A 72,089-nucleotide genomic window follows, 5' to 3' on the forward strand; every position below is an offset into this window, starting at 1 on the left:
CTGAGTCATCCCTTCAGCCAGTTGGCATGTCCTCGATGACCAAGGGAAAGGAGAGGGGGGAGGAAAGGAGGGCGTTGTGGGGTGTTGTCCAGCAATCTGCCTGTCAGATTCAACCATGACCATGATTATTCTTCCTCAGCTCAATCCAATTCTGTGGCGTGGAACTGGGAAATACATGACCCATTTCTTTCCTTTTCTTTCTTTCTTTTTTTTCTTTTTTTTTTTGGTGGGGAGGGGTTGTATTTTTGTTTTACCCCCCACTACCCTGCTCAGCCCTCCAAACCCTCTTCTTTAGCTTAATATCTAGGTCACGAGGGGACAGCGTTTTCCAGGCAGCCGCTGGGAGCTTACTGTCCACTTGCTCCCCTGCCCCCGATATGTAATTGAAAACGTACAAATGGATTAGCTGGAGAGGGTTCAATGCAAGTGGGTCTGCCGCGGTGGCCGGTGGATTCGGACCCTCTAATGCCGCAGTGGGGGGAGAGGGGGGGGGGGGGGGGGGGGATTTAGAGTCTGGATCAGCTTGAACATGGTAGGATGGGTATTAAATTTAACATGCACTCAGAGGAAAACATGCAAACACACAGGGGAAGATCTATTTACTTACAGGTAGAAGATAGACATGAAATTAGATAATGTCTACTCTACAGTGGTATATACATTTACTTAAGTAGTAATACGAATTATTTAAAATGAACTTGTACTGGTGAAAGTATACATACTTACTATTTAAATAAGTAAGCCTTTGAAGGAAGTTTCACTTTAATCCGGCAATAAACAGGAAATATGTTGCTGATTTAAAATGAATGATTTTCCATCTGCAGAGTTGCTCAACGACAAGTCAAAGTACTCCAATATAAGTATTAAGTATTTCTACGTCAGCGCTTCACTCCATTGAATTGCAATGCCAATAGTAGGCATTGGATTCAGTTTCACTGTATAAAATATTAATTTAAAGTACATTTTTCTGGGTTAAGAGATTAGATATTAGTTAAGTTTTCATATAATTCTTTACACTGGAGCTTATATCAAGATTAGTACATAACACTGATATGATAATTCGCTTTGTGTTTTTGTTAAAATTACAGTTTATGTTGAATTTAACTTCCCTTATTCACTTTTTAGCATGCCTTTTGTTGTCAAAAATTACAAGAGAAATAAAGAAATGAATGGAAAAAAATACTGACAAAATAATGCCGAGCCCTTGTTACTGCCCCTCTCATCTTATGACAAAGCTTCTCTAAATCCAACCATGGTTGTAATGACACTGTGCCACTCAATTAAATGTTTGACATCAGGCAACCACTGCAGGCACAAGTAATGACAAAGCTATGAAATGGGCTTCCTCACAGAACAAAATGAGATGAAGTTAGACAAACGGTCCGCTGTGACCTTTTGTGGCCATTGTCTGGTGGCTTTGTACTCTGGTTCTCACACGAGGACACTCCAGACAGTACCTGCGGTTCCAGTGGATCCACTGTAATTACACTGTCACGTGATGGACTTCTGTTGTCTGTCTGGAGCAGATTCAGGATGACTGCTGAAAGTCACACAAGGTCTTGAAGAGGCTTGTGCCTATGAGGTAAAAGCAGCATGAGCCTGCAATGGCATGAGGCTTTTTATCTCTCCAAGCTCATTTACGAGTTATACACTCCAAGACTGGGTATATACTTTATTTTATTTTCCATATTCCTGAACAGAGGCTAAAAGTTTTCCCCGCAGGTCTCTATTTTCTTGTCTCCAATATCAGCAAAAGCTTTGGCGAGTTAACTACATAATTACAGCAGATAGCACAAAGCCCGAGTCGCAATAATGATTTTCCTCTGGTGGTGCGCTTCTCGTCCTCGCTCACACTGTGGACACACTAACACAAGGTTCGCCTCGGCTAATGTGTTGCTCAGCACACCACAGTTGGCATGGAGATGGTTGTAAAGGCACCGACAACATGACCTTCTCCTTGACGGATGATGGTCAAGAGGGTCATTATATGAGCTACTGACTAAAGCTGTGTGGGGGAGAAGCGCTGTGAGCAAGCAGGGATGCAGAAGTGGTTTTACATTACCGAGTTTAGGCGGGTACAAAGCTGATCAAAATCTGTCAAATCACTTCTTACTCCGATCGCAAAATGAGAGAAAACATAGTTGTAGGAGTGGAGAGAGATGAGGTGTGGAGGAGGATGGAGGTAGCGGAGGGGGAGAGGAGCTATGGTGAGATGAGACGGCAGAAGATGAGAGGAGAAAGGGAGTAGAGGAATACAAATGAGAGGAGGAAGGGGGGAGTGTGAAGAGACCAGGCGAGAGACGAAGGGAGGAGAGCGGGTGAGGGAGGGGGAGTAAAAGAGAGCGAGCTGAGGAGACAAAGAGGGGGGAGAAAGAGAGGTTTAGAAAGAAAGACTCAGCGAAGCAGCCGTCTCCGAGACTTGCCAGCGCATCCGTGACCTAGATTCTCCGCCTCTCCCTAGAACCCTCTCCCTCATGAATGTTTGATTACGCCTCCAACAATAGCAGTATTTACACCAAACGCTTTTAAAAATACAATTCAGCTGCGGTAAAGGAGAGAGAGAGAGAGAGAGAGAGAGAGAGAGAAGGAGAGGAGAAAAGGGGGAGGAATCCAATCCATTCAAGGAGGAGGGAGAGAAATTGATTTGAGAATTCTCACCTCAGTGGAGAGGCAGAATTCCAGTCTCTTAACAACAGACAGCCTTAATTGGTACATGGTCAACCTGACACACACACACACACACACACACACACACACACACACACACACACACACACACACACACACACTGTTAAAAAAACAAACAAAAAAAAAACCTTCACTCATGCATGCATGTCCTCACTGCTGTGAAGATGAAACAACAAGCAGGAAAAGAGACAGTCTGGCTGTGGAGTCTAATTTGCTCTATTTTAAATGCACAGTGGTGATCGTGAACCATCCAACTGTTATATCTAAGGTGTGGCTGCCATCTCTCATCCCCCCACTTTGTCCCCCCTTCCGACACTCCACTGCATCCCAAAAACCCAGGGCGAGCCACATCTCAGAGCATCAGCCGTCGCCATGGCCACTGATAAACCTCTGTCACTGTTGCCATGGTTACCATTCTGGGATGTTAAGCCCTGCCGCTACATGTATGACTGCCATGAGAGAGATACAGAAGTGCCACAGACACCAGCAGACGACAAAATGGCGGCAAGATTAAACGGACGATTCTGGGCTAAGCCACGTTTATCAGGCCAGACAACAAAAGGATGCTGGCAAGAGCACAAATGGCTCTCTCTCTCTCTCTCTCTCTCTCTCTCTCTCTCTCTCTCTCTCTCTCTCTCTCTCTCTCGCTCTAGCTCTGCCTCTTTTTGACTCCTGACTTTTTTTCACACATGAACATATGTCGATGCATGCATAAACACACACACACACACACAAACACACCATCACAGTGCTATCTCTGTGGGACCTTCCTATTCATTGCATTGTCTATTGAGCCCCTTACCGTAACCCTGCGATGGTTAATGTAAGTGACTCACCCTAAAGAAATAACCCTGAACCCCTTAGGACTGAAATACATGAACGGGTTTGTGGGGCTCAAAATATTGGGCTGCACAAAGAAGGTCGGACCCCACGTAATAAGTACACTCCCCTGCAAACAACCAAACACAAGATCACACACACACACACACACACACACACACACACACACACACACACACACACACACACACACACACACACACACACACACGGCAGCAGCAGCAGTTAATCCCATTCCAGTAACCAGAGAGAACTGGTTCAGAGTCGGTAATCTCCAAAAAGCCTGGTTTTTGGAAACTGCGTGACATCCGGCTCCAAGTAGAGCAAGCCAGACAGCCAGCTCGCCGGCCATCACGGACCTATTTTCTTTCAAATGGCCTTTTTTTGAAATAAAAGAACGAGCAACGATTTAGACAAACACTGAGTTTAGAATATAAAAAAAAAAACAGGGGAAATGAGATTTTGGAACATCAACTCTTACCGACACAATTCTTTTTTCAATTTGTGACAATTTTTTGAGGATTGATATCCACATTTTGGACCGCATAAGACTAAATAAATTAAATGCGGTGAATGTACTCCTACATCTACACTGTGCAGAAATCCCTGTCTTCTTAAGTCGCCCTTGTATCCTTGTCTGCTTTCTCTCTGCCTCAGACACCCCCCTCCTTCCCTCGCTCCCCGGTGGAGGCCTCGTCCCCTCATCACCATAGTCTGGCTCGCTCCATAGACCGAATCATTTTGTCTACCCCCTGCACCACAGTTGCCACGGAAACCCTGTGTGAGTGTTTGCATGAGTGTGTGCGGTACTGCTGGGGGATTGGTTGCCGGGGGCGAGATGCTTTCCAATCAAACCTGTTACTGGGGTTTGGGCGGGGAGGGTGGGTAGGGGGGCACACTTCCATATAAAAAAAGGAAGAGTGGAGAGGAGAGGGTGCCGCCTGTTGGGCCAGACTGTGTGATCATGTTATATATTGTATGGGTGGACAGAGCCACGTCACTTTACCTGCATATATACTGACATTTTGTGGAGAAGTGCATGTATTTTCGACTGATATCTTTATGTCTAAATAGATCATTTTTGGTCATTTCTGAGTATCTGTGCAAAAGACATTTACTGAAGTGTGTATCAGTTTACCAAAATGTAATATGTGTGCCAGTAGAATCCTGACACAACAGCATCCTTCATGTAATCATGATCACAAACAGACGAGCCACTGGTGTTAATGGTAGTGGGCAGCTCAGTAGCATATAACATCATCTCGCCTTTGCCTCAGAGTGATGGCAATGAGCTCTGAGACAAGTGGTGGCCAGAGGACCGGTTCTCCATTATGTCCCAGCTGTATACACACACACACACACACACACAACCACACACACACACACACACACACACACACACACACACACACACACACACACACACACACACACACACACGCTATGACAGTGACAGAGAATGATCTGCAGGGCGCCACGCTTCACAGGCCAGCTGGACAGCAATCAGAGCCAGCCACTCCCAGCTGTGCAGGTTGAAGCATTGTGATTGTCTGTTGATGCTGCCACCAAAAGCAAACCACCTGAACAAGCCTGAGAGTGCTCTGGCGCTGATATCCCGGATATTTTATTCCTAACCACTTCCCAATTTCAACAGTAATTCTATACTATCGTAGCCACCGATGTTAATGAGAGCTTGTTATCCATTTCGTACATGAAATCAGCTGGTGGGACGTAGTGTATCTCAGTCTTTGTCTCTGAGGTGGTTGTTAGCATTAGACAGGGATCAGGAGTGTCAAAGTCCAAATATCAAGTCAAATCTAGCACTTCTTTTTTTCTGATTCTTTATTGGCATATTTTCCCAACTTCAGTTTGACCCTGAGATTGATTTCCTTTTAAAGATTAGCATTTCTTATGGGTATCATGTTGATTTTAACTCTGAAATTAATTTGATTTTTTTTCTGTAGTTTTATTTCTAGAAACTGCATTAATGGTTTTATTATCCTCCAGGCAGCAACTGTTGTGTTAAATAAGGAACATATTTAAAGATTTGTCATATCATATTTCACATTCCTGCAGTGCATTGAGTTCCTGTTTACCCTGTGGATAAAGTTCATGTCCCTGTTCGCCAATGTATAACTCTCATTCTGTTTGAGGGGGACCTTTTCATGGCAGCTCGATTTACCCATTGTGAGATGTTGGACAGCTGTCTAAGAGCTCAACACCAAACCAATTACAATCACTGAAAAGAACACAAAGGCTTCCAAACAGACTAAAATAACTGATCCCCACATGAAAGTGTGATAGCAGGGACATCGTGTCTTTGGTGTCGTGTCCTCTCAATATAGCTGCTTGATCCTCACCACCCTACCGCCATCAGGGTTTGTTAAATGAGGCTAAAATTGGGTTGCAGTGTTGTAACATTTCAAGGCCAAATGCAGATGTTTGATGATACAATGTTATGCTTTTATTACTTGGAGGCTGTGCGACAATGTAGGGATTGTAGTGTACTTGCCTTGGGCCAATCATCTGGACGCCCCCCCAGGACAAACTCCATGATGCTGTCCCACTAAACAGAGAGTCTTTTAAGGTTAAGAGGAATTGAGTGGCTCTGGTCTAACTTTGTCCCCGTGGGCCAATAACAAAGACTGTCTGTCTGAATCTATCGATGTCCCTGCTTGTCTCCTCCCTTTCCAGTGTCCCTCCTTCTTCCTTATCTGATCCACTTTTGCTTACTATACCAGGAGTTCTGCAGCCATCAATCTCTGCCATTCTCCGTTCCTGTCTTTGTCTCTTGACTTTCTTTACTCAATCCCTCCTTTCCCTTTGTCTCTCAAGTGCTGTCTCTCCCAAGGCCTGCTGCCTCCAGATACCCTATCTTGTCTTAATCTACTCCTGAATTACAGCAGGGCCAGCATCCCAGAGGAGCGCTTTAGATTGCTTGCACAGGACAATGGGATAAAGAGAGAAAAATTGAGAGAATGAGCATCAGATAGAGGGAGGAGATGCCATTTGCAACAAAAGATGTCTTAATGAGATGATTTATGTCTTTCAAAACCAGAAAAAGAGGACTTCATTGATCCTTAAGGCAGAGCTGGAAAGTACACTAAATTATTAAATAGCGCAGGAAAAGGAGATAAAGAGACATAATGACTGATAAAAGCAATGACAGATTGTATATTATTTCAGCTTTCCATTCATGTGCAACCCTGACAGCCTCTTGAGAAACGCGTTCCATTATAAGACTGATGGATGCGTGACACGTAACATACGTCTGGCACACTCCGTTCCCCCCGTCCACGCAGCTCTCCAGCTGCTGAGATGACGCAGGAGATAATTGCATTGTTTCTAGGCATGTAGTCTGTCCGCTCTGTCATACTCAGATACCCGGCACCATCTCTCACTCTCTTGACATTCAGGAAGATTCTGCTACTACAAGCAACCGGGCTGACGGGAGGGCTGTATTGTGCTGTTGCTCCGACGTGTTGCTATAGCACCTCGACTTGCCATCACAGAATGAAATGTATCTATATTTGTTAGACTTACCCCGCCTGGACGACTCCACGGTGTCTTAGAGAGTGTTGATTAAAAAAACACTCTTTCGTTTGATTGTAAAAATAATGGGAATAATTAAAGATTGATATCATGTAAGTGATCATTTTGACACCTCTAAATAAAGTGCCGTGGGGCCTGTCTGAATGCTTTGACAGCTGAGTCGTCTACAGTGCCAAGTCTAATGCCCAGAGAGGAGCAAAAAGACACGACCGAGTCACTGCCACTTCCCTGCGGCCCCGGGGTCAGGGCCCAGTCGAGTGTCTCTCTCACTACGTGTGAGTCACAGTGTGTTCAACAGAAAGCAGCACTTGTCATAACAGGATGCCCACGCAAACAACTGACGCCTTGAAACTCTTTGATTCTGTGATGTGAGAGCATTGACAAGTGCAACAGGTTTGACACAGTGAAAGTGGCAGCACTGATAAGTGTCAATCAGAAATGTCAGGCCATGAGAGGAGACGTGGCTGTGACATTTTCCCTTAGAGACATGCAAATTGTCACTTTTGCTTTTCAAGCTAATAATCTTGGCTGGACTGTGTTGCAGTGGCTGGCAGTCAAAGATCACCAGTTCCGTTCCAAGGTTTATGGAGATTTCCTATTCACCCTGTGTGTTCATGAGCATCTCTGGATCCACAGACATTCTGATGATATTAATGGGTATTGCTACATTACCTTATAGTTATAGGTTTGTTTTTGGGTTTTTTTTAGGGTACTGTCTCTTGGTTGAACAGAGTTGTTAGCACTCTTACTTAAAGGCTCAATTTTTACTCTTGGGAGTCTTTTTGAATGGAGTTTGCATGATCTCGCTGCGTATGCATTTACAGCAGGTATTCCAGCTTCTTCCCACAAATTAATTTGAATGTTTGAATATGTGCGTGCGTGTGTAATTGTTGTCCTTTTCTATGTGCTGTGGATGGGTGGATGGATGGATGGATGGATGGATGGATGGATGGATGGATGGATGGATGGATGGACCTCTAAACTGATCCAACCCAGGGTGTTCACAGTAGTTATCATGCTCTGCTTCACCTCTCCGAGCTGTGTCTTCCAGTGGCCCACAGTGACCAGCCGTGCCATATGGCCCACCACTCTGGGCCAGGGAGTCAAGGAACAACAAATTAATTTGACGCACTGAAGGATTAAATTGCCAGACCTTTATCGCACTAAAGCCAGCAAAAGTGTGTCGCTTCCTTACAGTTTCAAAGGCTCACGCAGCTGTCTCTGCACTGCTGCACATGGATACAGCCAATACTGTACAGGCTCATAAAGCACATACAATGAATAGTAAACTGAATGCACATGTAGCATCTTTGAAAAAAAAAAAAAATCCCAAAACACAGGCATCTTTTATAACTTAAAATATGCAACTTTTTCCTCGAATGTTTTGGAGACACACAACGCCCACTCCAGCAGTTTCCATGGAAATGGAGAACAGCATGGATGTAATACTGTTCCTCTGTCTGTTTGTTTGTAAATATTTGAGAGGTATTGTATAGGCTTCAGTCTACAGTTTGGTAAATGTAGTTGTGGATATTTATGTGGTTGGTGGGTTCTGTATACATTGGAAAATGGCCAGTCCAACCCACCATGAGCGTACTGGGAGAGGAGACACAGTGGCTGACCACCCGGGCCCACAGATCTCCCCTTCTCTTCGGTTCACTGACAATACCAAGAATCTCAAGCCAAAGTAGTGCCACAAGAGGAAATGTTAATGAGGTCCCCTCTCAATCCTGAGTTTGGACACTTTGACTGGTTAATATCCATAATTATAAGACTGCTAAAAAAGCACAAAAGACATCTGAAACTAAATAGTTTTTTATCAATTAAATCTGGAAAGCTTGCAGAAGCTTTCAAATGTAGCTCCCGCTGTCTACCATTTTACTAAAATGCTCTGTGTTGAGGGAAAACTGAGTTCTTAAGAGGATAACCCGAGAGTCATAGGTTTTTTTGAAATGTTACTTTAAAATGTGAATTGGATGTGGTTGCCTGTCTCTTCGTTTGCCCTGTGGCGACCTGTCCTCCTCGGCGGCGTCTGCCTTTGCTCACTGTCAGCTGGTGACTTGAACCCCTGTGACCTGAACTTCGACTTCTAGTTGGTTAGTTGGTCTGTCTGTCAATCAATAGAGTAGATGGTCTCTCTCTTGTCACAAACACACCTGATTTGACTTTGACTGTATTCAGCCTGAGCAAAAAACTTTTGGAAGCTGCTTGGGGCACATTTCATTATGCTGTATTTCAGCAAAGACAAGGCACCAGTGCAATGTGAGCCCCTCTGTACAGTGTATGTTCTGTGAAAACGGAGGGGTCCTGCATCATGAGTAAAGTGAATTGTGCTGCTTCCAGACACAGTATCATCCATTTTTACTGTTCGGTGTAGGTTCATTGATCTCCAAGAGAGTTTCTAAGTTTATGCAGAGCCTCTCAGTGTTTAATGAGGGACACTTTAGCCTTCCTGCTAGAACTGGTTTCACATATACTTTAATAACATTTGTACTTGAAAAAGTGTCTATTTTTGCATCCTGTATCTGATTCCTGTGGTATTTCGTGCTTTGTGCAGCTGCTGTTCAAGATAAAATACAACTCACACCAAATTGGAAGCTAACAAGGTTACAGTTATTATCACGTCAAGGTGATTGATGAGTCCGACGTTGATGTTTTGATTAAGTGCCGTTGACAGAAAGTGCTGCAAGCAGTAACGTGTGAAACCAATGAGGCCTGCATGTTTGACAGATTTTTGGTTGCATATCCCACAGGAGACGAGACCGAAACCAGTTCATTCCCCCCTGGAGGCTGTGTGACCTGCGTTATCCGAACAAATTTATCCTCAGGTAGTGCACTGCCCGCACTGAGAGTGAAACCAAAGTTGTCTGTAAACAAAAATGAAGCACATTATAAACTAGAGGAGCCAGCAAGTCCCCCAACTGCCTCACAAATCACTCTCCATAGGGGAGATATTATAATGTGTTTGCTGACGGAACACCTGACTGTCTGCCTGCCTGCATATTTTTCAACTTATACAAATGTTCAGTGAACGTGTGTTTTGCCAAATGAAAGAGAGCAAGCATGAGAAAAAAAAGTTGTTGTTTTTTTGTTGCTGTTAGATTCCATTTGGTATATATTTATAAACCGGACATAAAATAATTACATTCCACGAAACTCTGTGAAAAAACAGAAAAAGTATGATTTGGGAAAAAGTCCAACTGTATTTGAAATGTTAACTATTGAGCCATTGCTACGGGAATCTTTTATATCAGGCCCTGTTTACATGACAGCGGTTCAAGTGAAAAACATAGTTTTTCGTGTTTTTGTTTCAGAAAAGTTTTACGTTTACGCGACAGTGTTTTGAAAACGATGTCCGTTTACGCGGAATAAAAGTTAAGTGTTTTCATTGGCTCCGAGCACAGATGTTGCATAAACACAAACCAATAACGTATCGAAGGTTTGTCGTTTTCCCTCGTGAAATCGATGCTTGATTGATTAGCTGTGTGTTGCTAACTCATATTTTGATGTCGATTATTTACTGGACTGAACAGATGTCGCCACCCATTGTTACCAGTATCATATATGAATGTATAGTGCTGCAGAGAGTTCTGAGATTCAAGATCAAACAATGTGAAAGTAGCCAAAAGACTAACTTTGAGCCCTATACCTACAATAAAGGACAACTTTTCTTTCTTTCTTTTTCTTTTAAAATTCAATCACTCCCGAGCAGCCTCAGATTGAGTGATTTGATTGAAGTTGAAAGGACTGTTGTTAATGTCTGCCTTGCAGCTGTTTGGGGCTTTGAAACACAACAAGGCTCACGTAAGTCCATCATTTTCCCGCTTCAGATGGTGATTACCAGTTTGTGGCGGACACCAGAGCCAGATCACAGGGGGAGCACTGCAGACAGTGCAGATGGTTTTTCTTCTCTACTGGCAGGCAGGACGGGACAGAAATTTAATAATCTATTCTTAAATAGCTGGCCCTGGAGCATGCCCAGCAGCCAATCAGCGTAATCCAGCTGTAACCAAGTGTTATTTTTTTTTTTGCGTAGCATCCACACACCTCCACAGAGAGCTGGAACCAAAACAGCTGCGGGTGAATGCAGAACGAGTGATACCGTTTGTCATTTGCAATGTGGGATGATGTCCCTGTCCCTGTATACCTCTCTGCTCCACTCACTCCTCCTTCTGCTTGATCATTTATACGGCGGGGATAAAGTTCATCTCCTCTGCAAAGTGATTAAAACTACTTCACCAGTGATTAAGGCTACTTCACCAGCATACCGGGCCAAAATTGTGGAGTAAATGTCTTGAAAACAAAGTTTTCCCATGTCGAGAAGTAAAGTATCAACGCCATTTCAGTCACACCAGGTAGTAAATTTAGTTTCCAAGGCAGATATCCCATATTTTCAAAATTAAAGATATCAACAGTCAATAAATGGCTTTTGCTGATGGGAGAAAACAAGAGGGTTTTGTTTGTTGCTTTATAAATAGAAGCCAGTCGAACAAGAATCCCCCTCTTTACAATTATTAAATTATATTTGACAGTATTGTGAAGTCATAAAGCTTTGTCTAGTTATATTTATATCCCTTTTACCCACTATTATATTATTATAATCTAACACTTACTATATCTTTTTTGTGTTTTGGGTGATTTTGTTTCATTTTTAGGCTGACATCAGTCTTTCAAAGCATTTAGATAGATAGATAGATAGATAGATAGATAGATAGATAGATAGATAGATAGATAGATAGATAGATAGATAGATAGATAGATAGATAGATAGATAGATAGATAGATAGATAGAATAAGATAAGGGGATTTGTGGAATAGATCCAATCAGGGACTGAGGGACTTGGACAGAAAATGAGTGATTGAGTAACCTAGGGTGGGGTTGATCTGCTGCAACTGGGATTCTTCCTGTGTGCGAAACACAGGACCCATTCCTCACAGTTGATAAAAGCATGCAATCCCCTATGTATGCTCTCTGTCGACCATCCCACCCGCTCATCTAAGCCAAGTTCACAAGCCAAGAGACGACCAGGGTGTGGGGAGCTTTTTGAGAATACACTAACAATATGAGACACTCTGGCTCCAGTCTCCCCGACACATTATTACTCTTTATCTCTTTTGGAAAAGCCCAGCATAAACTCATGTTAAGTAAATGTACTTTGTCTGATGTGGGTGGATGTGCAGGGTCACGCTAATCGACTGGTTTCAGCAGAATCTGGAGTGCGGAGTCGCCTTGCATATGACTCTGAGACATCGCGCGCACGGTCGGAAACCGAATGACTTCAGTGCTAATCAGTCGCACTATTCCAGCCACCTCAGCTCAGTAATGAGATCACGAAGATACCCGGTGAAGAGTGTCACACTCAGTCAGGCCTGAGATGAGGCGGGCTGGATGCTGTCGAAGCGCAGGTTCAACGTAAAGCTTGTGAAGTAAACTAATTGCAGCCGATGGGACTAGAAGTCGAGTTTCAACCAGCTTGAAGATTTCTCTTTGGCTCGAGGGGGTGGGGGGTGGGGGGGGACTCGTATAGCGAAGATAAGGCCAGTCGCTCCTCACACTACATAAAACACAGTGAGGACAGCTCATTTCATTCAGAGACAGAGCAGCGCTGCAGATAAGCATCCTCTTTTCATCGTCTATTTCTGCAAATGGGGTGAGATTTGAAAGGTAGAGCGACGATGAGTGATGAGAGATAAAAAAAAAAACAGGAAGAATAACTCTTCAAAAAAAGTGCACATGCAGACAAATTTTGCATGTTTGTCACAGCAGTTGTCATGGATGAGCACATACCAGGGGATGAGCAATGAAAGTGGAAACAGGGGAAGACAGAAATAAAGAGGGGTTGTAATGCAGAACACATGCGAGGCAAGAGATGTATTCAGAGGGGAACTCTGTCTTTACGATCGTTCCATAATTTCCTGGTGTGAGTGTGACAAAAATTTGCTTCTTTTTTTTTTATTCCACCATCCTACATTTGATCCCGTGGCCTTGAGTGGCTAAGATTCCCAAACATTCTTCAATTATTTTTTTTTTTCATAGAAATATTTCCATATGTGTGTGTATAGTATGTTTAGGAGTGGACCATATACAAAACCGCAACTCTCCAAAGCGCAAACATCCAACAAAACATCTGTGACGATTCGTAATCCAAGCCTTCATCATGCATGCAGAGGAGTACACATGGGGACGGATATGTGAGGAGGTGGAGTGAGAGAGGGGTGCAGGGAAGGGGGGGGGGGGGGGGGGGGGGTGGGGTTGGAATGAAAAGTGTCTTGTCGACAAAAGTGAAATATCTGAGGCTTGGCTGGGAACCAGAGTTCGGGGTGGGGAAGTTTATTGTGATATTCTGCTTTGGAGCCACAGTGCTCGCTCCTTTACTCTGAAGTGTTGAGTAGTTGAGAGGATTTGAGGCCCTGGCAGTTAGACGGCTGCGAGCGTTCATAAAAAGAGGACTTTGAATTGATCGCCAGTGTTGTGGTGGTACTGAAAAAAGTTTTGTGTTGTGGGTTGCATGTCTGATGCAGTGGAAGCTGTTGGTGAAGGAGCTGGCAGGAGTGACTCTGATCTTTACATACAAGTTCATGTCAGGAATTTTCACAGTTTTAGATCATCCCATGACAAATCATCATGTTGTGATGTAATTCCACTGTGTCCACCTTAGGACTACACTTTGACAGCCAATCTCACACACAAACACACACACACACAAACACACACACACACACACACACACACACACACACACACACACACACACACACACACACACACACACACACACACACACACTCATGATTCATAATTATGTGTCATGGTTCACGTTTTGTCTCTTGTGTTGAGATTCTGACTTGGTCTCTTGTCTCAGGCCCCTTGACTTCCAATCCTAGATGTGTTTCACCTGTACCTGAGTGTGTGATTGTCTTCACCTGCTGGCTGTGGTATATATTGGGAGTCTTCCGTGGGCTCTGGTTGTTGGTTCATCTGTGTTCCTGTGTCCTGCTTTCCCCTGCCTTATTAATTATCTCCTATAATCTTGAGGACTTTGTTATTTTGGATATTTGGGTTTGGGGATTTTTGCTGGGCTAAAGCTGAGCTTCACTCCACCAACTGCTGTGTTTGGCATCCTGAGTCCTCCCCAGAGCCAAACTTACAATATACGCTCTCAAAACGCATGACACTATGCATTGCACTGTAAGCATGGATGTTATAGTAACTTGTAAAATCAAGATTACCCTGTCTGTGAGGTAGAGGTGCATTCTTTGGGAAGTTATAATAGTGTCTGCAAACATTATACTGGTGACACAAACAAAGCAAGCATACACCGAGTCCATTGACTTCAGCCAGTTTGTATGGGATTGTGCAGTTTGAGATGAGGCGGAGCTTGCAGCTGCTTCACTTTACTATTTGATCAGGTGATGGTCATATTTAACTGGTTGGAAAAACATATTTATTTTATAGCAAATATCAGGATAGAATTATTTTGCACTATCTGCTTGACTTTCTGTGATGATAGGTAATGCTTTACCTCCTCCGGTTCACTGCTGGTTGTTGTGTTCCTTCATTCCTGATAGAATTAGTTTTTTCAAAAGATTCCCACATGCAGTTTGTAGAAGCAAAAATGCAGCTTATTGATTCAACTAACTGCTCATGATCTAATTCCAGCACATCTGAATGAGTGACTCAGTCAGAATTGACTGGCCTACATAGTGATCAGTGGCTTTACTCATGTGTAGCAGCATTACCCAACACAGGACTGTATTCACTCAAGCACGTAATTGATTTTCTTTAGAAGTAAACACTCATTTAATTACTTTTCAAAGGGATTTCTTTTTACAAGTGACCATTTTTTGTCAATGCAATTTGATGTATAATATTTGAGACGTAAAAGAGTTTGCTAAAAGTACAAGAGGCTGAAGTGTGTGTCAATAGACCGTGCACTGTATAGCGTGTTGTGTTCTTACACCGCAAGTGGACATATAACATTAGAAGTTATTAGTTCAGTGAGATAGCTCACGTTCTTTGTTGATTCCTGCAGAAAAAATCCAAACACCATAAATCAGACAAGAGGTCTGTGAAAGTATGTCCATATAATTCCACCGCAAGTGCTCAGGCAGATTAATAGTAAAAATGCATTTTTCCAATTTAGTTCAACAAGACCACGACTTTGAGCCAGCTGGTGTTTCTACATCTGACAGATATGCCACATTAAAGATCCATTACTCAAAGCAGCCTCACTGAGTTGAATTTCATCACTTCAAAAGTACCTGAATCAACTGGCCCCCGCCAGTGCAGCCCCTTGAGTGCTTTATAACCACACAGTCTTGTTTCTGCCATGAATTTTCATCACTTCTGTCAGCACCATGCCAACATTTGTCATACCTGAGCTGTCTCAGAGTTGCTCTTCAAAGTGAATAATATTCGAACCAGTGGACTCTCATTTTTACGTGGACAATGAAAAAAAAAGTGATGTTTTATTTACATTTTGAAGTGTGCTGCTCTTAATCTTCTCAGCCATAGCTTCACTGTAATGTGCATTTATTTATTTTTTATCGCAGGGCAATCTAGCGGGGTACCAGGTGAGTGGGCCTCATCTCTGTGCGGGAGCATAAGAGTTCAACTCTAATGTGCCCTGAAAGGTATATATTAATTACTTTCCCACCTCAAATGTCCTGCGATAAAATCTTTTTTAGGATTGTTCTACTAAAGTCCAACTTTCTGACTCAAATTACAAAGAAAAAAAAAAGGTGACTTCCTGAATTTATCTGAAACACTCTTTTTGACCTCATGTTGTATTTTTTTATATACGTTTTCTCACAGATGTGCATGCTTTTCAAAATCAGTCATTCTTTTGGAAAGTTCTTATCATCTGGTGGAAAATCCCTGTGTATTTTCATAATGTGACATAAATCAACGGGGGGCGGGTCACTATGTTTTTTCCATTATCTTGGTGCTGAAGCATATGGTGGATAATGCTTAGAAAGCAGGGGGCTCTGATATGCAAAGCTACAGAATGTCAAGGCCCAAAAACAGCTTGTCTATAATCCCTGCATCAGTTCTCCCAACTTCAATTCGTCATTGCATGCTACATCATGACATTGTGCAGAACAAGAAGTTTACTTGCTGCCATATGTTTTAGTTATAAGAAGCGTGCAACAATGATGTGACTGGGAGAATATTTCTGCATGGAATTTGGGGTATTTGATATTGATGTGGTGGTTTGTTTGCAGTCAGCAGTCATTAGAGGAGCTGCTCCTTAACGCACTCCTCAGCCAGCTTCAGTATTGAGCTTGCTGTTCGATTGGTGTGAATGCAATTACACCTCACTTGTTCATCATTTATTAAACTCGCCAATGAAATGCTCATGAATCCACCAGGCAGGCTGTGCGAATGTGTATGAGTGTGTGTGTGTGTGTGTGCCTCAGAATGCCGTTATTTGGTGAGTGATTAATGACCCGGGGTGAGTTTTTGTGTGTGAACTCGTGTTTGAGCCCATGTGGAAGAGGAGCAGAGGCTGACGGTCTGTCAGGTGTATGTGTGGTCATGGTTTGGTATGTGAGGCTTTTTTGTTGGGGAGGAGAGTTCACATGCTCCTGGATCCCTTCACTCACCGTCTTCCTGTCCGACTTTATCTGAGTCCATGAAATCTCGCCACTCTTTAGGCCAGCATGACAAGATTTAGCCTCTGCGGTGAAATGCTGAGCAAAGATCTATGAGTTAATGTATACATCTGGAGGCCAGGAGTGTGTTCAACCCCGCCCGAAGCAGAAGTAACAGTGAACATATGACAGAATTGTCCATCTGGGCTATAATGTGGTTTCACTTTGTGGAGCCACTGATTCCCCAACAGGGGTCCACATGCAGTATGTGAGAGACGCTTCAACTGTTGTAAAGAGAAAGACAGAAAGTAGAAACACCTTGAAAGAATCCTGGTTCTCGTTTCTATTCTGATTATATGTGAAACCTCAGGGGTTGTCCGACACCTCGGTTTAATATCTGATCAAAATCTGATCTCAGTGGATTGTCGCTGATGTAATTTTTCTTGAGGCCAAAACTCTCGAACTTTAAATGTTGTTCTGTAAAGTTGTCAGCCAGACCGGCAGTTTTACACCACAGTGAGTAAAAGTCAAGACAGGGGGGGGGGCAAATAGACAGCACATGACAAAATGAGAAAAGATTGCAAAAGCAGGCAGTGCTTCTACTGGAGAGTGGAACCTGAACATCTCTTTACAATAGTGTGTGGTGAACGTTACGTATCTAAAGTGGTCCGGAGGACCAGCCTGGATGGATGGATGGATGGATGGATGGATGGATGGATGGATGGATGGATGGTCCAGAAAGAGGAAGCATGTGGGCAATATCACTGTGTAATGTGATCAGTGTAACATTCCTTGTGAGTATCCTCTTGTTTTAATTTCTTCAAGTATGAAGTGTGAACATATCTGAAGATGAATGGTCATAATAGGTAATTGTTTTAGGTTTTTTTTTTTATTTATTTTGCCAAATCTATAAGTGATTTGACATTGTTAATTGAAAGTTGCAAAATGTTTTGGGACATCAATTAGATATATCTAATTAATTTGACGTATCTAGTGTGGTGTATATCCTGTGCAAATGAAGCTAAAGTCCATTCATTTTCCATTTGTATGCACTTTTTCTGTCTCTTTATTTTCTTCACTTCTACCTTTGCATGCTGTTTAAAATCATTTCCTTTGAACATCACCACTTTTTGTCTAATTAGCTTCAACCCATCTGCCCTTTAAATACAACGTAAACAACTTCTCTGCCTTTCTGAGCCTGTAGTGTGCAACCCTCCTCCTCCTCATTATCATCATCATCACCTCTGTGAGTCTGGTCAGGGACTTTCTTCTACATTCCCCTCAGACATCCGTGACTCTGCTCCACCACCTCCACAATGTAGACTCGGTGGGGGGGTCATATCCTCCCTACATTCACCTGGGTCATTGCCCTGTAATGTTACCTCTAATCGTTTTATCTGACATTCATTTTGTATCACTTCATTAAACAATGTTACTCCTTTCACCGAAATGAGCTCTCTTTACTGGAGCTGTTATACAGTTAATGTTCTGCTGCTAAATGAACGTAAGTTCAAACTTAATCAAAAAAACCATAACAATAATAATTGAAAATTCAAGATAAAACTTTACAGTGCTATGTGTTTTAAATACTCCCTTATTTGTACCCTACACAAATGTATTGAGATCACAGTGAACATTTTTCCTTTCTCAGTGGACCATTTCCACAAAAGAAAAAATTAAATAAAATAAAATTAGACTTGCGGGCGGGCTGCAGTCGGAGTGAAGGAAGAGAGTGAAAATGCAAAAAGAAAGGTCGCATTTCACGCTGTCATCCATCATTTTTACAGTTGGGGTTGCAGATTTTGGTGTGTGTGTGTGTGTGTGTGTGTGTGTGTGTGTGTGTGTGTGTGTGTGTGTGTGTGTGTGTGTGTGTGTGTGTGTGTGTGTGTGTGTGTGTGTGTGTGTGTGTGTGTGTGTGTGTGTGTGTGTGTGTGTGTGTGTGCACTTTCAAGACAAACTGGTCTGGTGAAAGAGGAGCCATTGGCCTTGCGCCCCCCCCCCACCCACTCATCCCTGTCGACCATCTGCTGATGTCACCTGCGAGTGTGTGACCCTGCGGTAAGGCCTCTGGGAGGCAACGAGGGAGGATATGAGTTGTCAGATGGAGGGAGGATGCTTCTCGACTCTCCTCGACCCCGGATTCCATTTGTGTGAGCCCGTGCACGGAGACCGCGCATGCCATGAGTAAACGGTACGACACACTAAGACTCCACCCGTCCTCAGCTGTACCCGAAGTTCTCTCAGAGGCAGAAGGAAACAAGAGAAGAGGAAGAAAAATAGTGAAGGAGACATTTAGGGGCCCAATGTGTCAGAGGTATCATTACCTTCCCATTTGAGTTGATGAAACCCATTTGGCTGGATTAGTTTCACATTCTCAACGGGACCCCGAGGTGAAAGGATCCTCCAATGAGGATTAGCGAGCTGCGGGGAGCTGCAGACAGCAGGGTGATGTAGGGGAAGAAGAAGCTCTGCGTACAGGCTCCGCCTCCCTCCACAACAAAGAGACGCAGCCTGTTTCTGCACACTAATGGAGGTGTGGCTTTTTGCCTGGCAAGTGACAGATGTAAACGTGTGTGTGGGTGTGTAACTTGAGGAAGTGTATCTGCAGATAGAGCCGGCCAAGCTGCCAGTCTGAATTAGAATGAAGGACAGTGGTCGGACTTGCCAAATTGGAGGGGATAATAAATCGAGGCGGGAAAAGCGCTTGATAATGACTTTCTGTGGAAGCATGTGTACGTGCGATTGGATGCCGCATGTGTCTGTGTTTATGTTTGGGTGTTTGTGTTCACACCTGTGGGCTCCGTCATCTCTGCTCCGAATTATCTGAGGCATAAATCAACAGTGGGTGTGTTGCCATGGCAGCCAGCGGTAGGCCAGCTTCTGGCGATGGTGGAGGGAGTGTGCCAGAGCTATTTCATTAACCTTTAAAGGACTTGATATTTATTTTAGTAGCAGCACTATGAATATAAATTTGTCATTTTGAAAAGGGAAATGACCAGGTAATAAAAAGTCTGAGGACCACGCTGAGGTCTCTCGTTCCCTTTTTTCATTGTGTACTTTCTTTCCTCCTCACTCTGCTAATTGTTTCCAAACACCATGGCAATGGGAATGGGAATGGCAGTGTAATCAATCCACCAAATTGGTGCAGAGAGATCTATACCAGTGGAAGTTCAGGAGGGACTGGAAATATTCAGAGGGCACAGCAGCAGGACAATGCACGGATTCAAAGGTTGCCATTTCCAGCCATGATTTTTTTCTTAATAATGAATGGATGGATGGATGGATGGATGGATGGATGGATGACTGAATGAATGTTTCAATTCTCAGCCTTCATATGTTCATGACGTTGTCCGTCTGTCTCTCTGTGTTTGTGCTGTGATGGACTGGAGAACTGTGCAGGTTCTAACTTGACTTTAGTCCAATGTCAGCTGGGACTGGTTCCAACTCCCCGCCGCTTCAAGTTGGATAAACCTGGTATATAGAAGATGGATGAACGGTGTTCTCTTAAGCGTATTGGCTCAACTGCCATGAAGTTTGGTCCACAGATTTATGTCCCTCTTTGGAAAAACTGCACTTTGATGATGCAGTGACTTTTCATCTCTTGTGAAAGTCATTATTCTTAAACTTTGATTTACTCCCCAAACTTTTGCAAAACTAATCACATTCTTTTCTGAATGAACCATATCTTTTCTCTGTTATTAATGCTGGCATGAGAAGCTGAGATGGGGTGTCTATAAGTATGATATATATGGCATGTATTCTGTTTATGAAGCTTTTGAGTCACTAACATCTAAATCGGCATAGAAACCTGCATCAAAACCTACTGCAGTATTGAGGTATAAAGAGTATTTCCATTTGTATAAATTCTTAATCTTTTATATCTTTATAGGTTTGTATCCTTCCTTTCTGAGCAAATTTACACAATAATTTGCTAACTGCATGAAACAATGACTCAGTGTGCAAACCACATCACCTTGACATATGCAACAGGTATGTATTGAAACCTAAATTGCTTAGTTTAGAACAACAATGACACTTCTGTCTTTTGGATGAAAGTCTGTTGAAAGACTTTCTCACATTTTTCACTTTAATACATGGCCTGGGGTTCCTCTTTGCTTCCTGACATCATAGCTCCACAAGTATGGCTTGCATTTGCAACATGTATACAGTACAAGGCTGTATGTTTAGGATTAGATTGGCTTGTTTTATCACTTTTCTTCTTTATTCGTGGCAATGCCACAGGGCAAACACCTGTATTCTGAGGTGGATGACACGGGATAATTTGTGAGGTTGTGCACTTTCACGGTATGCACGCATGATTGTCAACATTGACATAGGATTTAAACTCTTAAAAAAAAAAAAGAGAAAACAACCTCGGGCTATGTACGTTTTTGGGACCATGCTATAACCTGGAACAAAACATGGGCTTTGGAGAAAGAGAGTGCAAAGTTTGGCAGGAAAACAGTGCTATGAGACCAATAAACAGAACCATGGCATGTGGATCAGATCTGTATCAGTCAGAAACATGGACTTTTGAGGTGCTCATCAACCGAGGCATCTAGTTTTCTGAGAAAAAATATAAACGGAAGACCTCTCTAAGCAAGGGCAGGGACATATGAGATGAAACAAGCAGGATTGGCCTCAAACTAAGGACACCAGATAGACGTGTGTCCAGGAGAGCCCTTGAGTGGAATTCAAGTCCTTTATTTGTTCCAGATCGAAACAACAATGTAAAGAAGAATAAAAGAATGAACCTTTAAACACACAAGATATAAAGACATTTGTAGATAATAAGCAAGGCAAATAGATCAAATAAATCAAAGTGTCAAATAGTGCGAAAGGTATATGCACAAGGCAGTTTGTCTATTGAGTCTGTTGTTCCATTTTCAGCAGGCGGACAGCCTGAGGGAAGGAGCTGCTCTTCATTCTCTCTCTGTTTGCTTTCAGGCAGCGGTGACGCCACCCTTGACGGCAGCAGAGAGAGAAGTTTGAGGCTGTGGTAGGAGGGCTCACTCGCAATCTTTGACCTGCATCGTTTGTTGTAACTGTCCTGCAGGTTGGGGATAGTGGTTCTGATGGAGCTCTCCGCCAAGTGGACCACCATACCAGCCAAATGTCTCTCAATGGTGCTGGTGTAAAGGTTTCTGAACACCTTGAGAAGGAACTTAAAGTCCCTCAGGCGTTTCAGCTGATTGAGACCCAGCTCAACATTAGCGTGGAGACCTGGGCACACCTGGAAAGGCATGAGGACAGAAAAATTACCGGAGAGGTGTCCTAAGGCTGATTCATGTTCAATGTTAAATATTTATACGGCTACGCAAGAAGCCGCTATCCATACTTTAAGTTCATTCTGTGTTTCTATGGCCCAATGGAGCAGTACCACTAGAAGCCATGGGAGGGCAGTGCTGAGATTAGCAGTGAAAAACAAATTACTTAAGTGTTCGTAGATGCTGTGAGGCGCTTTAATGCTACCTCCGATTGTGCCTCTTTCTCAACATAAATCAGTTATCAATAACATCCTTTTTCTCTCTAAACTAAACCCATTGTTTATTGTTGTGATTTGTAAGTTGATTTAAAGCTGCACTCTCTCTGGTGAATTGGCCACATGTAAGAAAGAGATGCTTACAATGTTTGAATTTTTTCATGCTGTATCTGTTTCCATGCTTACATCGAGCCTAAACATGGTATAAGCAAAAGATTCTGCTCCATCAAGGCGAATGCTGGCAGCATCCAGTGCACAGGTGGGTGACACCTGATCACATGATTATCCCTATGTGTGATTTTGACTTTCAGCTGGAGCTGTGAGAGTAGGAATAAAACCTCAGCAGCACAGCTGGTGGTGACAATGTTGGCTGAGCTTTTCCGCATGTAGTTTTCGGGATTATTTTTTATTTATTTTTTTCCCCAAGTATTTGAAATGATGAGCAGAGTACATTTTCTGAACGATAACATACGACTCAGCCGGAAACAAAGGAACTGACGATCGCCCCGTGAGATGCTCATTAAGTACGGACATCAGCTGTTACTTATATATACAGCACTCAGAGATGTATATGAAAACTTTATGATGGATTCCTTCAGACCTAACATCTGCAGCTGTGGACAGAAGCCAGTTGGCGATGGCTACACCCTGTATTGTTTGGGAAAAAGAAAAAGTCGGAGCAAACAGCCTGATTTAAACCAAAACAATACAAAACAACACTTGAGGTATATCACCCAATGAGTAGAAATGTATCTTCATTTAGAAATATACATATACATAATTTCAAACATAACACATCAGCTGGCCACTCATGTATATATATGGGTCGATCTCAACCAAGAATGAAGAAAAAGCCAGCGTTCGCTGAGCTGCCTCCGGGGCAAAGAGGGCAATGTAGAAGGATCTCTTTGTGTGCTGGGATCATAGATGTTTTGGCTGCAATTGGCTGGTTAAAAAGAGCATTCCCCAGATGCCTCAGCAGTGAGTGCTTCCTCAATAAGCAGAAGTGATTCAATTGTGCCACATGAGTTCGTGGTGAGCAATCAACCAATGGACAGTCAGCGAAAATATCTTGGCGTCCAGAAGTAATGAGGCAAAAGGTGGAGAGAGAGTCAGGAGAGGGGTGTGAAAAGAGAGCAACACTGTGATGTAGAACATGCTGAAACTGGGGGAAAAAAAAAAAAGCATGTGTTGGAAAAATAATAAGATGTAAAAGAAAAATCCAGATGAGCCACATCAATGTAGGCCTTTGACAGAAAACCACATTGAGGGCGGCCGGCGTGAAGGAAAAAAGTCAAATAAAAGCTCTTGCTCGAATAAACTTTGGCATCGAGTGATGCAATGTATTGGCGTTGAAAACATGAGCAAATGAGACACGCTCACACACCAGGCATGAGACATTAACTGAGGTGAAGCAGACGCACACACGCACACACACACGCACGCACACACACACGCACGCACACACACACACACGCACGCACACACACACACAGCTCCGATCGCAGCCATGTGTGGAAGATGAAGAGCTGTGGCTGTGAGGGTTATGGTTGTGTGCGTCTGGATTGTTTCAACATAGTGAAGAAAGCTCTTTCTGAAGCAGCCAAGAGATGACCCCCCCAACCCTCCCCCACCCCACTCCCCCTCGTCGTAGTACTGGCACATTCACAGTCTGACGAGGACTTTCATTCACACAACAAGGAGGAGAAACACAAAACTGGGCTTTGGAATCCTTTGCAAACGAGTAATGTCGATGGCTCTTTGCGCTTCTTGCAAAAAAGGGCCTTGATTAGAATCTTCATAGTGATTCATAATGAGGCTTTTTTTGTTGTTTTTGTTTATCCTGCTAATGGAGATAGACATTGGTAAAGAGAGGAGGTCCTGACATTAACGGAACTTGCATTATAACTTTAAGGCCTCACTCGTAAAGATGCCGAATACAACGCGCGGGTGGGTGGTGCTAATTTGTACCCACTGCTATTCAAAGACGTGCGACTCCAAATAGACCAGCGGAGAGAATAGAAAGGCACAGTTTCTATAGTAACCGTTTTCTGACGAAGTCTTTGTTGTCTTTGCTCGCTCTCAGTTTTCAGCTGATTTGCTCTCTTTTTCTGCATTTCTCTCTCGCTCTCTCTCAGCCGCCATTATTCAAATAAACCACCGGCTAAAATAACAACACAAAGGTGGAAAGGGGATGACGAGCTTGTTAAAATTCTCATAGCATTAACCACAGTCCCTTACACACGAACACGCACAAACGCACACAAAAATGAATGACTGAGTCGGACAAACAAAGAAAATTGCAAATCCCAACTTGGGGAAAGTAAAGTCTTTTAGTAGGACAAACATGAAGAGGAGAGATGGCACAACAAAATCTAGCCACGCTGCAGCGCAACTATTCCTGCCCTATATTTCATATTTAATCTGCTGTGCTGGAGGATTTCTTGGCCCAGTGCACTGTGTAATCTTGTCGAGGGGCAGATGGCACTCTTTCGATGTCAATCGGATCCCCTGGATTGCGACGGTGGAGGAGGAGGAGGAGGAGAGTTCTCCAGGGGTTGCCGGCAGCCACAGTGTTGAAATCAGCGGGTTCCCCGAGGCCATGCAGCATCAATTGTGTGGAGGATGACTGTCCCTTCACCTTGCTTTCATTTGCCAAGGCTAAAGCCAGACCTCGAGATGACTTTCAGCACTGAGGGTGACACTGGGCACAAAAGCAGGCGAGGATTAGGATTACCCGAGGTTGCTATATAACAGGCCCGTTGTGTTTTCTCTCACTTCACACAGGGTGAAGGGACCACTCGTCCACAAAACTGCAACCCCAGACAACTTGTCCATGTGATTCCGGACACATTGTCCACGACTATATCTTTCAACATTATTGATTTGAAGGATTGGATTTTAAAGTATATCTGACACATTTGGAAGGATTATTAAGTATATTTGACACAAAAACCCCTTTCGACATGTTAAGGAGCTGCGGGGCTCATGCAGTAGTGACGTTACATGATAAACATGATCAAAATATGACTGATACAGTCATTAGTGAGCTGGAACGTGCAGCACATGGCAGTGCCGAGGTTCCGGGGGGGTCATCAAAGCCATATGATATTATACTAAATATATTTTGACATATATTGGATATATGAAAAATATATAAAATATCAATTCAAATTATATGGAAAAGTACATTGCACAGGATTTATTCTCACAAAAAAATCCTGAAATCTCATCCGTGGACGAGTTGTCCTCTGAGGGTGCTGTCTGTGGACAAGCTGTCCGGGGTTGCAGTTTTGTGGACAAGTTGTCCTACAATCCCCACACCGACACACACACGTCTTGGATTCCCTCCTGTACACGTGTTAGCACAACAATATCAAATACTCGCCTCGGGAAAGATACCGTTTCAGCCAGACTTTGTTCTAACAAAGGTGTTTAAGAACATATTTGCCTCAAGCAAATGTTAATGAAGTGCCAGACACCTGTAAAACACTTTTTTTTTTCTTTCTGTAAACTTCAAAGCACGAACACACGTGGCAATTGTTGATGTTACTATGTCAGTTCATCAGGCACCTTAAGATTTATGTGTTTTTGTTGTGGTGCAGTTATTTCTCTGCCTCCGGGACAGGAACTCACTGTACAGATATGCCCTATGGCTGTGGGAATAAGACAGCAAGGCAGACACAGTTATTACTTTTTTTACAAACTGCTGTTACTGCAACTGCTGCTTGGACAAATTATTAGCTCAGTCAGATTTATTGCTGATCTGGTATAAGTGTTTATAACAATATTGCTGTTTTATCTATTTCAAATAATTGTAAGCAGTTATTAATTTTGGAGAAAAACATTTTTTTGTATTTGTCTTTTTGTTGGACTTTAGCTTCATATCAGCACGCAGACATGAGAGGCGTCAATCAGTTTATTTTTTGTAGTATGAAAGAGGAAAGTGATGAGCTGGCTGGTTTAGCACAACTGTAAATACTTGTTTCTACTCTGGATTGATTAACGGTTTGAGGCCATCTTTACACGACAACGGTGCTTGGAGCCACTGGAAATAATGTTTCCCTCCAGAGTGTCAGGACTCCCTGTTCATGTTCTCCTGGGACTTCATAGTTTTATAGTTGAGAGTCACACAGATTAGAAATCCAACTTGGTCATCAGTCCATATGAATATTGTGTACTCTCAATGTTTATAGCATGTGTGTGGTTTCATTACAAAAACAACCAACAGCATCCACTAGTGACCCTACATTAAAACTACATAGTTTTTAGCTTGTAAACGAACATAATTTTGTTGGGAAAAAAAGATATTTCACCAATAAATGCATGTTTTAGTTAGCAAATATGCTTCGCATGCTTACCTTATCTACAAACAAATCTAATAAAACATGAAAAAGAATAACTAAAGAATGACAGAAATCCTCTTTATGAACCAGAAATGATCATTTGCTAACATGTGTGTAGATTTTAGGTTTTGATTTGTTACATCGACTTTTTGATTTGTTTATGCTTCACACACAAAGAAACAACACAAAATGCAATCAGCATTTTGTGTTTCCAGACAAGAATACATTTTCTGGTAACCAGTTTACAGTAAGTTATGTGCCTCACTCATAGTTTTGCTAAATAAAGGCATGACTTAAGAAAAAGCAGTGGCAAAGGGAATCTCGTCCATGTCTAGACAATGGCTGCTTTCCCTATATTCAACAATTTAACAAAATACAACTGAAGTCTTCTCTAAACACTCTGCCTCGTCTCCAAGGAATATTCCGCAATGGTTTCCCTCCTGGATGCTGCGATTTACAAGAAAGATTTATTTAAGAGCCGGGCCGGCGTCGCTTTTTATTCGCAGAATAATGGAGACTGCCGTGAAGTTCTGACAGTCTCATTTGTGTGGAAGCAGACCGTCAAACACGAATCTGCTTCGACTCTCCTCCACCACAAAAACACTCTCACCTTCAATTAATTATAGAGAACAGAGGAGATGTGAGTGTGTGGTCCTCCGATTAGACCTGGCATGGATGAGCAAAGGGGGACGAGGGGCGAGAACGGCATCCTGGAACATGAATGAATGAATGAATGAATGAATGAATGAATGAATGAATGAATGAATGAATGAATGAATGAATGAATGAATGGGAAAGTATTGAAAGGAGGGGACATTCAGAGTGGCTGTGTTTGGAGAGCGAGGGCAGGTGAGACACAGACTGAGGGTTGAGTGTTGTTGTGGAGCTGATCGGAGGGAACAGGTGGGTTTTTGAGGAGTTCCGAAAACTTTTCGAAAAGTCTTCCCCCTTTGTGAAATGACTCATACATCACACAAATCCAGGAATCTGCCAAACAAAGCTAAACATCCCTTCAACCTGTTGGATCGAATGACACGTCTCAATACTTCAGCAATCCAAACAATGTCGACCCTCCATCAGTAATGAATTAATTAGCCAGCTCAGGTTATTCAAACTTAAAAAGAGGGGTTGAATTGAATTCATGGATGTGAAGGTGCTAAATTAAAGATGAAAGCATCCCGAATTTTAAAACATGGAGGTTTGGTTCATGTGTCATACCAAGTTACTGAGTTTGGAGTTTGTTAGAAATATGATATATTTCTAAAAGAAAAGAGAAATTTAAAAAACAACAGAAACGATTTATTGCAGGTGTTTGCCGAGATATTTACTAGAGTAGCCTGTCACCGGGCCTTATAATACCAATTTGTCGAAACACAGTTACCTTAATGACAGTATGTATTCATAAATGTGAATTGACTTGGACAATAATTCAGCTACTTTCAGTATATAGATACAGATGCAACATTATTTCATCATGGGCAGTAAAGACATGATCAATTCTCCCAACAAGAGCGAAATGATGTGAAATTGGACTCGATTCAGAATAAGGCTGATCAGAAACCATCCCTCTATATTGCAAAGATATTTCTTTGTAAAAATACGATAACAATTGTCCGATACTTGTCCAATAATCAATGGTGGCTGGTCTCTATTCAGACGTACAGACGAGCCAGCATAAAGTTGAGAAGAAAGTTTTTGAATTGTAATAAACTAACTGTATTGAACCGACTGAGGGAAAAGAAAAACTCCACAGAGAATGACCCCGGAAACCAAACAATCTCCTTGTAAGGTGAGCGTGCTAACCACTACACCACTGTGTCACCTCCATCAAAGATATTTTACACTGCGGGGAGTGAGATGACATGTAGTGGAAAGTGACCCGGGTCTGAGTGATGGAGGCAGCTCCACAATTCACTCAACATTTTCTTATCCTGTTTGACTACAGGCACCAAGTTTAAATTAATTTCTAGGTTGTTCATCCAGTTTAATGTGGATTTGTTTTAATCTATCGATTCAAATCTGAGGATTATCTTTAGTGATTTATTTTTTTTTTTTCAAATTTTCCACGAATGTTTGCCAAAACATCATTCATCCTGTTGCTGCCTTGTGGTGAGTTATTCAAGTTTGTCTTTGGTATTCACAGGTCAAAGGTTAAGGCCACAGTGACCTCACGTTTGTCCCATTTTCTTGTCTGAGGAATTCACTCAACACTGATTTTGTAAAAACCCAGAAGCAGTATTGGTGGTTTGTTCTTTGTGGAGAAATCGAGTGAAAACGTCAATTTGTGGGCATGAAAGAGGTTAACTGTGTGAAACCTGCTCCCGAACGATGCAACTGTTAATGTTTTGTGACTTCTGGACAAACTCTCAGACTTTTGATCGCGGCTTTTACGCGACACCGAGCTAACTGACTACAGCTTGATGTCTTTAATGCGGAAAAGAGCCGAGTGTCAGTGTGCTCATCTAATTCAATTGCAAGAAAGCTAAGGAGCTCATTTCCCCAAATGTCAAGCAGTTAATGGAGGCGAAAAAGAAAATCACCTTCACAAGTTAAATGCCTTTTAGAAGGTGAAACTTCTTAAAACTTAACCCTTTTCGTGGTAAAGACGATGTGCCCCGACCTCTGCAGACTCCACACATTTCTCAGAATCAGTCATCACGACGGTCCGAGTCTGCCTCTGTAATCGGGCTTCGTACTCGCCGCCGCGCACGTATGACCAGTGTACAAGCTTCACAAGAGAAAACCGCCGCTGACTTTCCCATATGATGGGCGAGAGAGACACAGAGAAGAGAACGAGCGAGAAGAATAGCCAGGGGTTGTTCAACTAAACATTTGCTTTGGCAGGCAGGCAGCAGAGGGGCGGCTTCTACTAGTCCCCTGACATGCATCCAGAGGAGCCCCTCTGTCTTCACCATAAATCTGAATGGAGTGGGAGTTATCATACTTTCCCCCAGCCCTTCCCCTCCCGGACTAAACCCCGCATTCCTCCCAGACACCGCTTCGTACAAACAAAGTGGCCAGTTCCCACCACTCGACATTGGGAAAGGCGATGGTTTGTCATGGAAAAATCCAGAGGCATCTCAAGAGTCCTTTAGATGTTTTTTTCTCCCCCCCCCCCCCCCCACACACCTCCAACAAGACGCAGCGATGCATCAACCCTGCCTGGTGGCTCCGTTTTCTCTCATTGCAGCTGAGAAGAAACAATGTCGGATAAGTTGTTCACACAAAGATGTCAGTTCCTCTCTGATGGGGGTGTGACAACTGAAACTTGTATCTGCTGCACGTACACACAATTTTACAGTCGCACTTCCAGGAAAGTTGTGTAAAATGTACATACTAACGTGCAAATATTGTTCAAATCACATTGTCCCTCTATCAAATTGAGTGCAACATATCAAAATAAAGTTGCAATAGTAGAAATAAAACTGGGAAAGGTTTTGTTATTCCCAAAAAGCAATCGCCCTGCCATCATTTTTGAGTTCACTGCCATGACTCAGCATAAAATGTCAAGAAATCTGAGGTGAGTTCTCTTGTGAGCAGTAACAGTAATAGTAAATCAAGGTGAACTTTGGCAAAACGTCAAAAGACAATATTTACTTGTTTTATTTCATTAAAACACACATTTTTATGACTAAATGTAAAGTAAAAGTAATGGAGCTAAATCGCAATCATGAAATGAGCTGTAAAACCAACAGTGTGACTGGTCTAAGGTTAATGCTTTTCATTACCTGTGGATCCCAACTGCTCGTATTCTAATGTGAGATAAAACAGCAGATCCGCCCTGTTTTACTTAGATTCTGAAATACATTTTAGTTGATGCGTTTCATTCAGTCTGCCGGTGAAGCAGCTTTAATCACTGTGTGTGAGAATTTAGCAAAAGGAAGGATCTATTGACAGGGGGAGGAGGTAAATCCCACCGTCCCTACTGACAAATGATATTTGGATATTTGTGACCTTCAGGCTTTCAACCACAAACAAAAATAGCCATGAATGTTTGTTGGAAATAACTGCGGTTTATTAAAACTTTTCCACATAAACAAAAAGCTGAAGCTTGTTTCTCAGAGCTCTTTTAAGATGAAGTGAAGTGAATTAAATAATCGTCCTGTGGTGCCTTTAACTTCTCCCTTTTTTTTCATGGAAATGATGCATGTCAAGTCCTCTGGGCAAAAAAATAAATGAACCATTAATCTCGTGATCAGCACTCAGTTAAAAGGCAGCTATCAAGATGCTATATAGGCGAGCACTGCTGCAGGAGTTCTTCTAATATTTAGATACTTCGGATCAATACTTAGGGTAGATATTGTCTTTTCAGAATACTCTCCTACATGAACCATGAATAATCCAATTAAATGCCATTTTGATCAAAACAGTGTCACGTAAACGCTTCCATCTGATTGCATTGTCAGAATTTTAGGTCAGGTAGCCCAGTTTGAGCTCAGTTGAGAAGAAACAAAGCATATAATAACCAATAAAGTACAATAACACTTTTTTCTTAAAAACAATTCACAGGTTTTCTCTCAGTGTCAGCTCAAAGAGGTATGAGCACATCTTGAAGATGTTCACATTTAAAGCAGACTTATGATAATCATTTTTGATATTTGCTGTTCAGATAGAAGTTGTAGTGTTACTTTATGAGCTGTACTCTTACTAAAACAGTGTGAACCATCATGGAGAATTTAACCAAATATATTTAATTTCACTGAAGAATTGCAATCAGTTTCCCTGTTGTTATTCTTCTACTTTACAGAGCACACTGTGGGCCAGTTCTTGGTTCATGCTTGACACCCGTGGACTATTGGTCCAGTGACGTTTGTACGAACTGTCTTATTTTCACATAAGTGGAGAGAACATGCACACGAGCTGTGTTACCGAAATATAAACACACTTCAAATTTGATCAAACATCTGCACATTGAACACCTGATATGTTGTTTTGTGTAATTTCTTTATTTGTAAGGTTGTTATGATTCTTACGTCATCCGATTTGCATTTTATGCAGCTCAGACTTTGTAGGTGAAACTTGTTGGACCTGAACGATGGACAAAAGAGTGTTACGAAGACCCCTTGGTGACACACACACACGCACACGCACACACACACGCACACACGCACACACACACGCACACACACACACACAAAATGGGTGTGAATTTGGAGGCCAGTCGTTATAGAAAACCCTGGTAACACATTCCATGGCTGCCTCCTCCCTCAAAGGGAGTCTTTTGTGCGCAGTGAAAGGCAGAAGGGGTTACAGGGTTTCTCCCTTTAGGGTGTCCAGAATAATGTGCGCTCTCAAGACAATGACCTCACCCTGACTCCCTCTCTTTCTTTCTGTGTGAATTTTCTTTTTTGTATGCGTGTTTGTGACATACTAGAGGTCTGTGTATGTGTGTGATTTGGTTGGGATCCACACCAGCATGTGGACTCAGGGAAGCAACGAGTGGCAGGAAGCCCTCAGTCAAGGATGGATTACCATGGAGCTGCAGAGATCCTCAGGAGGGAAGTATTTCTCTCCCCAGTCCGATTGGCATCCTCCCTCCACCTCCTACCTCCCTCAACGTCTGTCCAAAGGTCTGTACAGGACATCGGTGAGAGGCAGCAGTAATGTAAAGCACACACACACACACACACACACACACACACACACACACACACACACACACACACACACACACACACACACACACACACACACACACACACACACACACACACACACACACACACACACACACACACACACACACACACACATGCTGCCAGGCACAGGGAGCGGTGGGCTTCAACAGGAAATTCCTTTACAGCCTTTCTGCTGACTAAGGCCTCCGAGTGGGAACAGAGTAAGAAAGAATGTAATGTATACGGGGTCTGTGTTATTTGGGGGTTCAGTTAGAGCAGCATGTGTTAAATCCATTACTGCTCCGGGGGTGAGTTTTAATATAAGAGCTGTCTTTGAACAGATAAGCAGGTCAACAATTGAATGGCTTGTGAATCTGGCCTCTTCTGAACAAAGGAACAAAGTCGAGCACGCCCCCACCTCTTTGGAAAAACATCAAATTAGCCATCATTTGAGGAACTGTGTCTATTTAAATGATGGAGCACTTGTGCCTGTGATATACACAAAGTAGTGCAATTTAAAAGCTATAAAATTATATAGATTAGCAGCCTTCATCATGATCTATTGGTGAACCTTCTCAAAAACTGCCCTTGAGAATTTTTTATTGTCGCCCCCTCCCTTCCCTAATAAGAAATTTCTTTCCATGGACTTGGCTGATCCTTCATTATTATTTCCGCCATCACACCAGCGGCAGACCGAGACTCAAGGTCCTGTGTATTCATCTTAAGTTGTGGAAATCGGAAGTGTTTCTGATTGTTTCCTCTGTGCGGATGCTTTTAGTCTTCACTGACGCCTGTGCATCTTTTTGTCTGATTCATCTTGGCAACCCCCCCCCCCCCCCACCTTGTCTTTGCAGGCAATGTTGTGTGAATAAGAGAGTGAATGAAACACACGCACACACACACACACACACACACACACACACACACACACACACACACACACACACACACACACACACACACACACACACACACACACACACACACACACACACAAACACACAGGAGCCATCTTTTACAAGCAGCATCCATGTTGCAGAGGCAGCCGGCTGCACAGGTGTCCCTCCCTCTGTGACCTACATTAGGCCGCCTGATGCCACCATCACCAACTCCCCTCCTCCCTCATTGATTTTCCCTCCCCTCCTCCTCCTTGGGGGAGTTCAGCGAGGGCAACACAAGTGAGAGTCTGCGTGAGGAGAGGAAAAATAACCCAATAAAAATGAAAAAAAAAATTTTTTACCAGCCAATATGTGAGTGATGGGCGTGTGGAGGAAACATGAGGCTAATGTCTGATGATGCTGCAGCTGAGAGAAAAGGAGTGGCAGGTTGCGATCTTGACCGTCTGCATGGAGCTACTGCGCCACCTGGTGGCAGAAAGATTCATAAACTGCCATCGCTTACTATTATAGCCGCACCAGCTGTAAAATATTCACGTGAAAAATACCAATGAAGAGAGTTTCAGAGTTTAAGTACGAATGAAATTACTTACACAGACTGTGACTGTCACTCTGTATAAATCCCACTAAGACTCAGCTGCAAGAGCGCAGAGCAGCAGCACATCCAGAGAGGAGATTGAAATTAAATCTGACATTTTTAATAATTAGAATTAAACTTTTTCCTCGCTAAAGGGTGAATAAGACTTCTTTATTTTCCACTGTCAACCTTAATATATCCCCTTACCTAGATTGTCCTTTTCAACATCTGGTTTCTTAGTTCAGTTAGTGAGCAGCTCCAGTGGTACAATGCACCTATTTTTCCATCATCTATCCTGTAACAATGAAAAACATACTAAGTGAAAAAAAGAACTTAAGTCAACACTTCTTGTTTCACTGGCACATTAATTTCATTCGCGATAATAAATTGTGAAAGTTACAAAACTAAGGATGAAGTCTGCAGCAGCTTCTGTCGTCATCTATTAGCGAATTCAATTTGGGTCTGAAAATGTTTGTTTTTTGCTCTTAAAGTCAACCAACATGTGATTTTTACAAAGTCTTTGTTGAAGAGTGTATCTCAGGTGAGAGTTTCAACATGAGTGATGATTTCAATCTAACTCAGGTGTTCTTTTCACGCGCGTGTTTGCAAAGGTACCACACAAAACTCCACTTCTGCCATGAATTCTTTTAATAATGTCCATTTGAAAAAGATAGTGTAAGCCCTGGCAGGAAAAAAAAAAACAAAAACAAAAAAACTAGTGTGACAGCTCTGAAAACAGACGCGTAGAACAGCTCCGATCCGAACACAGCCGAGAGAATCATTGACATGCAAAACATCGTCAGAACCTGACAAAAGCAGCCAAAGCCTGTTTCCCCCCCCGCCCAAAAGAAAACATACCATCTGCACGATGTCCTGCACGATGTTATTGCACTGACATGCAATTGGAAAAAACAAAACAAAAGAAGAAGCACATAATACAATATTCAAGCATTTAGTTTTAGTATAAATATTACACCTCTAGGCTTTATTTGTCTCAGATACTTTGCAGACGATGGAAAAAGGAAATCGGAGGAAGCCGCTGCTCGTCGGTCTACTTGGCACGCTGCCTGCGGAGCCATTCGTTACGATCATGAGCCGGCAGACGCAAATGTCACACTTCCGTCATCAGAGGTGAAATAAGAAGAGATGCTACCCTCAAATTCAAGCGAAAAACTTCGTATCAAGACATTAAAATGAGTTTTAATACAGCCAAGGATCAGCCTGCGACGAGCTCATGGGTTTAAATTAAATCACAGGATATGACGAAAAGAGAGACGGGGAGAGAGGAGTGACGAGGAAACGTTGGCTGGTTGGTTTTCAGACAGTGTAACAAAGAAACATTTGGAGAACGCCATCACACTGCCATGTGCTTTACAAGGCCATTTATCTACAGTTGGGAGTGAATCCGAGATGAAAAGTGCTTTGTGAAAGAAGGCCGAGATACTTTTTTTTTTTCTTCTCTCTCATTTTTTTGGGGGATTCACTTGCATAATAATGAGAAAGAGACAGAGAAAGAAAGGTAACAGGCAGAATTGAACATCATTTAAAAAAAACACACAAAAGAAACGGAGATCACTTTCAAAGTATTTCGTCTCAGAAAGGTGACAAGCAGCATTAGAGTTTATGGCTAATTTCGCAGCCCGCCTCAAAGTCGTCAACTTAAAAAAGAAAAAGAAAAAAATACACTCGCAACGTACACGATGCGATTAATGGCAAAAGGAGAAAAGAAGAAGAAATCAGCTCCTCCTCCGCTGCTGCAGTGAAACCTTCCCCCGTTCCGACTCGTGAGTCCTCAAAGCTTTACGGTCAGAATTCCTACAGCCTGTCCTAAACTAGTGTCTCATTCTCGCTAAGTAAGAAGAAGTTACTCCAAGAAATCGGAGTTGCAGCTCTTCTCATTGCTAATCAAAGTTGAATTCTTATTGCCTTGGTCTTTCCCCCGTGGTTGTTTTTTTTTTTTTTTTTCTTCCTTGTTTTTTTAACCTGCGACAGGTTCACCGCTGTGGTCCAAACTTGCCGGACAGAAATCCCTTACTGACAGGTCATGACATGGCGACAGTGTGGACAAAGAGTTAAAACACGTTAGGCATGGGTCGTTTGCTGAGAACTAGCTTTTTTTTTTTTCCTTTACTTTTTTTAAACGGGCGAAGCCGAGTTTGTGTGGCGGCAGCTCTCATTCCCAGTTCTCCCAGTCTTCATCCAGCTGGTGGAAATGACAAAGAAGGGAAGAAAGTTAGTCAGGTCAAGTTGCTCTATGGAGACTCTATAACTGTAATCTTTATTTACTCTAGACTGAATTCAAACAAAATCAAAATGAGTTTTGTGCATCTTTACACAAACTACCAGTAATTATCGTTATCAGAATCTAATCATTTTATACAACAAATGAATATATAATCTGTCAAAGTGGTGCTTCGCTTGGCAAGACTTATTTATCAGGCTGCTGAACGTCATTAAATACACATTAATTACAGCTTTGACAGCCACATTCTTCAGTGTTTTGGGGCCTAAACCAGAATCTGAAACAGATCCCAAAGCATCAGGTAATTTATTTTCTTCTTTTGAAATGCAGCCAGTTTTCATAAGCTCCTTCCTGAACACTTCTGAAAAAGAAATCTCTGATTCGGCTGCTATTTAACTACATTTGCTAGAAAAGAGATGGCGAGAAATGAATCACTTGAAGTATTTCAAACCATCATTTGATGAACTTTTTGGACAGATTTCACAACCAGAAGTGATTTCTATTGCAGAAAAGTGATGAAGTCACCTGGATGATGGACAACATTTCTGCTACAACCAAAGTTAAACTGTCCTGGTTCGACTCCTTTGAGACCTGAAGAGGCTCACAACTTGCACAATATTGTTGGTGATACTTTGTAAAACCAAGTTTTCAGGTCTTGTTATGGATGTCAATGAACAAAGGCGTCCAAAAAGTCTAGTTTTAGTTACACATTCAGTTGCAGAAGTGATCGACACCGACCTCTCCAGAACCTTCGATCTTGGAGAGTGCCAGCTGAACCTCTTCCTCGGTCATGTCCAGGTCGAAGTCCTTCTCCCAGTCCTCGCTCACGTCTGTGCTGGACCCTGGAGGCACAAAGACAACCTGAAACTTTCTGTGACCTTCACTCTGCCGCTTCCTCTAAAGCCTGTTAAGTGGAAAATTTCGCGGCCACGTCGCTGAACTTAATCCTGTTTCAATTTCTCCTCGCGACCCGGCAGAAGAACGGTGAGAATCTAAGTGGGAAATGAAAATCTCCGGGGGATATTGTACCTTTCTTGCCGTTGTTGGAGGGCGTGGACTTCCCGCTGTCAGAGTTCAGCTCAAACACTCTCAGGTCCTGTGGCCCCTCCTCCTTTGCGTGCTCGGGTTTGGAGGCGGGGACTCGCGTCGACGCGCCGTCAACGGCAGCCTCGGCCTGAGCTCCAGCGTCCACTTGAACTTTAGGAGGCGAGTCACTCTTCCCGGGCGTCTTCTCGTCTCGCGTCGTGTCCGCAACGTCCTCCAAGCTGGCTTCCGTCAGTTTCGTTGCCAGCTCCACGGCGCCGGCCCTGGGCCGCACCTCCACCTGCGTGGGCAGGCTGACGCTGTCGCTGCTGATCGAGAGCGTGGCGTCGCGCTCCTCGCCGGGGGACAGCCCGGGGCTCAGGAGGGTCTCCCTCATGGAGGCCGTCGAAGTGGCGGGGAGCTGGGGCGTGGGGCTGTCGTCCAGCGGAGGCGTGAAGTTGAGTTGAGATGATGGTGACGCAGCGCCGAGGAAGTCATCTGCCAGTAACAGCAGAGAGACTGTGTGAGATATCGGAGTAAAGTTCAACAGTAATCACGTTACACTGACACCAGCCCACCTTCTTCTTCCTCCTCCCAGCCGAGGGTCTCCACGTTCGTCTGCTCAGCCCTCTGCTTCAGAGCCACTCTCCTCGCCTCCTCCTAAACGCCAGGAACAACCAGGAAGTTTTTTTTTTTAAACAGTCGTGTAGATATTTTAGAGAGAGAGCACAAGGAGAACCACTCCACAGTTTGATTGAACAAAAGACAACCGCAGAGTGAGAGAATCGTTAAACACTATTTACATACTGCAAGAGATCAGTGTGTTTGGTGAATTCACCCTGTTATTGTACAATACAAAACATTACGGTATTCATTTCTCTTTGTTTTACCATTGAAAGTCAATGAACACATATCTGACAATTCGTTTAATATATAATATGATAAAGGTGAAGAATCAATGAGCACTTTTGTAGAATTACATTTAAAATTCACACCTTTTAAATAAATTGTGTGATGTTTTTATTCAATCATGCGGTTTGTTCTGACATACATTTTCAGTTTTCTCTCATCAAAGACTTTTTTGTTTAGTCAATAATAGATACATTTAGTCAATAATACACACACTCAATTCTCCTATGTATAAGTTTGATCTAGTGTGTAATTTCAAGGACACACACACACGGGGAGAACAGCAAACTCCACACAGAAAGGCCCTGGGTGCGAAACTAAATTCTGCTTTGTGCCTGTGCTGCGTAAATTATAAAATTCCAAAACTGGCCAGCAGATGGCACCAAACCCAACATATTGAACCAACGCGAAACAACTCTGTAGTTTTCACTTTAAAATATAGTAAATGATTTAAAAAGCACAATTACCTGATCCAACTGGAAGACTTTGTAGAAATACCTTTGCCAGAATTCTGAGTGAACTACAGCTGCTGGCACCTGTTCACAAAATAAGTATATACTAGGTTTATTTTTTATGTCAAAGTGAAACAGCAGACAACAATCCGTCAGATGATTTGTTACCATTTTGCTGTAAAGGGCCCGTATAGAAGGACTGCTGATTAAAAGCTCTGAGATTTCTCCTTGCTTCTCTTCCAGACTGAAACAGGACAGCCAGTTGTCAAATTGCTCGGGGGGTCCTGCAAGAAAAGAATAATATGAACACTCATCTTCTCAACAAACTCTTATAGTTACCTTGATTCACTGTAGAATCTTCACAATATGTATTTTAACAACTGACATGAAGCTACTTCTGGTGATGCTCTTGAAACTACTAAAATAAATGCTGTGGAGATCGATTTCATTGATTGTGTGCAGGTCATTAAAAAATAAAAAGGCCAGAAGCATTTAAAAATGTGTTGTTACATCAAAACTACCACAGTCCGTCTGTTAAACTGTTTACTCTCACAGAAACCAACAATAAGCGTCACTGTGTGCCGTCTCACCATCAGGCTCGTTGCAGTACGTCGCCGGATCAGCTTGTAAACTGTACAAACGTGCCTGCAGGAAAAAAACAACGGTTATCAGTGGCTGTGTTGGCTTCACATGCACATCATGTGTTCGCAGCCTTCCACTTAGGAGAAAACAAACCAATTCTACTCTGAGCAAACACTTGACTTAATATTTCACAAATGTCAAAGAACAAGCAGATTAAAGTACTGTACAAGAGGAGAAGGGGAATCGTCTGCTTCACACAGAAAAATCCAGGACAGTGTCTCGTGTCTCCGCTGTTTGAAACCCACCTTGGAACTGTCGTAAACTTCTGTGGTCCCTGCCGGTGTTGCCACCAGCGTGATGACATCACAGTCGATGGTTTTATCAGGTGGTGGAGCGAGTGTGTCCGTGATCACCCCCAAGAAACTTGACAGGCTCTTTTTCACCTTCTCTGTGGTCTCTGATGAACCCTCGGCCTGCAAAGCGGAGCAAGCCCACAGTAAGGATGCATTCGGTCCTTATTGAGGACACATTCATCATAACTGAAAACTGCAACTTACAGCGAGTTTGTTTTTGACAGCGTTCGCTGTAGCAACGATCGAACAGGCTGTGTCATGTTGTACCACAGTGGAGAACTCATTCAGGTCCCGTTTTATGAACTCTATGGCCTCAGATGACTGTGAGAAAGAGAATAAATCACGTGGTCAAAATCAAAATATAGATTTATGTTGTTCAGAAAACAGGCGTGCCCCATCGCTGAAGGAATAACGAGGTCATGAAGTGGTTGTTCATAATCTTTTGTCCCTGGAGCCTCATTGATTGCATCAAAGAAAGGCCCGGGACACCATCTTCTATTTCTGATTAACCAAAACATCACAGTGAGGCGAAACGCACTGCAATAACCATACAAAATCAAACCCTTCAAGTTGAAGTATTGAGAAGTTTCCCTGACGTTTGTACTCTGAAGCAGGATTTTCTCTTATCCAGGTACCTTCAGGATATACCCAGGGTTTTCCATACTACGACGCTGGAACACTTCCTATTGGGGTAAATCACCATAACTTGCTCTAGAGCAGGTTATGTTCGGGATAAGATATCGAGTATAAAAGGTCCTCCTACTGATCAATCAGATCTCTTGAAAAGAGATCTGCCCATTCTCTCTTACAAGATCCTGTTGACGTTGCTGTGCGCATCGTGAGAAGAGCGCCGAAGAGAGAAAGGGTTTTCAGACAAACCTAGAACGGTCACTCGGTAGAACCCATAGCTTCGCCAACGCCACATTTGTTTGCGGAAACAAGTTAGCATCGCTAGCATGATAGCCGCCATCTCCTTTGATCTCGTCCTTGAGGTATCTCTCTCATCCACTTTGTATGTGAAATTTCTTTGCAATTTTGGGGGATTTATTTGAAAAGGGTTAGGCGTTAAAGTCCCACAATCTAATCGATTGGTCGTTGGATGATGACAAATCATCCCTGAAGATTTCATGCAATTCGGGTGAGTAGTTTTTGCAAAAAGTTAATAAAATGCATACATATCAATAAATCAATAAATCAATACGTGCAGACAAACGCATAACCTTCTCAGCCAACTCTGTTGGTCACTTCACCTCATTGGTCGCCAAACTTTGGTTGGCGAAGGTAATATTGAGGTTAATCGTCACACGTGGCATAACTGCAGAACATGAATTTATGGAAGTTCAACTACTCGTGCCGTCACGGTGAGGAATCACTCTTTCACCACAGAACCCGCTCACACGGGGCGGGGGTCTCAAAAGAACTCAATGTAAAATATAAACTGTTTGGAAGAGCAGTGATGAAGCTGTGCCTGAAAACTGTGTGTTTGTGTCGTAATAAAGTGAAATTGAGTGATCAACAGTGCCGTCAGTCGTAAGATGAATCAATATTGTACAATCTCACAAAGTTACATGTTGAGTCAGCAATTTTCTGCCAGCATTCTTTCCTGGCTTTTGCTGTGCCAACAGCTTTGTTTTTTTGACTGGATGATGTGTTTGAATTCTTCTCATGTTTGTCGAACATCTTTCTGCTCCTCCATCATAAACGAAGCTGCGATGCAGGATTTCTCCGTGTATGCGATTGGTCAGACACTGCAAACGCCGTTGCTTTTATGTGAATGCACACTGATGAGAATGATGGAGAAAACCCTGGGTTCAATTACCGAGTTGATAACCTGCGTCGTAGTGCTGTTTATCAAGGACTTGCAAATGTCTGGGTAAGTCGATCCAGATAACAGATGTTAATCTTGCTTCGTAGTACAAGCTTCAGGTTTGCTCCAGATTCTAGAAAGTATCTTATTGTGGTTTTACTTGACATGCACAAATATTTAGGACAGGCTCCCTAAAATAGCCTCAGTCCTGAGCCAGATCCAGTTTGACAGCTGGATCTGTTTAAGAAATGTGTGACAGCTCAAAGACTGTTTTCGTTATGTGCAAAATATGCCACTGTACATGCGGACAACCTTTTTGGCAGCAGCTTTGTGGTGTCAAATATAAGCATAAACATGTTTTAAATTGATTCCATTTAGTATTAAAAAGACCACTAAAATTACAGAAGTTCTAGTATTGTGACATGCATGACACATTCAAGAGTCTCCACCCCATACCTGTTCTGTGATCATAAAAGCTTAATACCTGTTGATTCTGGATGCATATTCCCAGAGCTTAGTGATTTGTTCATGCAAGACGTGCTTTGGTTTGCCTGTTTTCTTCAAACAGTTTGGAATGTGCGTGGGCATTTAATCCAACCATGCTGCACAGCCACTTTGCAATGACAGAGGTAAACATGAACCCAAAACGCCCAAAACAGAGCATGTAGAAGTAGAGCATAGCTGAGATTATGAAGAATAAACCAGCCAGAACAAAGTCATCCCGAGTGTGTGTTTAAGGAGGTGCTGACTGGGTGGTTTACCTTGTCTTTGACGGCCTGGAAGCTCTGCTGAAGCCAGCCTCCCCACCAGCCTTCTCTGTGATCACACACACAATAATAAAGCATTAACAGCCGCACTTACACCAGAAAACAAAAAAGAAACCGTGCACATTCACACAGCCCGATCCTGGCTGATGATCGGGACTTACTGACAGTAATCGGACATTTTCAAGGTGTCCAGCGAGCTCACACAGCGAGGGGACGAGTCAGCTAACCCCGCGGAGGGAGATAAAGAGTCGAAACAAGACACGATCGCGACGTGTCAAGCCGAGCATAAATGCTCCGTGTATAAATGGAGAATGAAAACAGCTCGGTGGATCCAGGTGAACGTCTTCTGCGCGATGTAAACAGCGCCACACAGGAGCTAACCAGGCTATGCTAACGCTAGCGTGCCTCTGTTTTGGTAAACAAACCCACTTCCTGGACAGATTCCGGAGGCTGCAGGGCTCAAAGCTCCAGCAAAGCAACCACACGAACTCTCTTTGTATACGCGACACAGCGAAAAACTCAATCCCTGCACAGTGCCAGTGCTCCTGGTGGCATCAAGGTGTAAAAATAAAACAAATTCGCTGTGAATTCTCACCCTTCAGCCATCTTCAGACGATGACATCATCAGTACAGACTGAACTCTGACCCCGTTGCACACATGATGCTTCATAACTACGATTTACTGACTCATGGAAGTCCCTATTCTGGCTGACATTTGCCTATATGCATTCATTTTATTTTATTTTTTTAATGATTATTATTTTAACTAACATACATTTCACTTATATAGCACTATCTACGGTGGCCACAGAGGACCAAACTGAAAATAAGCGCGCTTAATGTGGAACTGGTGTTTCGGAGTAACTGGTTTTCCTGTTGGCTGGTGACCAACTTCCTTTAGCGTTCGTCGTCACTGCTAGTAATAGCAGTTGTCAAAATAAGACTCACAATTTATCGTTGCAAATTTGGTGAAACGGTGTTCGACCGGACAGCTTCGAATTTCAGTCGTGTTTTTAACATCTGCTCTTAAAAGCAGCAACGACAACAATGGACGGTAACGGAAGTTGGTCACTGGTTAACTGGAGAATCAGTTTATCTGAAACCCCAGACTGAGCGCTTGTTTGTTTACCTTCAACGTCTCTGCAATCAAAAAGGTGAAATACAGGCGTCTAAACTCCATTACGCGACACAGCTTCTTGTAAAACACGCATTCTCTATCTCAGAAGAATAATCTAAAAAAACAGTGAGAAATATATAAGCAACATGTGCAGGCCTTAACAAGTAAGACATACTGCAGATTATTTTTTAGGGTGACTGTCTCTGTTTCCAGTGCATTAGGAATAAACAAAAGAGAAGATAGATGAGTGGATATACTAATCTACATTTCATTTTGTCTTTAATCCTTACAGCTTTATCCTTCTTACTGTTGCATTTTGCCATAGAGCCAAATCCCAGCAAACAAACGATTTTTCACCGTCTGTGATGCACACAAATCACATCTTAGTCTTCCTGAAAATGTTCAAATAATTGTTCAACAAAGGAAGAGAGGCACAGCTTTATTTATTTACCAAATCAATTAATTTTTCTGTATTTAGTATGAACTGATTTAAACTTTTACCTCACAGTTCTCACTTTTTGCCAGTCGTGGCATAGGACTACATTTTTTTAAATTAACCCCATGTTTCCCGTGTTTTAGGATCATTGTACATCTTTTAATCAATTTTCATTCAAGCACAGCCACACACTTTGAACTTGCCTTCTAATTCCCAAATGCGACTATATGTTGCTGTTGTCCTGATAAAGATCAATGATCTTTATCGTCTTTATAACCTTTGCAGGTATTCTCCTGCCTTGTCCTTTTCCATAGCCTCTTAATATTCAGGAACCTTCTCTAACCTTTGTATATATTGATGTGTTTTTATTATTATTCAGATGTATTTAATGTTGTATTGGAATATTCAGACTGCATTCAATGTTATGTAGGTATTTGTGTTTGTAGGTGTAGCTGATAATCTGACTTTCCTCTTGTCTGTGTTTGTTCTAACAGCTTTAATTTAATCTGTGTGCAGTGCACTTTGTAGATAACATTTTGTTTGTGTATAGAGGGAACATTACTGTGTGCATTAGAGACACCAGATTGTAGGCCAAAGCTTTGCGGGGAGACACTAACAACTAAAGCAGATGCTAATCATTTTCTTTTGATTAAAACTAATTTAACCAATAAACTGTGTATGAAACCAAACAAATGTATCTGCACCAAAGTGTTCCTCCCTGAGCCATTATGTTGACTAATCAGCATTTAGCAATTCCAGCCTGGGTCCCCTCATCAATCTCCTTCTCTCTGTACATCTGTGGACGTGCATGGGAGCGTATGTGCACGCCGTATTGCATATGCACGCTGACCCCCAGCAGCTGTGCTTTCCCCTCTCATCAGTATTCTGAGTGGAAATGGGAGGGAGGGGGTGTGGGGTGGGATGGGGTGAAGGCTTCACTGAGTACAAAATGGGGAAGAACAGGCAACAAGCCTGTGGAAGTGTGTTCTCTCTTAATTGAAGTTCCTCCTTATCCAGACGCTGCACAATGTGTGCGTATGTGCTCCAATATGCCTCCCCTGTCCAGCCCCTCAATCCCGTTAATTGGGTCTTTCAGGCCCCTAATTAACTCTGTCAATGCAGGTTGGGTTGAGCCAAGTTGGAATAAGCACTTCTCTATTGATCAGTATCTGAAGCAGTTAACTTATCCATCTGTCTACATGAGTCTGGACATCTCAAACACAAAGGCTGGGGGGGTGTAATCATCACTGAGTCCCCTGTGCTCTTTATGACAATTCTGTCTTTGACCTTCAAGATTCTTGTTTAATTTGTGCACAAAAACAATGAGGTTAGTAAATTTTAAGTGAGAATATTCATTATGAGAATTGCTCTCAATACATCAATTCTTCTTGTCAGTTTTAAATATGATTTTTAGGTGATTTTGCAATTAGGGAAGAATGTCAGTTTTACTTATCAAAACAATTTTAACGTACTTAAATGTCAATTTACTGCAGCCATATGCCATCAGCAAAAGAGGGGGAAGTCTCAACCTTTCTCTCTGATCAGTGCATTCCCTCTTCTGCTGGAATATTTTCATCACACCTGCAGTTCTGACAAAATATACCAACCGAATAGATTTTAAAAGCCAATAAAGCTGAGATGCACAGAGATCTAGAGGTTTTTGCTAAGTATCAATTATTGGTTGATGGTTCACATTATATATATTTTTTGTGTGGGCTGGTCAGGTACTGAAGTTCCTTACTGTCATACCTGTTACAGTTATCTAATTCATTTGTGCTTAATATGTCATTTAATTCGTCTTCATTATAATTATACTGCAATTATCAATAAAATGTGTATTGTTGTGTAAGAACTATATCACCAATAAATCCTTAGTTTTGTCATGGTTAAAAACAATGCTGGATTTGTTATAGTATAACACTCTAGAATTATAAACGAGAGAAAATGTTACCTTTCTGAAATCTTGTTACTTCGCATGTGCAACATGACCTTAGTAAATAGTCTTCTGCTCATGCGTGGGTTGATAAACAATAACAAACATGGCAGCCTCCATAGTGTCATGACTCCATGTCTATATTCTCCTGGAACTTGACAGTTTTACATTTGAGAGTCGCCATAATAACAATCCAACTTTGTCGTCTGTCAAAACAAATGTCATATTATTTGTAGTTTTAAAATTTGTAACATTTGTAATTGTGTAGATTCATTACAAAAACAACCAAAAGTGTCGTCTTATGGCCGGGCATGCTAGCCACATAGTTTTCAGTGTTTCTAGCGTTTCTGTGTAAGAAGACATTATTTTCGAAATGTTGCCTTGTCAACGCGAAACTCTACTGAAACAAATATGCATTTTAACTTGACAAATTGTTGTGCAAACGTCACCTAAGTTAGTTGGACAAAATAGTTTTACTTGATTATTCCAGTTTAATCAATAAGTTATTTTCAGGTGAACCCAATTATTTGAACCAGACGTTGAAACATAAGCGTACATTTGATTCCAAGGAGTGACACTGCAACATTGGATTCATATGTATATCTGTGTTAACATAGAAACGAAAGCTACTTCAGCACCTTGTTGAATCAGTTCATCCTTTTCAGCTAGTCAGGTTACTTTATCAGGGATATTGCATCTTATTTGTGCAATGTTTACACAGGCATCCTTTATAGTCCAACATCATCACAAAATGTGCAGCAAGAGCTTAAAGTTCAAATTCCTTTTTTTCAGCTTGCATGGTGAGAACCATTGAGAAAGAACTTTCAAAAAGTTGATTAATTTCAGAGTAAGAGTTTTACAGGCTTGATTATTTACGGAAAGGGTTTTCCGAAAGTTGAGTTGTTTACAGATAAGCACATATGAAGCCTTTATTACACGAGTTAGATGAACTACTGAAAAAATACAAGTATCATACATTCTGTTACACACAAAATTCGGAAAAAACTTTTAGGTTAGGTTTTGCATTGCAGGTCACTGACTTGTCGCTAATCAGCATTGAGTTACTTGTTCCTCCTTGGTTGAAATGTATCACTGTGTTTAATTGTGCACAACATTATGACTAAAACCAGTGCTGCCACTGCTGGTTGGCGTATGCTGAAGAGTGTGGTGATGACAGCAGTGGCTAACCATAATGGGACACAGAGGACATGCCCATATTGTATGATTTAAGAAGCATATCCATTACACACCGCAGCCGTCAGACCCACACGCACACCCTCTCCAGACTGCTGATGCCACACTGTGGGTTAACACCATCTGGTGCCGATCAGGAAACACCAGCTTTGCACAAGTCAGTGTCTCTAATTATCTACCTAGAGCAAAAAGGAGGCAGATCCCCACTAATCTCCACAATGTGTTCTGCTTCCCATTCCCACCTGTGCCCCAATAAAAGGAGGGAGTGCTGCCCTTCTGGGAGGACTGGGGGTCTCTGTGTCAAGGGACTGGGGACCAGGTGACGCCGTGGCGCCAGTCCCCACGACAGAAGCTCCGCTGCTTGGTTTGGCTGGCAGCTGCCTCCCCCCACTGAGACGTCCCACAGCTGACAATCCCCCAGCACTGACAGGGGCTCTTTACAGTGTCAATAGCCTCATATATTAGAGCTAACCGCCTTTGTGGTGAGCGAGGGTGTCATGCCTTTTGGCCCGACAGCGCTTGTTACCATGATGAAATGTAGATTGAATGGAGGGGGTCTGTGTCACAGGCACGAGAGCTTGGACTCCCTCGGCCTTTGTGTCCCACGCATGGCTATTGTTCAAACCTATTCAGGGCTCTCAGAGGGAGGAGGATGGGGTGAGAGGGGAGGTGGGTGTGAATGAGTTACATCTCTTCATTTTTCTCCTGATCTCAAGCTCATCTGTCAGCCGTGGGAGGATAAGCATGTATTTTACACGCTTGATTTGTTGCTAAGTGAAGGCCGGCCATTGTTGTGTTGTTTGACTGAATCATGTTCATGGTGATCAGTGCGGGTGTATAGTGTACATATCACTTTGTGGGTTTTTTGAGGAAATGGCCGAAGCATCAGGTCTTGCTTGACTTTTAATGCAACCAAGTTTGCTGGGATAGTGTGAGGACAGAACCAACAAAAAATCTGACCTTTAGTGCATTAAAAGCAACCTTCTCAAAGACCGACTGCATTACATGCCCTTTGTCTGCCTATACCCATGTTCTTATGAGACAGTGACAAATGGCTGGCATAGAGCTGAGGACATGGCTATGTCCCTTGCTTGTGTCAGACAAAAAAGTGACGCGCCGTCCTGGCGCCTGTGTTGTCCTTTCATCTCCTACACCCTGTTGAGGTGAAGATGGATGGTCCCCTGGCTCAGAAACACCACATTAAGCTTCTGTGTTGGCGTATTGTCTCGCCCTTCTGTCCCTCTTTTCCTCCCAAGCTGGTTAGCAACCAATGACACCATTTACTAAATATTTATTTTTTCATCCTGCGCCCATACAACCCCTTCTGTTTAGTTAAAGAAATTTGAATATCTATCCCAAGTGGGTTACTAAAATAAGAATTATTGCGGCACATATGTGTGTAAATCTAACTTGTTGCCACCAGACATCCACAAAAATAAAGTAAAATCACAATTTAAAAAAGCACAGAGCAAATATTATTCAAACCAAATTTTAATTTAGGAAAATAGAAATCCGGCACAAAAGCACACAGTGGTTCCAATTGACACTGTTTCATTGGATATCAGATAAATTACAGGTTTTGCTTCTCTGATAAACACCTGAGTACATTTACAATACTTCTGTATATTTGATGCAAAAGAAACAATTGATAAAAAATAGCAGCACTTTCTATGAAACAAAATATGCACAATTTGTACAAAATCTGGCATCAACCATTCATTTATCAATTCTGTCATCAGTCTTTTGGGCTGATCCAAGCAGATCACTACTCAGAGAGGACTGCTCACTTGTTCATAGACAGGCTGTGTAATGTGGAGGTGGTGGTGGGCAGTGGCTGGCACAGTGTGCATGGGCAGGGCATGCCGGGGAAGTGCCTGTAGGAGCTGGTCAGATGAAGGGGGTCCTTCAGGAGGCCCTGCACCGGAGCGTGAAAGCCTAGGAAGCTGGCGGACGGAGGAGAGTGCGGCGCCGGGACTGAGGAAGGGGACGAGTGATGCTGAAGAGTGGAAGCAGTGCTGCCCACTAGCTGGTGGAGGGACTGGGCCAGAGGATGGAGTGGAAGATGGGCAGCTGTCGGGGCAATTGCAGGGTGGGCAGTGGTGCGGTTCTGTACCGCAGCATTGCCTCCATATACGTCCCCAACCAGCTTCTTCATCTCCTCCAAAGAGCTGGACAGCATGAGAATGTAGTTGCGAGCCAACAGCAAAGTGGAGATCTTGGAGAGCTTGCGCACTGACGGTCCGTGAGCGTACGGCATGACCTCCCTCAGGCCGTCCATGGCCTGGTTGAGGTCGTGCATCCGTTTTCTCTCCCTGCTGTTGACCTTCAGCCTCATGTCTTGCATCTCATCTTTGCTGAGCTCGGACCTGCCCTTGATCTTACCGGCCTCCCCGCCACAGTGATCCATCCTGTCTTGGCCGGCGTCGCTGTCTGACCTGGTCTCTTGGCAGTATCGCTGGAACATCTTGTTGGAGAAGAAGCTCCCAGCAGAGTCATCCACCACCAGATCCGGTGAGGAAGAGCGGCTGCAGTTGGACCCGGTGTCGGAATCCATTCTGATAAAAGCAGAAAAAAAAACAAGAAAAATGGAGAAAATGATCCGAAAACACCAGCAGTAACTCTTTGCGCTTCAGTTTAGGACTTGAATTCTTCAATCTCTTCTTGTTTTCTGAGCTTGTGGAGTTTGCTGAAAGTTTTTTCTGTTCAAGCAGACGATCAAAACAGATCTGTCTGCCCACAGGAGTGAGTGTGTCTAAACTGTCACCCCGTGGGCCCACGGGGGAGTATTTATACGACAGACACAACAAAGGAACAATAAGCTGCATAATGAGACACTTAGGGCCACAGCCAATTGCAGAAGGGACACACTTTCACCCCCCTCTCACACCTCCTTCCTGCAGCCCCCACTTCAACTTCCCACACCCACATTTAACTCCCCCATCGCTGATGGACACCCCCTACACATTAACCCAAACATGTTGTGTTAAGCTTTATGCCGGGAGTTAACTAGGACTGTTAAAACTTTCATCACAGTGTATGGGTGGAGAAAAAACTAGATCCATATGCTGAGAAGTTGAAGTTTGATCTTTCCAATAACATTTTTTCCCCACTGTATATTGACATTCAAAATAGAGTGAAAGTGAGACCGTGAAGCTTCAAAGAGTTTCCAGTCTCGGCTGTTTTATTGCTCTCCTCCAATACAGCAGATAGATGATGCCTTCGAGGCCTTATTTACATATGGTATCCATGAGACACTTTGGGGAAAGGTATGAGGCACCATATGAGGTGCTTAAACATGTAAAGAGCAGCGTTAATGACAGACTAGGTACAATCCAACCAGGAGCCGAAGACAAAAAGGGTCAGATGAGTTTGACTGGGCTCCCCAAACAGTCTGCGAAATCACATCACTGTCACTGGAAGGGGGTCCTTCTATTGGGGAGGAGGTAGTTAAAAAGATACCAGATGAGTGGGCAAGATATTGTCTTACCCTAATTCAACCGTAAAAACACTAGCACTTTTTCAGTTTTCAGAATCACTTTTCAGAAAGTTTGTCTCTTGGCGGCTGGTAGTAAGACGCCGTATACATCAGTAAGATTAGTTTTCAGTATTGTCCTTAATTCAAGATACAGAAGTTTAATGCCTCCCAGGCTTGATTTGCTGCTGGGAGGCTGCTAAACTAATCTTGTGGAGTGCAGATCAGGTTGACTGTTAAGCCTCTTCCTCTGCAACGTTCAGAGGCTGGCTCTCACTGCTCCTCTTAGGAATTTCCTGTCCTGCTTCTGCCAAGCAAAGCCTCCAGTGAGCCAGTGCTCGGGGGCCAGTGGTTTGAGAGCATAATAACAGTATTCTCATGTAGTATGCTCTCCAAGAGAAGCAAAGAGAAATTTGCAAAAACATCAGCTCTGTGAACTTTGGACGCATGCATTGCGTTGAATCGTCCCTGGAACGTAATAACTGCAAAGACGTACCAGGTTCAAGTGTTACAGTTAGAATGTGTTGTCTGTATTTGGCAGTTCATCTAAGAGACAGTTTGCTTTTCTCTGCGTGGTTCACAGTAGGGATGCTTTGGTTTATATTTACCCAACACTCATAGATGTTCTCCAAACATGGGCCTTTCTGTGCAGCTTCATGATTGCCTTGTTTCTTCTTTTGACTTTCATGGCCTATCAAGGGATGAAGGTTACATTTTTACTTTACATTTAAAAAGCAATACATATTTGTAGTATATCTATTGTGTAAAAACATTTTAATCTCCTCATTTGGCAGGCACAGTTGCTTTTACATCAATTCATCCACTGTTATCAAACAACTCGTTTCAATTTTAGCACAAGTGTTATCTCGTAGACAGGCCCCGTTTACACGACGAAGTTTCACAAGACAACACCTAATCAGTTTTAAAAAAAGGAGTGTGTTTACACTGCATCCGCAGACACAGAGACAACGATGTAGTTAGTATGCCGGGCCACAGGAGGGCGCTGTTGCTTGATTTTGTAATGAAACTACACAGATGTGTGTGCAGAGAACAATACACTATAAATGCGAAGAAAATGGAGAGCACCCGACATCCGCATGGACTGATGACGCATCGGATGCTATCAGGGGTGAGTCTCAACTATTAAACTACTGATATAGATGATAAAACTAGAATACGGACCGCCAGCCATACCACTATGCAGCCGCCATGTTTGTTTACAACTGAATGAGCAGGAGGGAGGGGGAGAGATGTGCATGCGCAGTAACTCGGTAGCCTCCGTCAGTCTCTGCAGGAGGGGATATCGACCGTGAAAGAATCTTTCCACCTTGGGAGCCAGGATTAAAACTTAACTGATACAGTGCATCCGCACACTGGTGCCGTGTTAACGGACCCCCCAAAAGTGAAGAAAGTTTTGCGGATACACTTGTATTTGTTGTCGTGTAAACGGGGCCTAATACCGTTAAGACTTGTTGTTCAACATAATTTATGCATATCATTTTACCAGCACGTTCTCCATGACATATTAACTAAAAACCATATATTGAGAATTGGTGTTGTCTTGGGAAAAGGGCACAAACACCCACTGATTGCACTTCTTTGTGGCTGATCGATGTTATTATATATTTTATGCTGTTTTAGAAAGTTTACTTCAGAAAGCTTCTTATGTCAATCCATCTGGCTTGGCTCCAAGATAAATACTTTGGTTGAAAGGATATGACCATTGAGTACTGCCTTCAAGTTTACAAAAATTGATTTAGTAACTCTCTCGCACATTTTTGATGAATATTTAAAAACTTCAGAAGTTTCACAGCTTGTGCTAAAGACTGCTGTTACAAATGCATCAATGACTCTGCTTCATATGTCATTTTTGTTGTGTTTAGTGTTTTTTGGAGTCTAAACGCATCCCAATGGGAATGTCTCTCTGTCTCTCTGCATTGCTTTTTTTATTTCCGTCTACATATATCGCAATATCCGTCCTGCTCTGCGTGCCGCTGCATGGGAAAGCTTGAAGTAAAAAGTCCTTCTCAATCCCCTGTGCACACACGAACCTTCACAAAGTTAGGAGTGGGAATCAAGAGGGCCCTCAGGACCCCCCACCAGAGCTCCATCAGGGGGCCCCGCAGGGTGCTTTTGGCTCTGCCAATGTTCGGTTATATTGTAATTGGGGGGACCTTGAGAGCACAACATGGGCCATTTATTCGGAGCATATGGATTTTCCCATCGTTAGGCTCGGAGCCAACATGGCTGCTGGACTTTTCTCTGCTAATTGGGTCAGGTCCTAATTAACTACGTTGGACACAATGGTCCATATTTTCATTCTTTTAATGGCTGGTTCTGTGCCACAGTTTTCATTGTGTATTGCTTTCTCAGAAGAGATGAAAACGATCCATAATGTGCCAGTAATATTCAAAATAAATTATCTATAAATTCAGGAAAATGTGCCAAGCTTCTTATTAACTGTACATAAAGTTCGATTAGTGAGATTGTCACTCATATAAAATGAAAGGGGAGAGAGACACTACATCAGTGGAAAACAGCTAAAAGCAGCAGTTGTGTATTAGTAAAAGCACAATCACTGAAAGCACATATAAGGTTCTTTAGAGTCTCCGGCTGAATAATGGAGTGTAATCAGTCCTTCTTTTACTCCATTATTGTATGCAGGAGCCAGATAAATCCCATTCTGCTCTTTATTCTTATTCTTATTCATGTGTTTGCAGAGGCAACGGGCCACACAGAGAGACACAAGGTTCTCCGAGCTTTGCATTTCACAAATGAAAGCGTAGCCACCCTCCATGTTTCCACATAATCCCTCAATTTTTAACCCTGTATTAGAGTGTTTGACTTTCTTCTCTGGATGCCACCCTTCAGGACCCTTCATCCAATTCTGGACTCAGTCACAGATGCTTTTTTTAGGCTTTAGAGACCCCCTTTCTTCCGCCTCATGGGGTGCACTGCAATGAAAGTGCTCAGGTGACCAGAAAATAAGGGCATTATCACAGGCATATGCTTGTAGTGACAGAGGATCAAGCAAGATTAGGGCCTATCATGGCTCAATAAAGTACTAAGCCAGAAAGCAAACCTGTGCTGTGTACCGTGAGGCTTCTTTCACTCTCTGCTGGTCATTGTTTAACAGGATCAGTGGTGCGATCTTCTGCACACACACACACACACACACACACACACACACACACACACACACACACACACACACACACACACACACACACACACACACACAGCTTTAATCTGGGCATGTGGCCACACAGCAGCCGGTGTCAAGCTCAATTTTCTCAACATTGCTTGCGTGTCAAGGCATTGAGGTCACAACAGGACAGGACGAGTGTTCAGCAGGAGCTGATATGAGGAACTGCTTTGGTTTGCTTCATCTTTCGATCGAAGCGTCTTGAGTACTGGTGTCTGCAGAGAGAGATATAAAATTGTTTCACAAAGTGTCTGAACGGGCCGACAAGTGTTTCTGAGCGCAGGGAGTGCTGCCTTTTGTTATCTCTGGCCGCCGGGACAAACCGCTCGCTGATTTATTCATTTACACTGCCTGAAACAATTGCATTATCTTGGCCACAACAAAAAGACACAAAGGCTCGATGAAAATCCCCTAGGATGTTTATGAGTCACTAAAGAGTCCAATAACTTTCCCCTTCATCTTTAAGCAGCCATGGAGGGTTGCATGCTGTGGAGGGCTTCGGTGCGAGGGGAGTCAGGAGGGGGATCCAGGCCCAGGGAGAGGTGCTGATTATGGGCTGGATAAAAGGAGCCCAGGCCCTCTCCTCTGGACCTGAATGGGACTCGGTCAGCAGGCTGTCCCATACACTGGCCTGCTCCATGCTGCTACAGCTTCATAAATTACCCCACAATTACCCTGGGGGGACACCGGGGGAGGACAGACAGTGGGGGAGAGAGTGAAAAGGGAAAGAGGAGAACCGGTTGCTGAGCAGACCGTCATCAGGAGGTGAAGAGATCAGGTCCAGATGTTGGACTAAAATGATGATGGCCTCCTGAGGACTGTCACCACTAAATAAATTAAGTCATGTCATAAAAAAGAAACAAAAATGTACTTCGTCATGTGAAAAGGTTTTCTTGACTGCTATTTCACAAAAGTTTTTAAACCAATGTAAGCTCATATTGTCAAAGTGTAAATTTAGCTGTTACTGTTTAGCTGTCTACTGTTGCATGTTGACTATAATATTATGTGGATATTTGATCTCAGCCCATAATCAAGTTAGGCTTTCTTAATCCTAAGTATTTAGAAAAGGACAATTTCAGCACACATTTGTTGCAAAATAATATTTCAAGACATATGGTACTTCTTTGTAACCTTTGTGACTTTCAAGAGTCAATTTGAAAAACGCAAATGTTAATATTAAAAATCTATTTGAAAGTCTAAAACTGACCAAAATGGCATTGAATTTCACAACTCATATTTAGGTTCTTAGTGGATATCTTAAAAAAAAGAGAAAAGTGATGTTCTGTAGTAGTTATTAACTTCTAATGCTTAGTTTTTATGCAACAAGAAAAAGTTGGAAGTGGTTATTTATTGTTACTTGTCACATTAAGGGTTGAGGAGCAAGTTCAAATGGAGCTAAAGCTTCATCACTCGGTCACGGCACTGCATCAGACAATCACAAGCTGTTGATTGAGATGTGAACCTGTTATCTGTACCAATAAAGGTTAGTATGTTTATTTGTTGGCAGTAGTAGGTCACTGTAGTAGCCATAGTTTGTCTTCAATCCAGCAATTTAGAATTTCTGACAACATTTTGGAAGTTTGTATTTTAGATAGTAATTATCAAAACATCTCGTCTCTATTGTGTTTACTATATGTTCCGCCATTTTCTTTTTCATTGGAAAGAGAATTTAGTGCTAGATTTTCAAGACTGGACTGATTAGCTTCCCAATACAATGAAATCATGATGGTTGGATTTTTGTTATTAGGTTATTTTGTTGTTGTTGTTGTTGCTGATGTTTGAAATCAGTAAGTGTCACTTAATCAAACAATTCAAACTATCAAATGTGTAGCATTGTAAGGACTTTCAGGGCAATAGCTCTGTTAGTGTGGTTCATTTGTGAACTTTGGTGCAGTAACCAAAGTCAGCTCGAACACTTCTAGATACACATTTTCCACTTTTACTATATATTTTATGAAATTCTTATGTTTTGCTTTTAGTGGTCTAATTTTTTTGTACAGCACTTTGTGATTTTTATCTGTGAAAAGCACTTTATAAATAAACTTTATTTACTTACTTACGTGCTTACTTACTTACTTACTATTGTGGGAGTTTGAAAAGGGTAAAACATTACAATGTACATGTTATCTTAAATGTGAATTAAAACTGTCAAATCTCACATTTCACAAAAATAATCCCATAATAATAATACAAAAAGGAAAAGTAACATTAAACAGCTTTTACACTCTTTCACATGGTCTCGTTGGTCCAAAAACGTTGTATTCAAAGCTTATTGCTCCAAATCCAGATTTTCTTTGATTTTCATCCATTTGAAGATTGGATCATATGACTTGCATTCAGAATCTGCTGCGTCCTTGTGAGCTGGATTGGCTCCGCCCACACATGCTCATCTTGGGAAGAGAAGGAAGTACTTCTTCTCGTGGTGCCATGTGCCAAAGCAGAGCTGCCTAATTTTGGGAGGGTCAAAGGCAGGGCCTACCTTGATTGGGATTGGCTAACCCAACAATGACACTGTATGGGGTTTGACTTCTGATTCACTCATTGGAGCACACACTTTAAAAATTGAAACAAGCCAGGGAGGGAGATGACCATGGGACTGCAGATGGAATTTATCTCTGAGCTAAATCTGGCATATTTACAGCGCTGGGGTTCTGTTCATCAATATGCACTGTCCCATTCAAATAAATTAAAACATGAAAAAAATAAATGACAGACTTTCTTAACTTCTGGGCCATCATTCCAAGTATGGAGGCTCATATAACCATTGGAAAAACCATTAGAAAGTGAATTTTGCATAATATTACATATAATTAACGTATAATTCTGGACAATCTAATATTCTCAGTTTGAAAAAAATGAAGAAGTGACCAAATATGGTCGAGAAAATAATAAGGCTCTATTTATATGACAACATATTCAAGTGAAAATGTAAAACTTTAATTGCATTTTGGGAGTCTGTGTACATGACAGTGGTGCTCAGAGCCACTGAAAAGGCAACTTTATAAAAACGCTACATCTCCATCAAAATGGGGAAGAACGCAACTTTTCTGAAAAGCTGCTTCTGCACATGTGCACCACTGCTATGTTAAACGGCCCTTCTGCACATGTACGAGTAGATGGACAACAACAAAATCAGTCCCCAGTCTCCTGGGACTTGGTAGTGTTATTGTTGACAGTCACTGTAATAACAATCCAACTTGGTCATCTGTCCATATGAATGTCTCGCCATTGTTAATGTTTTATAGCGTATTGTTCTCTGTGCCTAAGTGTGGTTTGATTACAGAAACAACCAACAGCTCCCACTAGAGGGCCTACATGAAAACTACATTGTTATAATTGTTTCTGCCATTTCAGTGTAAACAGACATCGTTTTCAAAACGTTTCTGAAATGAAAATGCAAGAATGATGGTGCCATAGCTACTATAATAACAACTGCAACATCTAGTTTAAAGTGCTATATCCCGACAATATTTCTCAAATATTCATGACTCTTTATCAAGCATCCAAGCACTTAGAATAGAATAGAAATTTATTCATGTAGCACCTTTCACAAACATGAGTCACAATAGGCTTTACAGCACTAAAAACAGAAAAAAATAAAACAAAGATAAGATCAATAAAAATATAGAAGCAAGAAAATCATACATAGTTATATAAAAAAGTAAAATTGTAAAATTTGCTCTCAATTCACCCAAACTGGGCAAATACATTTATATCTATATTTTAGTTTCGTTTGTGGGAGCTCTGAGACGTCACTCCTTCTGTGTCTGCACAGATATGGTGAATGTAATTGATTTCAGTTTAAAAAGGTCAGTGTCAGCAGCTTGTGTTGTGTTGTGTTGTTCCTCACTGTTATGAAAAGAATGCCGTTTTCAGATGGATTTAAAGTTTTTACAATAAATCATGTTTGAAGAGGCATTGTTCGTTGTGCTGACTCATTGTGACAAACCTTAGTTTTGGAATTGTGGTTACAAACAGGTCGTGCAATTTAAAGTGCTTCACAATAGACAACTGACATCTACCTTCAATAAATGTAAGTGTGTACATACATACACCAACATATATATTCACAAAGCCATAGAATTATACAGAATTTTATGTCAATGCCAGCACAAACCACCAGAGGAAAACAACTCCATGAGACATCAGTGATCAAATTAATTAATGACAAAGAATAAAAAAATGATACTTTCATAAAAATATTGAATTAAACAAAAGGAAACTAATGATAGTACTACAGTAAGGTCTCTTGACCAATCAGAGTTTTTTTGCTTCTCAAAAATACGGTAATCAAAACAAATTAAATTTACATCGAGTAAGTGTATTATTTAAAAGGTAAATATGACAAATAGCTGTTGATCGTTACTTGGTAAACTCCAATTATTCCCAAACACACACACGTCCACAAGCCGTCACAGATGCCCACACTGATACACAATGTGTATCTGTTTAGTATTGTGGTGGGTCACACTTCTGAACAGTTGGCTGCTCACTGATGCATGGGGGTGGCTTTGTGTTGGCCTCTATGTACACTTCTGCCACTCAATGCCCCCAACCCCCCTATTTCCTCTGTTTCCTCCTTCCTCCTCGTCTCTATGTTTTCCGGCCTGATGAAAAAAAAACAACCCAAAAAACAGGGGTCCTGCTCGCTTAGTAATCTCCCTCCCCAAAGCCCAGGCACGACTCCTGCCTTTCATCAGCACCATTGTTTCAGTCTGTTACCTCCACTTGTGCTCCTTCACCACGGCAACAGACCCCCCCCCTCCCCCGACATTCTCCACACTTCGTCCTCGTCCCATCTGTGGATAGGCTTGCCATGTGTCTATTCATAAGGGTGCCGGCGGCAATGCCACTGTATGGGGAAAGTACATGACGCCGTCCTTTTTAGTGGAGCTCAGTATTCGGCTACTTACCACTGACCCCCGGGGTCGCTGCGCACAATAACCTGAGCGTTGGTGGCCGCTGGCTGTCCTCATTGGCCAGTGATTGACGAGCCGATCAATGGTGTGTGCGCCCACATGTTCGGTCTCTGCATGGCCTCAGCAGCCTCCTTGAATCCACCGTGTCTGTTTTATGTCCTCCGAAGGCATCAGACTACTTAGTGACACACAATTGACTGCTTTGTTTTCTTTGCTTGATTCAGTGAAATGAATAAGTGCAATTTAGCTCAATGGGCACACGCTCTGCGTGGACTTTTGAAACTGGGCTCGGTGGTTTGCCATTAACCACACGTTAACTGTGACGTTGATGCAAGATTTTCTTTTTAGCTCCATCTTTGTATGATGAAACTGCATTTTAGATCAACTACTGAAGATTCTGATCATCCTCCTTCAAACCACTTTGATCTCATCATTTCTGTCTTCCTCTCGTGCTCTTTTGCTCTCTCTACCCCCTGCTTCTCACTTCCTTTCATGGCACCACACACACATGCGCACTCCCACCGCGAGCCACCCAAGGGGCTCAGGTGGGCGATTACGGGCGCACATTAAGCCTTAATTCACATATGGCTGGCTCTGAATACTGATGAGGAGATCTGATCCTGTGGCACATCATCATCCTGTGTCTTGAGCTGGCTGAACGCTTTGACTGCAGGATCTGATGCACGTCTGCTTCCTATGAAAAAAAAAAAAAAGCAGGCACCAGAATTATACACAATTATAGGGTGTTAGTGTTGTTGTTGTATCGCATGCCAGTGGAAAACAAGTTGAGAGCATTACATTCAAGGATCTCTAGTGTTGTTTGGCTCATATTGGGATAATGTGGGATGTCTTCACTTTTTTGTTTGTCTAGTAAAGAGCCTCCCAGAGATACCTGCTGCTGCGAAATAGCAGAGTTAGATGTTTTAGTCCCGATGTAAACACTCATTTTACATTTTTGCACCGCTAAAATCTTTCAAAGATGTACTGCAAATTTGTAGTAATGAGAGTCATCCAGTGTATTACAGGAGTAGTCCTAAAACCAGGAAATAATGCAATTTCTATCAGTAACAACGAGGAACTTGAACATTTCCAACTTAATAGTGGGGAATAAACACAGGATGTTCTCAAACTCTGAACTCTGTGCATGGCATAATGATGCAGAAACGATATAGGTATCAACATGTACAGTTGGCAGGATCACTGAGAAAGGTGAATATAAACAGAAACACATTAAAATAAAACAGAAAACATCAAAGCATTTGAAAAGGGAAACATTAAAAATAACAGCTAAAATCTACAGGACTTAAAGATAAATGACAACATAATGTTTCACTGAAAGGAAGCAGCAGAACAGGAGGGTTTCTGCCTGGCTTTAAAAGAACTGACCGTTGTATTCCTCCTGTGGTTATCAGGGAGTTTCTTCCAAACATTGGGTTCATAGACGTTAAAACCAGCTTCTGCATGTTTGGTCCTGACTCGGAAAAGAAACCAGATTTGATCCAGACAAGAGGTCTGGATGGCTCGTAGCATAATAGAAAGTCTAAGATGTGTTTTGAGCCCAAACCATTCAGAGCTTTCTGAACCAGGAGTGATATTTTGAATCTATTCTTTGCATGTCTGGACTCCAGTGCAAAGACCTGAGTGGTCCACTGTCTTCGTGTTTGACAGGACTTGAGTAGCACTCTTTTGAATCAGCTTCAACAACTGAAAACAGATTTTTTTTTCATCCCAGACATGAAATTACCTGTTGACATGAACGTTTATTTATGATCTGAACAAATCTAATGCTGTACCAGAGATGACAGTCATGAATGCCGTGATCACCAAGTAAAGGTTAGAGTCCATTATGAGTCTGAAAAGTTACATCATTGTAATTAAAAGGCTATTTGATCAAAAGGCTGCATAGATGTAGGCAAGCAAAAGCAATGTTAAATATATAAAGAAGAAAATTAGGGTTTCGCAAAACATGTCTTTATTAGAAGCAATATTCACAACTTTGTATGTGCACTGACAATTACTGGTTCATTACCTCTCTATTAATGTGGTTAGTGAAGCTTCGAATAACAGGCTGGCTTCATCAAATCTATGTGACCCTAAAGGATTTGGCTTCATGAAATGACTAAAACTGTTGATATCTTTTCTTATTTTTAACCAGTGTGTGTGTGTGTGTGTGTGTGTGTGTGTGTGTGTGTGTGTGTGTGTGTGTGTGTGTGTGTGTGTGTGTGTGTGTGTGTGTGTCTGTGCGTGTGCGTGTGTGTGGTTGTTTTTTTTACAGAAGAGAACAAGAGACACAGCAAAGAGTCGCAGAGTCATTTTTTACAGAACAAGAACTGTAGAATTTTATCGCATCACTTCATCACCCCTGCACAAGAGGAAATCTCTTCCCAGCTCACAAGGACGGAGATAATAACACCAAAAGTCGTCCTCACGGTACAGTAACTATTGTTTTAAAACTCTTCAATTGCCTTTTTTGCGTTATATATCTTTGATTACATCTTGGGGTTTTTATAATATTGGTCCTCCATGCTTCGATTCACTTTTTAAAATTATTATTGCCGAACTTACAATTACATTGTTTGGATGGAGGTTTTCCCTTATTTATTTGTTTTCTGTGGTAAAGTAGCCATTTCAGAGAAGCTATAAAGCTCTATAATATAAACAGCATCGTTACCTATAGCTTTAATTTCACCTTTAAGTGCCGATGTGTTGTGTAGTAATTTCTTGGGTGGTCATTAACGTGAAGTGTTATGCACTTGCAAATCTAAATATATTACGTGTTACACATTATCATTTGGCTTTCCCAAGCAGGACTTAAAACAAGGCGAGTTCATTTGCATCAGCTTGTGCAGCAGCAAGTCAAAAGATATAAGGTGCAGAAACAAGCAGAACATATGAAGGACAATGAAATAATTTCAAATGCAGGGTGGAATTTACCACAGATTTATAGATGAGACATTCACAGGATGCAATTTGTTAGGAAGGATGTTTAATGCCGTAAAAGCATTAAATAGTATTTATAAATGTGAGTAATTCAGAATTTTCATGTATCACATATTGAGATAGAACCAATTGACTCTGAACTCACCCGTCACAGAGTACATTTTGAATGAATTAAAGACATCTCATCATAATATTTGTAGATAATAAATGACATTTGTTGTATGCTTATTAGATGATTTTACTTGTAAGCCTTGGTCTCAATGCCGGTGCACTAGTAACATTGGTCTTGTAGTATCTTTATTTCATTATTAAGCTTTACATTTTAATGTAATTCACCAAACGTCTCCATCTGTAGGTGACATCTATGATTTAGCCTTTTTAACACGTTGCACCACATATTTCCAACAAAGGCTGCATCCATTGTCAGCTCGGATCGCCACCACAGTGACGTTAACTTGAATAAATTGGTTGCAGAACATGAACAAATGGATGGATCATCAAAACTGCGTCGTATAGTGTTCATTCATTTCTTCATTGTGGCACTTTGCATCATCTCAATGAATCAGTAACCATAAAAAACTGTCTCACCACATATTATGGATGCATTTTTCACTAGTTCTTCCTAAGAACAAAGCACCTTGCAGCTTTATGGCTCCATCTTTCTGTGAAATGGAAAGCTTGCCGTGAGATTTCTTTCCCCTCACAGTTCCGACAGTAACGTCTGTTTCTCAGCTGCTTCACCAGCTCGCTATCATACGGCCACTCAGTAGCATCAGGCTCCAGAGGAGATTTATGGTGCCTTTGTCATTGATATCATTCTTTGTCTCACTTTTCCTGTCTTGCAAGTTCGGCCCAGAAAACCCCACCGTGCTGAATGCAGCATTAAATATCAATGCATGTTTACGAGGGCCTCGTAAATACTCCATGCACAGGAGAAGAAGCAATTAAAGAGAGAACTGTGTGCTCTATTTCTCCTGTGTGTGCACAAAGAGGGAAACTGGGTCAGAGGGTGGAAAGAAGACAAAATGGAAAATAGATCATAACTGTTAGGAAAACTGCACCCGGGGGCATCAGATAACTGCCCCACCTGTAGCAGCAGCTCGTCATTGTGGTTCTGTTTGTTTTGCAAGTTGCCTAATCTGGTACTATCTTCTGAAGACATCCATTAATGGTTTTATTTATATTTACTCAGCCACTGAAGTGAGGAGAGCAAAGTGTACTTAAAATTTTGGCCCTGCTTCATATTCAAAGTGACTTATTATTCATGATGTGTTAATCCATAAAAAAGATTTAAGGGTTAGAGAGTAAAGGAGTACTGTAGACTTAAAGGCAGAAGACGCAGCTCTTAAACAAAAGATCCCATAAAAGTACAGCTCTAGTGACTGCATGGCAGTATATTTGGGGGGACAGTGGGCAGGAGGAGGTGCGCTTCAGCTCCGGCCTTTAAAAGATTAACCCTGAGCCCACAAAGGCACAAGGGGGCTCTGGGGCCAGGTCGGGGTGTGAGTGGGCTGCTCACTGGTTAAATATTGGCCGTCTCAGGTCTCCCGTCATTGTCTAGTTAGCAGCTTCCACCCGGGGCCCCGTTAGGCAGTGCAGACACATATCTTGGCAGCCGGAGTGAGCCGATACAAAGGACCGTCGGTGCCCAAAAGGCAGAGATGGAGATGTATGGGTCCAGGGTGGGGTACTCGCCACGTGGGGCCCGTGGTCGTAAAGCCCAAAGCAGGACAGATTGGACAGCAGTGTCCCTGCGACCCCTCCCTACCACAAGTCCTCTTCTTTCTGATTGTTTCTGTGATGTGACAGTGATAAACGGCACACACAACCTTCCCCAACAACAAACAGACACTGCCTCATTTCCCCAATGTGGGCAAGAGCAGGCATAAAGGAGGTGCCATCCCATTAGAGACTGGACTCAATGCTGCCGAGGCTGAGGCAGAGGGGAGGGGGCATTTTACTTGTAAAAGGGCCACTCGACAAGGGGCCCCCCAACCAAGAGGGTGCCGCTCCGCTGTTTTGTTTTCTCTAAAAAAGTGTCATAAAAAACTCCCCTTAATTGGTGCTCCATAAAATTAGCATCTCCAAGCTGATTAGATTTCCTCTCTCCTCGATTTCTATGGTACCCTTCGGTGACCCCATTCCTGCCATTCACTTTTTGCCCTTTCACAACTTTATTGGGCATCGGAGAAAGAGGAAACTCTTGTAGGATTGTGCCCTTTGCCCTCCACTTCTCCTCCTCCCATTTGATTTAACCGGTTCCCTTTTGAAGCGGCTGCCTTCTGTTCAGGACATGAAAAGTAAACTCCCGATAACGGAATGAATTTCGGTACATTAATCAGACCATGAGAAGTGCCTTTGGTGTTTTGGGTGAACAGTTAAACTGGAAACAAATCGGGTTTTGTTTATTTTTATTTTTTTTATACAAGCCACGTGACTTTTTGGTTTTTCTCCTGAACTTAAGCTTTAGTCCCCACGGTGGGGGTTGGGGCTTTAGTAAGCGATTCAAAATGCCTCTAAATAGATTAACCACACTTCCTGAATGTAATGCCATTGTGTCTTGCAAAATCTGGGCAAAAGTTTCGCCTCTGCAAAAAAAAAAAAAAATCCCTGTTTATAGACATGTCAGAGCAGCACAGACTGAAATATAATCCCATTAACTTTGAATGGCAAGTCTATTACTCCGTTGCATAATGTGTCTCGCTCGGCATGGATAATCGCCATCTCAGTGGAAATAGCGGCGAGATAAAGGGATTTGGGATGCCTTGACATCTTTATGGATGGAGTAATGTGGTTGGTGGGACCATCAGTTTCCCCCCCAACAACTTTGGGTCGTCTACTTCCTTCAATCTAAAATGTCTTCTGTTCTGAGTGATGCTTGACAAAATTACTTTATGGTGGGCACACGATCGCTTCACATTGGTGCAGTGGATGGATATGGCTTTTCCACTTTGTTTGAAATACAAGTAAAGTGAGTTTTAGAAAAGAAATTGTGTATGAATGATCTTCATGCAGTATGCTTTTATTGAAAGAATAAGAAAATACTTACAATATTTATTTTATTTTTTAGAGTGATAACTGAGCCGTGGAATAAGTCAAACCTGCAGAAGGATGAAAAAGGGGTCATCCACTATTTTTTAACTTTAAGCAGTTTCAATAATATGAAGTTATAGTTGTTACGTATATATGCATAAGACATTTAGTTTTATTTTCAGTATTGTCCTTTCAAGATAATCTGAAATGAAAATGCAGTTACTCTGGTCAAGACACAGTCAAGATCTATATAAGGACTGGTTCTTTTATCCTGTGTATTACTTAAAAACTGCTGCATGCACTGTATTGGCGATCCATGATATATTGTGTCTGCACTTGAAGAACAAATGTGTTTCCTGCCCTGATCATTCTACAAACAACATGTTTTCATACATTAACAATAGCATTTTAGCAAATTTGATGAATTTTGTGAATTAAAGTCAAAATGTCATATCTTGTCGTCAAGTTCAGACATTTAAGCCAACATACTGAGAGTCGGAGTGATCTGTACATTGAGCAGGAGAGGGAGGGTCACATTAGGTTGTTAAGGGGCAGGGCGGGGCTTTACATTGATATACGCATATCATGGAGAAAATGAGCATTAAAGAGTGGGAACGCTTCCAGACATTGTGATGCAAAGGCCACAGGAGGGTTAAACCAGGTTCTGCTCGGACCCCCTGATCTGAGAGCTCTTTGATGCTGTGGTCTTGGGGACGCGGGGCCCACCGAGGGGGGGCTCAATGTGGAGCAACCCTGGGACCGGACCGCTGCCACAGAGACAGCGGGATTCGGGGACTTGCCTTTGTCCCCAAAGAAAATGTACGTGGCTTTGGGTGGGGCCGGGGGAAAGGTCGCACACAGGGTTACGAGGAAGGGGGGGTGAGATCAAAACAAACACATTAAATGCCTTTCTCAGCCACTCATTAGGTGACGTAGGAACCTTATATCGAAAAATTGTTACAATTCGATTGCAACATATCTTAGTGATGGACTAAAGCTGGTTAACTTCACCTGAAAAATGTACAGACATAACAAACGGAAACACTGTCGATAACTGTACAGTATATTTAGCTTATCACACTTGGTTTGGGTCTGTTTCTGGACGATTACACAGAATGAGGCCCTGATTACACAACAACTCATCGTTTAGCTTTTTTTCGTTTCAGAAAGGTTTTACGTTTCAATGACAACGTTTTGAAAACAATGTCCATTTACACTGAAAATGCAGAAATGCTGACAATGATATAGTTAGCATGCCAGGCCATGAGTTGGTGCTGTTGGTTGTTTTAATAGTAAAACCACACATACATGCGCTGCAATTATTAACAATGGCAAGTACAAGGACATTCGTATGAACAGACCATAAATCAAGCTGAGTTGTTATTACAGTGACTGTCAACTATAAAAGTCCCAAGTCCTTGAAGAATATAGACCGGAAGTCTTGCCACTCTGCAGGCTGCCATTGTTGTTGTTGTCCATCTTGTCGCACATGTGCAGAACAACTATTTATTATGGCCGTCGTGTGCATGCTCAGTTCATGACATGAAGCATATTTAAAATAAATGACACAAAACTCAGGAGTGTCAAGAGCACTGTTGTGTTCAGCATCATACAACATATGATTAAAAAAGTAGACACTTATCATTTAAAAATGATCTCTTGGACACACTTTTAGGGTTGTTTTTTTCAGAGCTGAGGTGATTTTAATTATTCAGATTTCCACAGTGAGAAATCTTTGATCTAATGAAAGTCCTTCACATAGCTGCTCAGTTCAGCCTCCGTCTGAATCAGTCTGTCATTGAATTAGCTAATGGATAGATCCTTTACAACCGAGCTAAACGTGCCAATGACAAGTTATTACCTGGCTCCATGTACAGAGCAGCCTAAAGATTTCCCCCATTTAGCTCAACATGTTATGACAATGTCATGTATATAACAAAACATGAGCGGTCCTCTGAATTCTGTAATGTTATGTTTGTTCCATTACATACGCAGTGCCCCGAGTCACCCGGCACATCAATTCCTTCACCTTCCTCCTGCACAATTCAGTACAAATCCTGAAGTCGGTAAATATCCTTCACTCAATACTCAAAATGGATTAAACCCATCGGATCAATGCATGCAGCTGTGTGCAATTTAGTACTTGATTGCCCAAGCTGAAGTAACACGCGGGCTGAATCCTTCTAGGGAAAGACGTGAACAGAGTTGACAGAGAATAGTTAAGTAAAAAAGAATGCTCTTCATCACATTGTTTTACCTCCAATCTCACTTTAAAGGACTCGTTATTTACACAAGCATATAATGATCCTGCATACATGTGTTATTTCCTTTTTAATTTTTATGGATGTCAGTCCAATTATCTCAGAAACGTATGGATGTGACTGATCATCTGAAGCTAAAATACAATCAGATTTACATCATATTGCACAGAATAATAGTAATTACAGAAAGATAAAAGTTGTCCATCACATTATCTTTGACTTCTTGGATTGACTGTTGACTTCGTGAGTGTGTCTTACTTGATGCAATTTAAAATTCTACAGGTTTAGTAATTAATTGGTGACTGCTGATTTCAAAGTTATAATATATGTCATTGTTTAATCTAGTGTGTGTTCAATGTTACACCTAAATTATTAGTTCATAAAGCTAAACATTTCAGTTTATCACGTATGGCTGTGGGTGCAACTTCGACGGACAACCTAAAGACCTAATAATCAAACACTCAGTGGTTGTATAGAAAATAAACGATCATTGATTAAAATCTTGGCTGCAAATTTGCAATAAATATGACCAAAACTGCCATAGTGACTCATTAATGCATGATCTCATTACCCATGTGAAAAAGTAGAACAGCAGAAATACTCATCAATTCACAGACAATCTAAAAAAATTAGGTATATTCATGGCAAATTATTATGATGATTATTATGGTAATTTTACTAAAATCTCGCCTTTAACTCATTCTATTGATCATCCAGCCTGATTGATTACAAATAACTGAAATGTGTTTAATACCTGTTTACGAACCCGAATCAGCTTAATAAAAACAGTAAAACCTTGACTTTAAAAATGTCAAGATAATGAGTTAATGATGATCTGCAGGAAAGGACTGACTGTGGATGAGGGATTTTATGTTTATGTTTTAGACAACTCCCGTCTGATTTTAATAAATGGGTCGTTGTGAGACTGCAGTGTTCAGTAATCATCTATTGATGTGGTTCAAATATGTCAAAGCAAGGAGACATCTGAAACATGTAGGACAGTCACTCTCAGGACAAGAGTGAAAGACCACTAGTATAAGGAACAATCTGCCCTCTAGTGGCTGAACTCACAGGAGGCATCTGCTTCATGACACAGCAGCTCACAGGGACTCTGCAGTCAGTGAAATTAATTTTGCTTACAGCTCTTTTACATAAACACACTATAGCTTCATGCATTTTAATTTTTTCCCCCCACTCGTCATATGTTTTTTGTTTTTTTTTAATGCATGATAAGCAGACAGTAATTTCACCATCATTTGCTTTCTTAATCAGTTGCAGTGAATTCCCTGTTTGTTTTCCTGATTTCACTCCTCCACCCACACACAAACCCCAAAATACAGGTATACGCACAAGCACACACCGCTCGCAGCCCACATCACTCTGCGCCCCGCCAAAGGCTGAGACATTCATTTAAGATAGATGGAGTGTGTTCGAATCACCATTTCCAGTCCCAACATGAATAATGCAGTGGAGACAGCCGATGAGGCGCATTTGGATGTCAAGTCGAGAGGCAGGCGCGCCGCGATGTAAGACTGCCATGGATGAGAATGTCTGACAAGCTCTACCTTTGAAGTCCCGCCGCCACCAGCAACACGTTCACCTCCCCCCTGACTGAACGTCGTGCTTGGAGGGCCCAAACCCAGTGGGCACGCCCTGAAGAGGGCGTGCATGCATGATGAAATATAACAGCAACATGAATACTGGGTCCACAATGTTTATCATGTTCATCTTCAGATTGTTTCCTATTTTCCCAGTTTTCCTAGGATGGTAAACCCTTCCTTCCTCAGAATTCAGTTTCCACGTGCGATATTTTCATGTTGATTAACTTTGTTTATCTCTCCTGATTTGTGCCCTTCTTTGTATCTAATAGCATTAGTGTGTTCTGAGAAGAGGCTCAGGCTGAGAAGACACGTGCCTGCTCAATCATTTATGGGAGTTAATGTAGAGAGTGGGAGCAAGCAGCAAAAGCGTGCTCCCCTGGGAGACCTGTGGGCACAAGGAAATTACAAATCAGCAGCACTATAAACCACACTGCCAGAAGGGAAGAGCTGCAGACTTCGCCGGCGTTCAAACCCGCCGCCTCGGCTGCTTCCTTTCATACATGTTGGAGAAACACTGATAAGACCCTGAAAACCCTCAGGTTTGTGTGATGACAGGCTCACAGCAGGCTCTTTCAGGTGCGAATCATTTGCATTTCTGATTAGAGAACACCAGCAGAAAGTTCAACGTAAACAACCCGACTTCCCTCTGTGGCTGTTTGTGCTACCTCAACGTGTGAACGTTACACAACTGCAAACTTTTAGCAGCTTTTTATGGAACGTGTTGAAGCGACTTCTGAAAAGTACAATTTCAAAAAAAGACACAAAAGATTGTTCCCTCAAGTTAATACCTCACCTCTGATTGTCAACTATCAAAAAACAATCAATTTCTTTTCTGTGAGAGACGATTATAAAATCCCACTCATAAGCTGTCACATTATTCCCTCTATTGTAGGAGAAGGAAGACAACGTTGATATCCCAGAGCCGAGGAAGCCACCATCTTCCCCTCCTCCTCCTCCTCCTCCTCCTCCTCCTCCTCGTCCTCGTCCTTCCCTCACTGTCTGAAAAGTAATTTACTTCTGCTGCCAGTTTATCCTGTGGATAAAAGAGATAGAGAGGAGGGGAGGAAGCGCTCGAGGGGGCTTGTGGTTGTGTTAGCTTTGTCCTTCTTTTACAACCTTCCACGCTAAGTTACAAAAGCTGAGAGTTAACAAGGATGTCCTGATCACAGCTGCGGCTGTTAGTGAGACAATGAGCCAGTGTTTCTTTTGACCTGTTTTCATCCAGATGTTGCTTAACACTCGCCTCTGAAACAGGGTTGTCGGACATGTGGCGGCGACGCAGCGCAGGGGACGACCTTGCAAAATGTAAAAACAACAGAGAACACGTTAACTGCAATTTTTCAATAAAAGTAACTGCTTTTCCTAATCTGTCCACCGGGGATCACACTGCTTCTGGAAGAGAAGAGGCCGTAATACTGGGATCGAGAACAGGGCAGCAGATGGCAGTGGTAGCGTAACAGCGCTGACATGCATTCTGAAAGCGTCAGAGAAAGAAGGAGTTTTCGATATTTATCAGTTGTTATGCTGTCATTTTACTAGTCCGTGACGATTGAGATTAAACTGGGCAGTCCGTAGTGTCTGAAGTGAAATGGGTTGCTTGAAAACATACTTTGAATAACTTTAAGTCGAAGTCACGTGCAGAAGTTGGGCTACAGTTGTACATTTGGTGACTGTGCTGAATCACTACGTCACTACATCTGCTGTCAGAGTTTAGGGAGTTTTCAGTTACTTACGAGTAAAATAATCAGTGTTTGTTAAAACCGTTTCCAAAAACAAAACATAATTGGGCTGGAACACAAAACTACCAAATTTACATGTTTCCATATAGTTTTGTGTTCTCATACTTTAATTGTTTATGTAGTGCTCAGTGCACTATTTTTTGTTTCCGAAATATGTTTTTGGACAGTTTTTTTAGACAAATAGGACTAGCCAGCTGTCCTAGCCAGTTCTTTGATATGATCTGATTGAAGGGCCCGTACTGTATATACGAATCATTTTCTAAAGCATTTCATGAAGCAGGCACATTTAACTCTGACCATCAACATTCAGTGTTTGGCTGTTTCTTGTTATCACCAAGGTTTGCATGTGGCTCCACTATTTTCTATCAGATCTTGCTTTTCTACTTCAGGAATTACAAAAATCTTTGCTAAATGCTTGAGCATTGTTGTTTTTCTTCTTTTCAGGCAAGCAGGCTTTTTTCAGCATATTTTCAACATGTTTTCTCTGTCTGCATTTTACAAAAAGGAATGTTGAAAATGCCTACTTGCCTCAGGAGAAAAAAAGAGAAAATACCTTTAAACAAACTAAAGCTGTAATGAAGATAATTGAACTGTTGCTGTTTTCAGCTAATCAGAGTCTCGAATAACAAGCAGCAGGAAGTGCCTGCTGCTTCTTTCCATCTTGTTGATCTTTAGGAGACTTGTTCTTGTGATACAAACTAGTATTTTAATACAGAATCTCAGAACACATAGATGGATGAGTGGATATCTGGATGGGTGAATGAACAGATGGATAAGTGAAAGGTTGAATTATTGATTAATGACAGCAAAGTTTGACATGAAACTGGACATTCGTCAGCACTAAATACAAAAAAATTACAAAACAACAAAGATGAACTGCTTTGACGAGTACAGTAACAGTATGATCTGAGACTGTTTCACATACACATTTAGTGTAATTCGCCAGAGTCTATCTGTAGTGGACCAACCACAAGCTTGACAGAAAAGGTAAGTTCCTGATTAATGATATTCCTCGCCCCGGTGGAATATTTATCTGTGTACGATCGCCTGCCTCCATCAGCACTCTTACCCCGGCTCAGCAATGTCACTGTGACTTTGCACAACCTTTACCCAACCGCAGGACCATCTATTTTATGGTGCATTTACAGGCCGACACACTTTACAGGCCTTTTTTCTTTGACCTCAGGGAACACGGACGGTGGCTGGAGAGAGAGGGACAGGAGACAGATCTAGAGGTGAGGCGAGAGGTGTAGTGCTTGGGAGAGTTTATTGGAATCACAGGAGTAATAGCAGCTCCTGTGAGTCTCCTGTGTGTTGCACGTGCGCATGTCTAGTTAGTGTGCAGACTTGTTGGCAGAAAACCCAATGCTCCCTGGGAATATTAGTCCTGTATTATTCCCAGTTACTGACAGGGGGAGCTGTGGATCTCTCTCCCTTTAAGTCTCGTCATCACATTGTGTACATCAGAACAGTGAGCAGATTTTGGCTTCTTCACACACAAAAACGCACTTCAATCTACCATCTAGCATGCTGTGTGACATCCTGTAATTTCATGCAACAATCAAGGATTTTGACTGCAGTTTGGATAATTCTCTCTGTGTTAATTAATAGAGACTGAGAGAAATTAGACAGAGGAGTGTGACAGGGGAAGCGTCGGTGTGTGAGATCAAGTATCTCTCCATAGGGGGGTTTAAAGCTCCTGAATACCGTGCAGCAAAGCCACGGGGCGTCCCCAGAGGCTGCTTTACCTGCGGAGTGTGTGGAAGGTGGCAGGGAGGAGAGGAGAGAGAGGGAGCTGTCAAAAACCCCATGGGAACCAAAGACGGACCACAGGAAGGATGTGAGAAGCAGTTACTGGAAGTTCGAAAAGAAAAATGCTTTTCAGATAGAGCATGAAAGAAAGTCACTGAGTGACACTGGATGACATGACAAGACCTGATATGCTGGGATTATTTTACACTCAAAAATGTGAATATGAAGAATGATAGATGTCATGCGTATAATGTTTATGTATTTTATATTAAAATAAATTAAAATACTTTCATAAGACACTGTTTTGCTCTATAAACAAGTCAATTTGTTTGTGCTTAGTGGTTAGATTACCAAGGTTAGGGCTCAGAAATGTAATAATACCTCACCTGTTTCCCTCTTACACTGCAGGTTATTAACAGGTCAAAACTTTCTGACAAGACATTCTAGAAAGCCACATGGTCAAAAGAATATTAACTTTGTTTTCATGTACATTTGTTAAACATAAATAAAGCCACAACATAGTGGCTGAAGATACACGTGGCTGGTAAAAGGGAATTTTTCCTGTGGTGTGCTTGAACCTGTGAGACTATTGTTGATTTGTGTGTGTGTGTGTGTGTGTGTGTGTGTGTGTGTGTGTGTGTGTGTGTGTGTCTGTCTGTCTGTCTGTCTGTCTGTCTGTCTGTCTGTCTGTCTGTGTGTGTGTGTGTGTGTGTGTGTGTGTGTGTGTGTGTGTGTGTGTGTGTGTGTGTGTGTGTGTGT

At 42.2% G+C, this 72,089-nt stretch overlaps 2 protein-coding genes across 5 annotated transcripts; both read right to left on the reverse strand.

Annotated features, from left to right (window-relative positions):
* Window positions 1–34,225: 34,225 nt before the first annotated feature.
* Window positions 34,226–42,537, reverse strand: bsdc1 (BSD domain containing 1). Of its 4 annotated transcripts, none has more exons than XM_080480410.1 (12): window positions 41,890–42,357; window positions 41,723–41,777; window positions 39,359–39,475; window positions 39,107–39,274; window positions 38,810–38,864; window positions 38,388–38,503; window positions 38,235–38,303; window positions 37,437–37,518; window positions 36,865–37,356; window positions 36,574–36,677; window positions 35,725–35,796; window positions 34,226–34,275 (listed from the first exon to the last, which is right to left on the reverse strand). In XM_080480410.1, exons 1-11 carry the CDS (start codon window positions 41,904–41,906, stop codon window positions 35,767–35,769), a joined length of 1,305 nt encoding a protein of 434 aa, XP_080336536.1. In that variant the 5' UTR covers window positions 41,907–42,357; the 3' UTR covers window positions 34,226–34,275; window positions 35,725–35,766. The 4 variants fall into 4 exon arrangements, with proteins under 4 accessions (XP_080336536.1, XP_080336538.1, XP_080336537.1 ...); XM_080480412.1 differs by having other exon boundaries at window positions 34,228–34,275; window positions 42,324–42,537; XM_080480411.1 differs by lacking the exon at window positions 34,226–34,275 and having other exon boundaries at window positions 35,510–35,796; window positions 42,324–42,537.
* Window positions 42,538–48,191: 5,654 nt separating this feature from the next.
* On the reverse strand, window positions 48,192–48,962 carry olig4 (oligodendrocyte transcription factor 4; the record flags this gene model as incomplete). Its single annotated transcript, XM_080480696.1, has 1 exon — window positions 48,192–48,962. The coding sequence occupies one exon, from the start codon at window positions 48,960–48,962 to the stop codon at window positions 48,192–48,194; it is 771 nt and encodes a 256-aa protein (XP_080336822.1).
* Window positions 48,963–72,089: the final 23,127 nt, after the last annotated feature.

Source organism: Lipophrys pholis (assembly GCF_963383615.2).
Source record: "Lipophrys pholis genome assembly, chromosome: 14".
Lineage (NCBI taxonomy): Eukaryota > Metazoa > Chordata > Actinopteri > Blenniiformes > Blenniidae > Lipophrys > Lipophrys pholis.

What these genes read in the sequence shown, in the direction of transcription:
- bsdc1 (XM_080480410.1), bottom strand. An exon ending in TCCAGGCCGTCAAAGACAAG is followed by an intron (nt 39,476 to 41,722) that starts GTAAACCACCCA and finishes TCTTTCTCACAG; the next exon opens with TCATCTGAGGCCATAGAGTT. An exon ending in AAGTTTACGACAGTTCCAAG is followed by an intron (nt 38,865 to 39,106) that starts GTGGGTTTCAAA and finishes TTTTTCCTGCAG; the next exon opens with GCACGTTTGTACAGTTTACA.